This window comes from Patagioenas fasciata, chromosome 5 (genome assembly GCF_037038585.1).
Source record: "Patagioenas fasciata isolate bPatFas1 chromosome 5, bPatFas1.hap1, whole genome shotgun sequence".
NCBI lineage: Eukaryota > Metazoa > Chordata > Aves > Columbiformes > Columbidae > Patagioenas > Patagioenas fasciata.
Genome location: NC_092524.1, coordinates 62,978,081 through 63,050,169, shown reverse-complemented (window position 1 = coordinate 63,050,169; position 72,089 = coordinate 62,978,081).

Genomic DNA, 72,089 nt, shown 5'->3' with positions numbered 1-72,089 from the left:
GTCCAGAATGTTTTGGATGCCATGTGACAGGAAAGCAATGTGAACTGAGGAGAAGAGCATGGTATCTTCCCTAACATTCATTTACTGTAAAAAAATCCATTACTTTCAGTGAAACATTTGCTGGCTTGTCTTCTTTTTAAATAGAATTTCATAAGGCTTTTTGAAGCTCTCTGACCTAATTTAATATAATCAATAACCACGCTAAAATTAGTGGGTTTTGGATTTTATTCAGTGCAGTACACAGGTCTTTGGGACAAAAGGTCATATGATCTTTCTTTGATGAATGATATTATTAGAACAAAATTTCTATGCAGGCAGAGATGCTCTGTTTCAAGTATTGTCCAATATTTATAAGATAAAAGTTGATATTTTCGTTACTGCACATATTTTCCTAAAAACTCAGATTTATCCAACATAACAGATGAGCTTGTGTTGAACTGTCTCAAGGACGGAAGCATGTGCATTTTATTATTATAGTGTCATCTTTATGATCTATTTTACCACATTTTTTAACTTGGTATTCAGGGTGACAACAATTTGAGGATGCTATTGGATACAGCAAGATCAGAAGAAAAAAATCAACTGTCCACAAAGCTCAGCACATCACCATTATCACAGGTAGCATTCCTCTATTTGCAAAGCATTTAAAAGGCTGGCTTTCTAAGAGCAAGGCATAGTTACCACTGTTTATTTTTGTGTTATTATCTCTGTTCCACACCACTAATCATGTTTTTTTTATCAGTCAAATTTTGAATTATTAATGGTGATTAAAATTCAAGACTTAATTTCAGAAGAACAAATCCTCTGCTCTGAGCACAGACATTACATTGTCTCTCTAATTGTCTTGTTCACCTTTCCCCTTTGTATGCCACATCGTTTCTTATGGGTTGGTGGCTTTGTTCGATTTTTCGGTTTTGAAAGGACAAAATTACCTAAAAAAGGACTTAATGCCATCTCTCTAGCTTGTCTAAGAGCAAGCAGAACAACTGCCTCCTGAAATCAGCACATTGGAGTGATGGTCCCTCTTAGGTGACAGGCACATAATGAAATTTTGCTGCAAAGTAAAAATCATCTGAGAGCAGAAAACAGGACAATCCTGTGAATACAAAGCTGGAAGTCTCCAAGGAAAACCTGTGAGGTGAGGTTTTCAGTCTCCAGGGCCTCTTGACCATGTCTTCTTTGCCTTCCTTCTTGACCTGCCAGGACCTGCCTGTGTGGACTTCCTTCTCCTAGAGGTCCCTCAGCTTTCACCTACAGCTTTTCACCTACATACCCTCAGCTTTGCAGTGAGATGAATAGGCTTGTGCTATGGCTTACAGTAAATTAACTTGTTTGCTCCCTCCTTCCTTGCCTCTTCCATCAGAAGGTAGTGCAGACATCCCCTGGTGATGAAGCAGGGAGGTCTGGAAGACATCCTTGGCATAGAATCATAGAATCATAGTAACATTTTGGTTGGAAGAGACCCTCAATGAGAATTGAGTCCAACCATAACGTAACTCTAGCACTAAACCATGTCCCTAAGAAATATCAGCCTAAAAATTGAACTGGATTTTCAGAGTGAGAGTGAAAAAAAAAATAGAAGTTTAAGTGATCATCTCCTTTCCAGTGCTATGCAGATTCCTTGTCTGGTTTGAGAGTTTCACATTTGTGCCATCAGGGCACTTAACCAGGTACCAGAGACTGAGTATTGACTTCAGGTGTCTTAGTACTGCAGTGCCTGAAAATGCAGTAAAGGGAGTAAGAGAGATTAGATATAGTGTATGGAAATTAAACAGCTTTAACATGCCTCTAGGCACCTGACAGAGGAGCAGCCAAAACCTCTAATTACCTGAAAGTTTGGCTCCATGAGTACATAGGGAAGCTGAGCACTGGGCTTTCCATTTAGAAGAAAGGAGTGTTAAATACATAGTGATCCAACTGTATTTATATTAAAAAAAAAAAAAAGATAAATTTTCCATCTGTTTTTTGTTTTGCATACGGAAAAGCTTCAAAGAATTCTTCACTGTTTATTTTTATAAATGAACGTATAAAAATATATATACAACTGTACAAATGCACAATATTGACCAATGGAGGGGTGTGTGTGTACATATACACACACGCATACATTAAAATACATCTTGGTGGTGGATCCAAAACTACTTATTTGTTTAGCAAACAAACCCTACATTTCAGTCCTCAGCGCAAGGCACAATCCCTCAAAAAATACCATTGTGTTAAGAAATTACATTTTTTAACAACTTGGGAAACTTTCCATGTGGGAAGGACAGGAAAGGTCCTCTCCTCCTAGTTGCACAGTGGCTAAACATGTCCCTTGGGTGCATCTATCCTCCTGCAGACCTCTCTGAGAACGCTGCAGAAGCTGCATGCTGGCTGTTTGGATCTGCCAGCAGCAGTTTTCCAATTCCAAGTACCACATCACTCCCTGGCACACGTATTTTCCTTGGCTGAATCCCTCAGAGCCTTGGTGGCTGTATGAGAAAGCTGTGGGAAGCCTGGTTGAACACGGGAGCTTCTGCACCTTGTACGTCTTGTGTGCAGGATGAACCAAGGCAAATCCCAAGTCATCTCGTTGCATTTGGAGTAGTGACAACTCTTCGCCACGTGGAAAAGGGCCAGCTACCAGACCAGCTCAGTTTTTCTTGTTTAATCTCTTAAGCACATTTTCAGGCTTAACTGCTTGAGTGGCAGAACCCCCATCAGCAATTTAAAAAAGCAATTATTTTGAATCTGTTCAGAAAATATTTTTATCTGCCAGATTCTGCTCAGCTACTGCATATTAGAAATGGTATGAATCACTCTGAAATATTAATTGATAAGATTCATGACCTTAAAAACATTATTAAGAGTAGGGATATAAGGTTATGTACAGTTTCATTCTGGCCAGGGGGGATCCAACATTTTAGTGAAAGAGTGTTAATTATCACAAAGATAGTAGAAAAATCTTCAGTGGAAAAGCTCCCTATGTGAGCGGTTGTGCATTATGCCCTTCACTTAGCACAAAAAAAAATACACCAAATGAGCTATAAGTCTGTAAATCAACACTGGAAAAGTCACATTTCTAGCAAGTCTTTTTTTTCATACCAGTATGCTCTTCTGAGCCACCATAGCAAAGGCGTGAGTGGCAGCTCCGTTTCCTCTGATTTTCCTGTTACTAACAGTTCAGTTTTCATAAGAACAATCTATTGTCTGTAGTTATTGAATGACATTTAGGAAAATTTCCATTTGTGTTTTTCTGTGCATGCGGTGAAACTTCCAACATCCTCCACTGGTTATTGCAGCGTCGGAGATTAAAGAGACCCACTGCCTCGCCTAATTCACTGCGCCTGCCTTTCTCCTGCTCAAGCTTGTCCTATTTTTCAGAAGTGTTTACCTGATTAGCACATGCAATTACTGATGTGTGCACAAGGCTCAGTTCGGGTTTTGAATGTTCCCTGAACCTTTCCCTCTAGATCAAAGCTCCCACGTCCTCCCCCACCAGATCAGCCTCCTGCTGAAGTCGGTGCGACTTTGGCTGTTAACTTTGGCCCGTGAACGCATTCCCGGAGTGCAGAATTAGGTGTGCACTCCCACGCTTTGCTGCATCAGGACCTTTGCTAGAAACAGAATCCGAGCCATCATGTTTTTACATTATCAGTCATTTGTGAATTTCTTATAATTTTTTTAATGACTTTTGCAGAGAGTAGTCAGATGCTATTAAAGTTTTACCGAATTAAATTGGAGAAACTAATTTTGCTCTTAGTGTTTTATTTCAGTGTGTAACTTGATTTTTAAGAAGCACTTTGTACTGCATGGCCATTTGCATTTGCTTCATAAGCAAAACATAAAGGTTTCCCTGGAGTCATGGAAAAATTGCCTTCTACGTCCCCTATCTAATTAACACTATGTATGTTGCCTAACTCCTTATAATTCACTCCCGTGCACAGTATATAAAACATGATTGGAAAAATAATTTGAAGGAATGAGAAAAAAATGCCTTTTGTCATATAATATGGCCAAATACACTTCCAATCAAATTAGATTAAAAAAGAAGGGACAGCAACATTAAGATATCTGATGCTGAAAAGAGACACCAGAGGCTTAATTAAAAAGTGTGCTTATGTTTTTAAAGGAGACTGCGTTTAAAGCATAGTAATGAAACCCTTCTTGCTGAATAGCTCGGTGACCTGTCTGTGTCTGGGGCTGTAGCTGCCCGGTTCCCTGGTGAGAGCCCTGATCCGCTGTCCGATGGGTCACAGAGGAGCTGCTAAAGCCCCCGGCTTGTTCTGATGGGTCACAGGTTTCCAGGAGGGAGAACAATCAGCCGGCACATGGTTAATTGCAGGGCTGGGGTCTGTCGTGAGGATGTAGACAGATGAGCCGCTGCAATCAAGTAAATCCAAGTATTGCCTCACAGCTGAGGGGGTTGTAAGACTTAAAACCACTCTAACTAGATTGTAAGCACTGTCTGACCAGACTGAGGATTTTTTTTTCTCCTTATTCCCTGTGGAGCCCCGAGGACTAATATGATTTGGAGAGAGAGCAAGTGTCAGTGGACTCAATTCTTGCTACTGCATCAGCAGTGGAACTAAATTCCAAATGAAGAGGTTAACCCCTCACCCTCTGCAGATTCATTGAAGTTAATCAGATTGTGTGTGCATAAGCCAAGGTTCTGCTAAAGGCAAGAGGCTGGATTTTGCGTCCTGCATAAATTACACATGGAGGCAGAGAGCTGGGACACATACAAGGGACTGAATCAGTCCAGTCACCCAGTACCAGCACTTGTCACACCAGCCAAAGGCAGCCTGTGCTGTAAAGTTGTCACCTTTTCTAGCACCTGTCACAGCAGGACTTGGTTCTGACCTGCCACCTCTTTGCTCCTGTCACGTGAGATGGACACCCCCTCCTCCACCTTCCCTGGGGAGGGTCAGCTCGTGTGGGACCCCATGAGCCTCTTACTTTCAGATATTGCTCACTGCAGGGCTCTCCTCTGAGGGCTTGTCACCGCCAGCCATATCTGGGTGTTTTAAGGTCATGTTGCATTTCCTTGCCAGAGGAAGAGAAGAAAAAGACATAAATACATAGTCATCTTTTCTATACTTGCACTTAAGAAATAAACATTCCCTTTTTATGCTTATGAGAAGATGTGGTGTGATTTCCTGAAGGAGAAGGAGGGGAAGAGTGCTGAGAAGAAAAGCAACCAGGAAAACAAATGTTTTTATTTTAATTTTTTTTTTCTAAAGAAGTGTTTATTTTGTCAAAAAAAAAAAAAAGTCCACCATCTTCAGACACCACTGATTTTCCACTGTAAATAAGGAAGAAAAAGGAAATATAAATTCCTCACTTGCTGATTGTTTTTGGGAAAGTAAGTAGATGCAATACAAATTTTCTTCCCTGTACCAACCATCATTCTGTCCTTTTGCAGACATTCAGGGATGAGAGCCCACCCTATTTCCTCTATCCTGGAGTGGGGACCACTGCTCACCCTCACCCATCTGCCATGTGTTCTTGTGTGACCACCCTGCCATGGCTGGTGTGTGGGTCACCCCGTGGAAGCCCTGAGGGCTCTGCACTGCTCCTCCACGTGTCTTAACACACCCACTGACACAGCAGTAGCACCAAGTCTGTTAGGTTATAATTTCATGGGGAAAAATGGACTTCAAAGGTGTCTGATAGATGTCTCACACAGGGTGAGGAAAGAAGACACAGTATTTGACAAATCAAAACACAGGGTGTGAAGTATTCACTGGTGGCATAGCCATGGTGGTCAAAGGGATGTAACTCAGACATTTTGGGAGGAAGTATTTTACACCAGAAATTAGTAACTTGGCTTTAGCAAAAGGCAGCTAAAATAAATGTACCTTCTTAAGCAAAGGCTACCAAAATTAGTAAGTTCCTTCCATTACAAATGCAGTCCTCTCTGCATCATCACATATATTACATGTAGGACCTAAGGTCACTTGAGATTAAGCTTAAAATATTTTTGTACCCTCCTTCCCATGAATTCTGATTTTTTTTCCTCATGAGAGGCAAAAAAAAAAAAGGCAAGCAAAACAAACAAACAACCCCCTACCTCCCTTTTTGCTCTTATTTTCGGATGTGTAGGATTTAAAGTCTCCCTCCTCCCTTTCTGACCTTGGTCCTGAGCTTTTCCTGAGTGGATCACGAGATGTCCACATTGGGTGGGTTGGTCACTCTGCCACTCATGTGAGTTCTGGAGGACTCTGCCATGGATTCAGAAATGTTGCAGGTACTTGATACACTGAAGAAATCAAATATGAGATGTTTATTAATTGGGAAATGCATATGTCATATGCTGAAATGGAGAGTAAAGAGAAATTGATTCGGGGCACTGAAACACAGGCACTGCTGGCAGAAGATCATTCACTTTTTGCTAAGGGAAGGGATCAGTCACAAACCAAATTCCTTCCTGCATTAACCAAATTGCATATTGCACTGGATATATCTCTTATTAAATCAAATCTTTCCAGCTCTAAACTGCAGCTGTCAGTTCTTGAATTAAATATATTGAGTATTAAACTTGTCACCTGGGAAATGACATCAATATAATATTCCAAACATATAGTGGTTGTTTACCAATCTCTGAGCTGATAAAGAAGGTACACAAAAAAACCTACAGTTTGGGATTGCATAAAAAGCACCAAACACCTTCCAAACTGAATTGAGACTTGCTTTCCTGGTCACTGCAAATGGAGCTTTACGCCTGAAAAGCTGCTCTTCTTTGCTTTTTTTTTTTTGGAAGCTTGTGCAGGCTGTGGCTGCATTTATATTCTGGACTAGGAGCATTCCTCAGTCCTGGTTTTCTAATCTAGATCAGGTTTGTTGTGTCTTGGCCGCAGATCTGGATTTTCCTTCAATGGAAACAAGCATCTGGCTGGGCTGTGTGCTCCCAACCTGCTCTTTGGGACAGGTTGTGGAGCTGAGTGTTTGTACAGGGAGGTGTTCCCACCTCGCTCACCCTACAAGCAGCTTAAATTCCTCAGACTGCTCCAGAGGTTCATTGCTCAGAGATTTCCAGCTCCCAGTGCCCTGCAGCCCAGTGAACCGAAGAGGAGACTGGGAAAGCCCAGAAGGCAAATGGCCAGCAGGAAAAATGGACAAAGGACTGTAAGACTGGAGATGTTTTAGTTCTGGCTTCTCCCTGACTGCTGAGATGGTACCCCTTGACAGCAAGCTAACACTAATTTTCCCCTCCTTTTTCAAGGGCATGGTGATCCTGACCAGGACTGTGGTGACTTAGGGCTTCCATTACAAAATATTTTACCTTGAAATGTTCCCTGAAGAATTTAGAAAAGAAACTAATTCATTTTTAATACACTGAGTCACCCTGACTTTGCCTCAGCTCCTGCAGGGCTGTGAGGAGTACAAGGTAGCCTCATGGAGCTGGTTTATTTGGAGGTAGGGGAGGGAGCGGGGGGGGGTCTCTTCTATGACTTGTGTTTTGCACAGCTGCCAAGCTGGTCCTCTGCATGGGATGGCTCTTTGGCCTGATTCACAGAGCACTCAGACTGTCTAACCTTAAAATCCGAGAATACTATAAAAATAAAAAGCAATCTCACCCTGTTTTCTAGCACCCTGAACTTCTGCGGGAGAGTTCTGGTTTCTGAAAATAACTTTTATTCTTTTTGAAGGTCCTCTGCTTTTATACAGAAGGGCTAAAAACCAAGCGCCTGAATTCAGGTAACCAGGAGTTTAGTGTCCTGGAGAACTGGTTCCAAATATTTTAACTCGATCCCCTTTCTGGTAAAGATCCATGGACAGCTTTTGAGCTGTGCATGCTCAGCACGAGCCATTGCTGCAATAACAGTCAGGAGCTGGGCTCAAGCACACAGTCGGGCTGGGGCTCAGCAGAGCGGGGTTTAATTCCTCAAGCTGACACGGCTTTCCTGTGTGATTCTTGGCAGGTCACCAAATCTCCCTGGGCCTCACTCCCTGTCTGCAAAATCACACCTCTCGGACCTGCTGCCTCGAGAGAGAGCTGGGGAGAGGCCATTTGTTATTACGTGTTTATAAATTGGGGGCTTTCCTTTAGGACAAGGCCCCCAGACAATCTCATGACACCAATCACAAGATAAAGCAGGCAGATTATTTTAAATATTCTGGCAGATGCTAGAGAGGCTCCAGCCACGAAGCGGTCGGGAGGTATAATGCAAGCTGCTTGTACGGTGCTGAAAAGACCTTCCTTTTGTAGCTCACCCCTTGTGAACAACTCATTATTTATTTATTAAGGAGTAGTTTCTGAGTCACTTTCTTCTCCACATTATGAAAACACTGAGAAGGTGAGTCATTGCAATGAACAGAGCCTACAGCACTTATTTCTCACCCTGGAACAGGAGGGGGAGAGCGCAGCAGGTGGGCTTGGAAGAGAGGGAGAGCGGGACATGCAGCCTGCTTTTCTCCCAGGATTGTTGTCTGACCTTGGGAAGGTCACATAGCAACTTCAAGATTTAGACTATGAAGTAGGAACGGTGGCTTGGCCTTGCTCAGAAGTGTGTTTTTTTTATAGGATGACACCATTAGAGACGTGAGATTGTTGACTTCTGTGGCAACAGGGTCCTGAAAAGGAGACTTGGACAGAGAGGGTGATAAAAGTGCAGATGCAATAACTGACTCTAAATGTGTAAAAGGTGGCAGCAAAGACAGCCAGAATCATCTGTTCCCCATGTGTGCAGTGGGTGGGCGAAAAAGCCACGTCTTGAAGCCACAGAAATGGAAGACATAGTTAAATGTTAGAAAAAATCTCCTGGAAGTGGTGTTGAATATTGGAATGGATTGTCTGGGGATAGGGTGGACTCTCCAGCCCTGGGATTTTAACCCCGTTTTGTTGCACATCTGTTTGGGATGGTTCAGGTGGAGCCGCTTCAGGCTGATTTTTTCTGGCTCTGTGCAGAGAGGAGTTGTCTGCATTCCCTGAACTGGCTGGCCTTTAGCAGAACCCTCTACTACCGACTGTCTCAGCATATCGCAGTGCAAAGAAGACAAATATTTAATTTGTCTTATTATTTGCTTTCTTTGTTTCTGTGCTTCTGTTCTTTGGTACCTTCCCTTCCATCAGTAGCAGAGATAAGAAAGCTCCGTGCTTTCCACCGTCTGTGTAAAATTTACCTCTCCATCCATCAAACTTTCCTTTGATTTTGACATTGTCCCTTGCTGCTTTCGCCTCCATCCCCACTTGTAAGGCTCCTTCCGCCCTGCAGGCATCATGTAGCTGTTTTCAGCTGGACACATTTGCTAATCAAGGTATTTGATAATGGTTGGGCTTTAGTCTTCTCCTCTAGCTGGTAGGCTGTTCATTGAAGTGTTCTGGGTACTGCTGCCCAGCTATCAGAAGAGACATTAGAAAGACTGGGACCCTGGAGTCTTCTTGAAGCTTTAATCTCACAACTGAGAGCTTCCTGCTAATGAAGAGCAAGGAACACAGCGGTAAGATGAAAGTCCACCTCTGTGGCTGGATTTCTTTCACTGTTCTCATGATGTAAGCTGAAGCAAGTATCTCCTCCATGTCCCTCTGGCAGAGCTGTCCATGCCCATTTCCACCCTTGCTCTCCTCAGCACCTCATCTGTGTAGGCAGTTCTTCTCTCACCTCTCCTCTGTGTGAATTCAGCCTGGGTTTTGCTCTGGTCAGGCACTCCAACCTCATGAAACCACCTCCTGTCTGAGATGATGCTCCCTGTCCTGCTCCATCTGTGGCAGCCTGTGCAGTGGGGGACTACACATCCCATGGGACCTGGGAGACACCAAAGGAGCAGTGTAGGTAACTCTAATCTGCCAAGTCCCCTCTGGGCACTTTGGCTTTCCCATCCTTGTCTCAGATTGCAAGATGGTATCTCCAATCAGCCTTCTGCCCTGTGAAGGTATCTAAATCACTAACATTCCCTGTAAGGAGCACAAGAGCTGTCCACCACTGTCTCCTTCCTGCTGGCTGACTTAGCAGGAGGGCCACTGGAGCCACTGATTAGGAATCAGGGTGTCACTGAATTGAATTCACTCCAAACCAACCAGTCTTTTAAGAGGAAAAGAGGTGAAATCTCACTGCAAGAGCTAAAAAGCATTCATCCGTGCTGCCGTCTTGCTCTTAGAAACAAATAGCTTTGCAGGAAGGTTCTGGCCAGCACCACCAGCAGCTTCGTGCTGCTTGGATCCCAAGGAGGTGAAGGTACCATCTGTGTTGCGTTTGTGCCACTGACAGAAGTTGAGACATCAATCCTGATCTGCTTCTCCGTGTTGGATCTGTGTGTGAAGACAGCTGGTCAGTTTGGGTATAAAAGATTTTCTCTCTCTGCTTGATATATGGTCAGCTGTCACTGCCCAGGAAGAGGCTTGTGGGAGGCTGTGTGGTATCCCCTGCACAATGGGCAGGGTTCGTTGGAAAGCAAATAAAATTCAAGGATGTATAAAGAATGGGTCAGAAAATCCTTATAGGATACAACACTCTGAGTGTTTCACCATTTCACAGGCATTTTTCAGGAAGAAAGCAGAAAAGCATCTCTTTTTGCAGTTCAAGTAGACTGGGTGAGGAATGCTAAGTGCCCTCTACACCAGCCACTTGCAGAGCTCGTGGGTGGAAAACCTCTTGGATGATCACAAGGACACAAAGGTGTAAGCTGGCCACAGTGAACGGTCACCATATTAGCAGGTAGGGGTTTCCAACCATCACAGCTGTGAGTATCTGCACAGGAAAGCTGCAGACTAGTCTCAAGATCGAGATTGATGAATTTTGAATAGTCTCCTGAGTCCTATCAGTCCTATGTTTCTGAAAAAGATACTGGAGAAAAAGAAGAGCTACAGCAAGCTGTCTTCGAAAGGAGAATGAAAAATTAGAAGTGTGGGAGGGAGAAATGGAAGTCAATATGCTAAAAGTAAAAAAAAGATTAAAAACTCCAAAAAGCACCCCCACCCTCTATCAAATGGTGCAGGGAACATAAATTAGGCTTTGCTACTTCCCCTCCTCATCAGACAAGAGCTTCCAGTAACACTAAAAGGCAACACATGGCAAACTTATCCCTGCGTGCATGTAACCTGTGGGAAATGGCTGCCATTAGACATCACCGAGTCAGAGAGTCTAGCAGGAAGGATTAGAACTGGATAGGGGTGATAAGAGCATCTGCGGTTACATATGAATGGATAAAAATAAGCATTATAAACTCACAGGCAACCTCAAAACTCCTCAGGGTAAAGAAACTTCCCTTATAAATCGGTTATTCCATAACTGTCCGTGGCATTAGCTACTGTCAGAGACAGGATACCGGACTAGATGGGCCCCTGGCAATTCCTCTGGAGAAACCATCTTTCAAAAAAAAAAAAGACCCTAAAAAAATTCCCTGTAACAAAGAAGAAATTATTGAGTTGTTTATTAAATAAATTAATTTGAATAGGGAGAACAGCAGTTCCTTTGTTTCCTCCTCAGTTTGGACCGTTGGTCTCGGAAAGGAAAATGAAACCACTGCTCTGAGTAACAGAATAGCATCATCAGTGCTTGCTTCTTCCAGAATAAAAGGCCTATTTTTAGAGGATTCCAAGTATTAGTGATATACTGAGCTGGCAACTGGTCTGGGCAAATTTCCAAACCCATCTGATTTTCCACATAAGTTAGAGATTTCAGTAACATAAGAAGTGGCAAAGAGACCTGAAAACAGTGTTTTGCTACCTTTACAGCCAAACCTGCTGTATTTAATACAGTTTTGGGAGGAAGTGTTTGACAGGATTTGATGCGATCAGTATTAAATCACATTGGGTTTTAGAATGGGTGAGTTTTCATGCACATACACACACATAAGTGCATATACACTTTGAATGTGCATGTATAGCTATACACACAGTAACGTATCCAGGCTTTTCTATTAGGTTCGTTGCTTGCTTAATTATGCATTCATCCATTGTCTTTTGACATCTATCTGTCTACCGAGCTATCTGTCTACCTGTCTATCATGGGACTTGTCTAGCATGGGTGTATTGGAACAGAAGTCAGGCTCTAAATATGGTGCAGAGTTGAGTGCCTTTGATTTAAAAGCTCTAATAACTCTGTTTTAAAGAAGAAATACAGATGCATGAGAGTATGATAAAGGATGGCAAATGCTATGCCTCTGAATCACTGTAACAATTGCAGAATCCCCTAGTCAATAGTTTGCATATACCTCACCCTGATACGACAACCACACTAGGTAAAAATTGCATCTTGCTTTAACAGAAGTAAGTGGTTTTTATAGCTACCTTCCAGAGTATCGCAGTGGAAATAACAGCAATTTCCGTAGTGAACCTTCCATCACTCTACGCAATCTGCCCTTCCTTTGCTCCATTTTTGATTGATCATACATTTTGCATAGACCATTTGAGCTGGTGATTCCTATGCTTGTTCTCTATCCAACAGTCAATCTTTTCACAGAGGGGAATTACAGCTTAGTTTTTTATTTCTGCATTGGTGTGGTGTGGTCCTCAGGTATTTGTCCTAGATCTTCAGCTCTTTTTAGGGGTGCCTTTACTGTGACATGAAGCTAGTTTCATATACTTCAAAGTTTGTCCCTATGCCTTGTGTTTCATAGCGGCTGGGTGCAATCAAAATCTTCAAATCAGCAATGGAAATTTTTAAGCACAGAAACTTACATGGAGTTAATACAGCATGAAACTGGGCTGCACTATTTTTGATCTGCAAAAAGAGGAACTCAGTGCATCTTGGATACTGCCTCATATTAATAAACATGTGTGGATTTAAAAGAGGTTGGAAAAAGAGAATCCAAACAGATCCAAAATCAAAACCATATTAAGTGTGGCCCAAAATGCACCAAAATTTGTCATTTAAAAATCGTTGATTTGCTTGTTAGATTGCAAGTGGTGTGACTTTCTGGTCATGCTGGAGTTTCCCTGATTGCACGCTTCCATCTTGGTCTGGTATCAACTGCATGTCAGTGCTTGCGTGGTCTGTCTTTACTGCAAACGAGCTGTTAGGTGTGGACAGAGAGACATAGGGATAAGTTAGATAGTTTGTTAGCAGATATGATGTCATGAGTGCCTGAAAGTCACTCATTCCTGAGTGGCAGGGCTTCCTGGCAGAGTCCTTGCCTGATCTGACAGCTCTGACAGCTCTAGGAGCTGCTTGGAGAGGAGCCGGCCTGTCAGCCCTGGGGAAACTCAGAAAATCCAGTGATGCTCACAAGCCCAGGATACCACGAAGTCAAAACAGAGTGCGGCAACGCATTTGAGAGATGTGGGGTTTTCCTATGTGACCTGTGAACACCAGGGCATACGGATCTTTCTCCTAAGGGTCTTTGAAAAAGGAAAGCCCAGAAAAGCAAGACTGTTACCAGTGGCACATATGTAGTGCAGCTACTATCATTAATGTATATGTGACAAAGATTTTACCCTCTCATTAGTTAGGAACTATTATGAGGTCACGATTGGATAAATATTATCCTTATCTTAGAATCCTCTTGGATATACAGATTGACATTTCTAAACTATTTTTTAATTTTAGTGCAGTGCATAAGCATATCATAGGAAATGTAGAAATGTTTCTCTTGTCCAAATATTAATAAAAAGATTTGTTTCAACTGATTTTAAAACATTTTGGTAGAGTTTCTAAAATATCATATATAAAAAAACCCCTATCAAATGTCTAGAAAAAAACAGCTTAGATGAAACCTGTATGGTTGAATGATTTGAGCAAATATATAAATGAAAACTTTTTTCAGACACATCAAAGATTAAGATGTGACATTCAAAACCATTCAGTGGCAACAAGTTCGACAGACTCAAACCGTTTAAGCTAAGCAATTGCCTGTGTATTAACTCTCATTTGAAGGGGATAGATAGAAGCCAGGATAACTCCATCTCCCAGAAATCCCTTCTTTGTGAATCTCTTCCCCTATTCATCTTTGTTAGGGTTTGTTTTGTTGAGCATGTTCTTCTGGGAAATGGCCTTTTAGGCTCAGGAGGGGATCTTCTAATACAGCCACCTGCAGCTTTGCTTTGAGTGTCCTTCCTGCTGCTTTGTTTTCCTAATTCCTGCTACATTATCTTCTAGTTTGCTCTTATTATTTTTCTTAGTAAAGGATTTATTATTATTCAAATACTTTGCATCCTTTTAAATAACATGACCATTTATTTTAAGATTTATTCTGTCCTGTTAAGCCACTCGCCACTCTATGAAACTGATGCTCTTGTATGTCCTGTTTGCTGTAGAGTAACATCTGAAACAAACATTACTCGCTACCAAATGAAGGCCTTGGGGTTGATTTTTTTCTTTTCTTTTTTTTTTTTTTTAATTTCTGAAATATCAGTCTCATAAAATCAATCTGAGCTTGGAAGACTGGGCTGTGCTCTCTTTCTTGTGGCATCATTGAAGAGATCTGCTGTTGTGACAATGCTGTTGAAGAGGCAGGAGTTGAGCAAATGGTTCTTGCTCTCTCACTGCAAAACTTGGAGGAGTAAACGTACTAGAAACTGTAAACCAAACAGATGCTGTGCAGCGGGTGTGCACAGAGGGCCTTATAGAACCATAGAATAGTTTGGGTTGGAAGAGACCTTCAAAGCCCATCTAGTCCAAATCCCCTGCCATGAGCACGAACATCTTCACCTTGATCGGGTTGCTCAGAGCCCCATCCAGCCTGGTCTTGAGTGTCTTCAGGGATGGGATATCTGCAGCCTTATGTGCTGCTATTAAACTCAGAAGCAGGATCCCATTGTGTGCTCCACATAGTGTTACTACTGAGGGAACTCAGTGTGCATAAATCTAAAATTAAACTCAGGAAGCAGCTCTGTTGAGACAGAAAGTGTTATTTTTCACAGACAGTTTTGTTTGTTTGTTCAACGTAACACCTTGGACGCCTCAAAAAACTTTGTTCCTTTCGAGATCCTGACTTGCTCTTACTGCCTTATGACAGGCAGGATTTTGGGGTACGCAGGAACCCCAGGATGCAAACAACATGCTGCAAAACACACTGCCCAGGCATCACTGCTGAAAGGGCTTTCTGTCTTCTTACAGGGCTGAACACTAATAGCTTCCAAAGAAAACACAACATAGCATGGAAAAAAGGGTCAGTAATTGGACAGGATGCTGCCTGGGTTAATGCTGTATCTTTATGTGCTTGTCTGCGTCTTCAGTGCACCTGTGCATACGGACACATTTGTGCATGCATACCAATTCCTGTGTGCACGTGCCTCCTGAAGAGAGCTGCCAGGAGTAATTCTGGTCGTTCAATCATTGTGCCCGCCTGTGCTTGGCTCCTCTCACACACAAGCACTGCCCAGGCATATTGCAGATCTCAGCCCAGGGAGTGCCTGTGCAGGCACAGCTCTGCATTTCTGGTGGTTCAGTGGTGTGTAACTCTCCCTGGACTATGCCGAAATAGCTGTGATTTTATCTCTGATAGCCCTACTCAGATTTGAAAAGGCATCTGCCATTTCCATCCACAGGGCCAGGGAGCTGCTTTGCAGCCGTTTCCCACAGGAAGGGAGAAGTCTGCACTGACCTTGTGCTGGTGAAATCCTTGGCTGATCCCAACAAGGTTCAGCTGCTGGAGTATTAGTGGCAAAGCTGACATTCTCCGGACTCTGTGGAACATGACTGAGAACAGTACAAACTGCGCAGCCCAGGAGAAGTAAGCACAATTCAAAGAAATACCCCCTTTTCCCACACACAAAGGGAGAATTGATACCCTGGTCAAAAAGCCATGTGCTGTTACAGCAGCTCTTCATTATAAGCATATGTTTATTGACGTTAATAAAGTGTCAGAGAGGATGCCTATGCAGTGGAACAGATATAAAAACATCCTTCCTTCACAATTTGTTGTATATGGGTGATGTAGCGTGAGGAGTGAAGTGTCTTAAACAACAAAATGGGAGCGAAGATGCTAAATACATCTTTGAGGTTTCATATCACAGCTGAAAACGTTTCTCCCTGTAAAATAACTTTACTTTTGAAAACTTTTCTCCCTGTAAATTAATCTCTTACCAGATCTGAAAGATCCAGACAAGACACCATAGCCTGCATCCTTAAGGGAGGTGAGCTGTTTCACAGGGATATATTTAATCCTTTGATTTGATGAGGACTCAAATCTTCACCTCGGACCTCCAAAGGAAACTGCAGGATCTGGTTGGTGAATGTGGCATTGCAAACACCTAGCCTGAACCCAATCAGAGCACATGATGAGCTTGTGATCTCTCCCTGAGAGCAGAAACGTCTGCTTTCTCCAACCTGATTACAGGAACAGTGACGAAGTGAGAAGCACAAGCCCTTGTGACTGCAATGTGATACTGTGTGCTTGAATTGATTGAGAGAAAAGGAAGGAGTGATGGAAAACATCACCTGTGCTGCTATACTGACCTGGCTGCTCTTTTGGATTGTATCTGATGGAGCAATCAGCATGGTGCTGCTACAAAGATTAGTGGAAACAGAAAATGTGCAAAATATTTTCCATTGACAGAACGACTAAGCTAACTTTACAGTTGAAATCCTACCTCTCGCATTTTTTTGGCTGATGGGGTACAAGCCCCAATCCTTTCATTTTATTGTTTCTAGTACCTTGTGACTCCAAGTGCAATTGATGAACAAGGCTGAATGGGGACATTTGAGCAGGAATCTTCCCCAGCCTAAATGCTGGAGCAATTGGTGCTTGCAGAGCACAGCTCTTTATCTTGCAAAATTAGGTGCACTTACCCATAAGCTGTCAGGGTCTTCTGCACACTCCTTGCAGACTCTGCAACAGGCTTGGAAATCTAGTATGGGTGAGATCCCTCCTGGCTGGTTGGAGCTGATCTAAGTCTGCATAGCTGCTGAAAGGCTAATCCCACCCTATTCCTTCACACTCATCTCCCCTTCAGCCATGTGCTCACCCCACCTAACTCACCCTACCTACACAGTAGTGTGGCTGCTTTTCAGATGTCTCAGGCCTGTGAACCAGCTCACCATCTGCTGAGTGCAGGAGAGGAGGCAGGAACGTGCAGCTGGAGGTAGAGGGGAAGACAGAACCAGTCCTCGTGGCAGCTGTGCGGATTAAATCACTTTAAAGCAAACCATGAGCATCCTAAATTAACACTGTGAACCAGAGTTTAATGAAGGTGGTTGGTACCTCTCAGCACAAGTTCAGTGCTCTGTGGCATGGGGCTAAAGGCTTCTCCTTGCTCTTGAGCCAACAAATGCTGACTAGCTATGCCCACTGCTTAAGAGTAGCATTTTGCTGCACAAGACATCACGTCAGCTTTGTAGTCATAGTAATTTCTCCATGACAGGCAAAGGAGCTACCCCTCAGTGAGGGATGTGGTCATGTCATGCTTCGAACATAAGCTGATTTTGCTCTGAAAGTGAGATACTGCATCCTCTGGCACCCACACACTGGGCGACCTCTCCTCCATGCACACACACACACTGCCAGCTTTCTGCTTTGAATCCTCTGTGCTGAGAATAGTGATAGTCTGGTCTTTTTTAGCCTGAGATTTGTTCTCTGTGGGGGATCAGCCATTTCCAGCTTCTTCAGAGACAAAACCTTTCTTTTCTCTAATCCTTCAGGGCTGCAGAAGTGACAAAGCAGTGGAAGATGGGAGTGAAAATCTGTGCCAGCTTTCATGTGATTACTAAGCCCTGGTTCCAGATGCTTTGCTCCCAAACATACAGACAAGGCACAAACAGCATTTCACTACGACTACCTGTCGCACCTGTGTAGGGAGATGTCTTGATGCACAGGCCAAAAATATTATGGCTTGATTTTGGCTGCAGTTTTAGTGGTAACTGAAATATCATTTCACCACAGGTGGGAGAACGTTACACGGAAAGAGAGGAGACCTAGTTCACACCAAACGTACTCGCTGCACGCTCACATGGAATGACAGCTGTCCTCTAAAATTATAGAGAAAATATTTGTTTGCAGACAACATTTGCAGAATAGAGGCTTCTTTTATAGTAATGGACATAGGCCGAAAAGGTGACTGCTTTGGAATGTTGCAGTTGTGTGAAGCAAAGTGGTGATAATGAAAATTGTTTCACTTTAATTAAAGCAGTCTCTACTGGCAACCACTCCAGTCTTATCTAAGAAACTTGCAGCTGGTAACTACATCTTGGTGAAAAGTAGATCCTCACTTTTGGTAGGTCTCCTTTAGAGCTATTTGCAGTGTGATTGCTTTGCTCCCACTTGAGGAGTGGGAGGAAATCCAGCCAAACCATTGCTTAAGCTACAGCGGCCTAGAAGGCATTTTGGTGAACAGTTTTCTGTAATGATTTGTGCTGTATCAAGCCAGACTGTTTTGCAGTGATGATTTTGGCTGGTATTTGACTGAGGGGACAGGAGAATGGTGAAACAGAAGGGCATAGCTTTGGTTCTTATGGTGCTGGCTGGGATGAAGGACTATTGGTGTCTGATCCATCACAGTGGATGTACGATAGAGGTGTCCATGCTAGTTCAGCTCTACAGCAGTAGTTCTGTTCAGGCTAATTTAGCAGTCCTGTGCTAGCTGGTACCTTCTGGGACTTAGAGGAACAATGTTGTGTGGCACACATTCCACAGGAGAAAAAAAATTGCTGCTTTGTCTCAGGCATAACTAGTGACTTGACCTTGGTTTTTCCACATCATAGTGCTATATAGTATCTGAACACCATTCTAAAAAAACCTCCAAACAACCAAAGTGTTCTATGCAAGAAGTTAAATGTTTAAAGACATCCCCTGGTCAGCAATCATCCTAAATCAATATTTAAAGAGGGAAGTAATTCACTGAAAACACTATTCATTAATTGGAGTATGACCTGGACCACAACAGCACGGTCTCTGAAGACATAGATTTATCTATATTTGGTTACTGAAGGATATGTGAAAAGGCTAGTGACGACTGTCAACAATGGTTCATCAGGAAGGCTGCTTGCTAGTGTAAATGTATTAATTATTGAGACAACTTTAGCTAGCTGGAACACTGCAGAAACCAGCAAATGATCTGAAACTTACATGGAATTAATTGCATTTGCCTTTGTAGATGTCTAGTTCACGAGCAGCAGAGCTGTGGAGCTAGCAAACCTGAAGGCAGCCCTAAGACCTGACTGCCTTCAGGTTCCTTCTCAGCCAGGTAGCAGTAAGAGAGTTAATTTCTCCTGTAACAAGTAAAATTCATCTGGGTGTCACTGCTGGAATTACATTTCCCAAGTATTACACTTCTGTGAAGCTGTATTGCAGATACTCATAGAACCAGAACAGTCAAGTTTACCCTAACCCACACTACACGACCAGCTTGCCCCCTTGGTCTCGCACCCCTCACTTCTGTCAGAATCAAAGTTCAGCATTCCTGTTCTGGGAAGATTTCTGAGACTGCTTCATGTTTGTTTTGTTGTTGTTTGTTTGGTTGGGTTTTTTTTTTTATTTTTATCTAAACCTGTATATTGTGTTTGGTGATGGGCCTCCTTGTAAAATAATGACTCATGGCAGAAAAGTGAGGTTTAACTAATGATCTGACTCTGAAATGAAAGAGGTAGCTATATGCTCCATGTTAAAGCCTCATCTTTTTGGTCTGGTGCAGAGATGACACAGGACTCACTTGCGGTAATGCTGTGTTTGCACTTACGCTTATAGAGATGTAGGAAATCAAGCACAGGGCTTAACTCTACTGTTACTGATTGCCAGATAATTTAAGGCTTCCTATGCTGTCCAAATTCTTTAACGAATGTGGTTTCAGCTAGTTAAGGAGGACAAACATGGATCTTTGGACTCAGTTCAGCAAAGTACTTTAGCATTCATCTGACACCAAGCACACAGGTGAGCTGAATTTCAAGGGTCATGTCTAAATACCCTGCTGCACAGGAGATGGATAGCTCTGTATTTATCCAAACAGCTCTCTCCTTCGTAGACAGTTTTTAAGCCAGACATTTTACTGTCAGATTCTTAGTGAGCTTTGCTGAGATTTCAGCTAAAGAGATAAAAACACACATAACCCACAGGGGAACGTCCCCATCTGGCAGAAGACCCGTGTGAGGCTGCCTCAGCTGCTGTAGCTCTTTAGTAGAAACAGGCAGGTAATGCTTTGGTTGAGGAAGTTCTCAATTAAATCGAGATTGCTTGGGGAAGCCAGGGAGTCTGCTGTTGGGGGTCCTTAAGAATGACCTCCAGGAATGATGCAGGTCAGGCTGATCCCATGTCAGAGCAGGATGATGGACCAGATGACTGCCAGAGGTCCTTTCCCAGAGATTTCATGTTCCCAGCAGAGCTGTAATTGCACGAACAAAAGGTCAAACATTTTATACTCACTGTGTGCGCCTCATAATGAGAGAGTAATAGGTAACTGTTAAATCAGTTTTAATTGATAAAACACCAACTATCACTTAATATTTTAATTTGTAGGTGTGGATTTCACCATAAGGTGGGAATGAATAGAAATAAATAACTCCTTTTTCAAGCATTCAGTAGTCGGTTTTCATTCTTATTTGTTCATGACCTGAGTAATCTGACCTTTAGGATCAGATCATAAAAAGCAGTTTATTATAATCATAAATTTTGTGAAAAACACAGATTCTTTGTTGGATTGACAGTGTGCTCCATCACATTCGCCAGTATTTTCAAACTCATTGCTAGGAGCAAGTTGTACACTAAGGGAGGGTGGAAGGGAGAAAGGGAGAAAGGGAGAAAGGGAGAAAGGGAGAAAGGGAGAAAGGGAGAAAGGGAGAAAGGGAGAAAGGAGAGGAGAGGAGAGGAGAGGAGAGGAGAGGAGAGGAGAGGAGAGGAGAGGAGAGGAGAGGAGAGGAGAGGAGAGGAGAGGAGAGGAGAGGAGAGGAGAGGAGAGGAGAGGAGAGGAGAGGAGAGGAGAGGAGAGGAGAGGAAGGGAAGGGAAGGGAAGGGAAAGGAAAGGAAAGGAAAGGAAAGGAAAGGAAAGGAAAGGAAAGGAAAGGAAAGGAAAGGAAAGGAAAGGAAAGGAAAGGAAAGGAAAGGAAAGGAAAGGAAAGGAAAGGAAAGGAAAGGAAAGGAAAGGAAAGGAGGAACCTGGAGATGAATGATACCATATATCACGTCACTGATACACAAGGTTGAACTGTCAGACTGACTAAGGAAAATATAGAATTTATTTTTGAATTAAATGCACTGAAGTAGATGTTTTTAACAATCACTGGTGATATGACTCAAAAAGTAATTTACTCCTAAGTTCTGAAAACTGGTGAATGACTTGCTTGTGATACATGCTGACTGAGTGTAGCCAGGCTTCTCGGGGACAGCCAAATGACTAAGAAAACCCTCCCTGCTACACAGTTATTGCTCAGCTTGTGTTTACATTGGAGATAGGTCTGAGAAGAGTGACTACAGCTGTGTGGAGGGAACTTGAATGTCAGCTGCCAGTTGCAAAAGATGAAAAATTCCTGGAAACATTCCTCACTTTGTCTTTTGAAGATATTGAGCAACCAGGGTGAAATGACTCCCAACCTGAGGGAGAGACAGTTCAGCCACAGAGAGCAGCTTCTCCCTCCCATCATCCTGGGTGAATTTGGCATGATGGGCTCAGAAGTCCTCTTGGGAAGTTCACACCAGTTTGTATGTGGGTCTAAGCCAATGCTCACCCAGCATCTAAACTGATCAAACTGAACTCTCACACAAGTGAATGCTGCAGATGAGCTCCGGAGATAAACCAAAGCTTGCTTTGTCCATTAAGGGATAGCTGAGAGTGGTCCATAGTTACCGTGATATCATGAGAGACATGAAGGGTGATGAAAGGCAATAAATCTGTCCCTGAGGATGGAGAGCATGCCTCAACTCAACTTTCTTGCAAAACTGCTGTGAATATGGAATTAGAGATATGTCCCTGATTTAGGGACAACTCCTGAGGAAACTAAAGATGAGGTCATCAGGTGAGTCAGGAAAAGGCCATGATTGAGAGGATCCGGTGTGTGAGCACAAAGCATCACTGTCTGACTGGTGAACTTCCTTCGTTCTCAGAATGGTATCTGAGAGCTGAATGAAGTGATTTCCACCCCCTCGCACTGCTGGTGGCCTGACCTCAGAAGGGAGTGGTAGAGAAACCAGCTGGGACTAACTAGCTATTTAAAATGGATCAAAATCGTAAATAGGAAACTTCCTGAAAGGGTTACTGGGCAGGGGACATGGAAACACCCAGGACATTCAGAAACAGTTAGCCAGTGAACTTGGAAAAGAAACAGCAAAGCAAAGTGGTCTCTCTTCTACTAATCGGGAGAAATAAAGATTTGAAATACCCCCTGGAACTGGTGGAAAATCAAGTCAGGAACAGAAATATTCATGCATTCACTCTACTGGAGGGTAAAGAATTTCTAAACCAAATTTCTTTTGTGGAAACCTGGCTCCCCAAGGCTTTGAATGAGATGCAGAGAATGTCCCACTGCATGTGGTGTGCTCGTTCAGGATCCCTGCCAGTGCAATCACTCCCAATGACAAGCAAAGCAAAACTGAGCTGCCAAATTTCAAATGTTCATGGTAGAAAGGAGGCTTATGACAGTAGAGAGTGCAATGAGGAAGCATAAGTTCATTTACTTCCAAATCAGTCTGGGTGTCCTCACTTGATATGCTGTTGCCTCAGATAACATGGGTTCAAGACCAGCATCTTCTTGTTCTAGAAGCTATTCTGATGCTAAGTGCAAGACAATTCCACCCAAAGTTTAACACAAGAGACCAGATTGATACACCACGGAAGATGAAACACATGGGAACAGGTGACGATCTAGGGCATAGTGGGATGTGATATCCCAGTGCTTGTGGAGTCCAGAATCAGACATGAGGGCCTTCTATGGATGACAGCTTTCAAGTCTATGCAATTCATGTCCTTAACCCCAAATGCTCGCTCTCTTTCAAACTCATTACTTCCGAGGGCTTCCCTTCCCCTGTCTCTTTGGTTTTCATGATTGCCCTTTTCTGACCAGTCTTCTGGTTGATCTCATCTTATGTTGAGAATAATCTTGGTTCAAGTGTGAGATTGCATCAGAGATCTCCACAGTCACTTCCAAACAGCATCACTGTGAATCTGGGGGAGTGCCAAGCTCTGCTCAGCCACAGGTTGCCATCTAGATGTGTGACTTCACGATGATTTCACTGATTTTTCTCCAGTGACATCTGTTGGTGGCTTTCAGCTGCTCCCTGACTCCAACCAACTCATCGCAATGTTTTGGAACAGGCACCCAAACATCCTGACACAAATGCCCTTTGCCACCTCTTTTTGAAACATATTTTTGGGTGATATTGCCTCTTCCTCCCTATTTTAGACTAATTTCCGTGTCAAACAGGCAGAAAGAAGAGAAGAAAACTTTCTTATTTGTTTGTGCTTTGTGTCAGCTTGCAAGGTGAGTCTAGGTTTATTTACAAAGTTGTGTAAAACACCCCAAAGTATTTTAGGTACACCAGCTGCGTTTCAATTTTTAAAATATATAAAAAAATAATACACAGAAAAAAATAAAACACATGAAGAAAAAAATGTAGCAGGCTTTCTGTTATCTTCAGGCTTTGTGCTAAAGAACCTCTGCGTCAGGGACATCTGAGCTGCTGGGGCCACTGGAGTGTTGTGTCTGTTTTGACAGTGTGGAAATATCTCAGCCCTTGTTAAACCTGAGTATTGACTTTATCAGCCGAGGTTCGCTTTGTAGCACTAACAACTTTTTTAGTTCCCCTTTCAACGTAAGACTCTTGTTGTCTCAAAGTCTTCCTCCTGACGTGATGAATCACCCCATGAAGTTGCCAGCCTTTCTCTGGTGAATACAGGGAAGCTCAGGCCACCTCAAAGGTTGTGAACTGGGAGGGGAGAGTTTATGAACACATGCACACATGGGCTTCCGTGCCCCAGGAAATTAAAAAAGGATAGCAGCAAACACTGAGCAGCACGGCTGTCACCAGCACCTGGCAAACATCACTTGTTTACAGCTCGGGATCTCACGTAGAGCATGTTCCAAGGAGGCAGGTCTGGGCAGGAGCAGGGAGAGGCCTCCACAGCCCCATGGCACCCAAGCCGACCAAGCCGTGACTCAGTGAGCAAACACAGCTGAGCACTTCAGCCTCGGCTGGCCCTGCTGCAGTAATACCTGAAACTTCTGTTTGCTTCCCGAGGGGATTTAGCAGTGAGGGAATAACCAGACGAGGCAGGAGAATGGTAGATAATGTTTGCCTCCTTTTGATATAAATACACTTTCAGAACAGCATCCTTCAGTGCCAGCATTCCCACAAGAGGGAAACAATAAACAAACCAAGTTATTGTAGGACAGTCAGTAAATAATAATAATATCAACAGTAATAATAATAGTCCTTTCAACTAATCCCTTTTTTTTTTCTTTTGTAAATGGGGCTACTTTGACCTGACAGAAGCATGCACTGGGGATGATGCTGCATCATCTAAGGAAATGGCAGCTCTTGTATTTCCCTGCTCCTCCTTTCTCTGGTGTCCCATCAGCATTTGGTGAGGCCAGTTTAGGACACATGAGGGGGAGGCTCTGAAGAAATCCCTCTGATCTCATGGCCCAACTTATTATTTTGGAAGCAAATCCAATCCCTGGGAATTGAGGGTACTTTCTGTGAAAAGCAATTTCTGCCTACTTTGGTGTTCAAGATGTGCTGTATAAACTTGGAGTGCTTCTCTGGTAGAAGCTTTTAAAGATGCATATCAGGTGGTCAAAGAGACACAGAAATGATCCCAGGGTCCGGTTTATGTCAGCATTATCATACAGAGGCAAAACCTCCCTGCCCTCCAAAAGGTACAGCTTGAAAAATGCGCTCCTTCAGGATAATATTATATTATCTAAGTTCCTGTTACTGCCCCTTGTGCATTAATTGCTACATGATGTGAAAATGAAAAACAGGGAGCAAAGGGAAAATCTTTTAACATTTCTTGCTTTAGAAACTGAGCATAATTTCTTACTCCTTTGTGCAGAAGTTCTTCATAGAACTGCCTGGCCTCCAGACACTGTGCATTACAGGTGCTGTAAATGTTAGAGGGTCCACCTGAGAGCCCCAACTGTTTTCACAGGGATAAATATAGGTGGAAGAATTGTTTGTAATGAATATCATTCAACAAACTGCATCTTCCATTTGTGAATTGTCCATGAAGAGATTGTAATTTTCTTGAGCTGTTTGCCAAATCACTTCTGGAAATCATTCCTCGCTGGCAGCTTCGTGGAGAGCAATTTGCTGGGAGCATTTCATATTCAAAGTTTGCAGCCTGAGCTATTTTTATGAGTTGTGTCAGTTCCCTGGTAGGATCTGTTCCCTGGTTAGGTGAGTAGAACTCCTGAAGTTTGAATTTCTGTTCTGAGTAATCCCAGTTATGAATATGAATTTTGAAACTTTGCAGAAGTGTCCTAAAATATTTGTTTGAAATCTGTTTGAAATAGGCTTGTTTTTTGCAAATATTGGTAAAACGTAGAAAATAAAACCAGCAAGTTTGAAGCAAATACATCACAGTATTCAAATGAACATCATGGCTGCTCTAAGTTCCTCTGACCAGGCTTTGTATTTTCAGTGTGATGGCTGATTTACAACCAGCAGCATATCACCTCGGGTTTAAAAGTTTTTGTTAAATGGTATTATTCAAAAGGTAGGGATAAAAGAAAACCTGTCAGAGGTCAAGTATAATCAGAAAATGTTAACATTGGTGATGAGCGGGTGCTTCATATGACTTATGCAGAATTACTGAGTGCTTGACCCTGATCTTGCTCAAACACAGCCGTTCTGCTGACTTGGGCAGAGCCTTTTGTGATGTCCTTCATCTCTGCCAGCAGCAAATTAATTTCTAAACTTGCCTCAGCTGAAGGAGTTGGCTGGCAAGAGATTAGATGGAATTAAGGTCACCTGGGAAGAAAACCCTGCCCCTAAATTCTCCGAGAGAGACTGTTCAAACCTGAGACTGCAATGGGAGTCCTAATGGTGGATAAAACAGAAGGCTCGTAAGAGAAGGTTCATGTTTCTGTTAGCAGTGTTGTATAAAGTTGTTCCAAAATGGTTTATGTTGCCAAGGATTGTTTTCATTTGGGCTGGGCTTGGCTCTTCCTCTTCACGTCCTCACGATGACAGGTCATGTTGAAGGTGAGGGAGGGTGGAGTGTGTAGGATTGTTTCCTCATCCCAGCTACTTGGTGCTGCTCCAAACTGTGCACAGCTTGGGAGGAGAGATGTCTCTGTAGAGCTGGGGCATGGAGCTAAGGGCCAAGATGGTGTCTACACAGACAACATGGTCCTGTCCTCTCCTCTTGCCCTCCCAACAACAGATGCAAATAGCTGCCTCCAAAAACTTGCCTTTTATGGTGAGACAGATGAAGAAAGTCAGCTGAAAATGAGACTTATGGGTTCATTGAACTGGAAAGTAAACAAAGCCTTTTAATACTTGCCTCTATGCTCTTCCAGTCATGGAGAGAGAGGCGGCCATATTGTTTGGTCACAAAAGTAGTATCGACAAGGGCCTCAAATAATCCCAGCAAAATCTGTTCAAATAAAAGTTAGCACAGCACAAAGCTGTAAAAAATCAAAGGGTTCGCAGAGTTTCTCACTCAATCAAGAACTAGCACTCCCTGGGAGCCCAGCACCTCTCCAAATTAACCTAGCAAAGACAAGATGCCACTGGCACATCTCATCCACCTGGAGACAGACAGAAACCAGCCTGGCACCCTTCCAGAATGAGCAAGCTAAGGGCATGAAGTGGTTAACAGAAAATCCTCAGTTATAGGTGATGAGGATTCAGCCCAGAGCTCCTACTAGTGGATGCATTGTCGGTCTTCCTCAAACGAAAGGTCTGTAGTTAAAAAGGCAGACAAATGAAGTACTTTAGCCCAGTAATGATTTCATAAATGCACGTGTCTGAGTAATGATTCCCTGTGTTATGCCTTCCTCCTACTCATATAAAACCATCACGCCTGGATAATCTAATGCTTTGAATTAAGCCCCCCTGGTCTCCCCATTCTGTGCTGAGAAATTCTGCTAGTGTTCAGCAAATCGCTGACCCCTATCAAGTCCTTACAAGTACAAAATCATTCACTTTATTTATATAAGTCATCCTACAGGCCAGATTTATATAGCAGACAAAATAAATGCACCTGTGTTGATGCAGTAGTAATTTCGTTGTGTTATGTCAGGGGGAGTCTGCTTAAAGACGGTGACTTTCATGGCGCAGCTTGAATGGGGTTTGGCTACAGAACAGTACAGCTGGCCAGCAAGCTGGGGTGAGCAGGAACAAGACTGGATCTGAAAGTGGCTTTTGTGGCTCTCCTATTCCTAATAATACATATTAAAAAAAAAAGAAAAAAGAAAGAGATCCATTTTAAAGAAGGGAGCAAAATCCCCATTCATTGGCTGTATGAGGATTAACAAGGTAGTTTACCACAATATTAGAGAGGGAAAAGTCTTTTTATGGAAAGTACTGTGGGGAAGATTATTGTTTTTGCTTGCAGTTGTTTTCTTTGCTTCCCTGTTGTTCTTTTTTTCAGTTCTGTAGAGCAGGCTCAGAAAGTGGTACAAATCGTATTATTTGTTAATGTGCCAGCCTGGTGAGTGGGTAATTTTTAGTGGTCTGCAAAGAGAACAAGCACATTTCCTGTGATTTGTTAATCACTTCTATGTGCATAACTTTCAAGGACTGTTTAAAATATTTATCCTCCTTTTTCTGCCTTTTTCTTCCTTCCTGAGCCCAAACCCTGAGGGCATATAGAAGATAATACCCATAAGGAACAATGTAAGGTCTTCAACCTTCCATCTGAAATCTGGAAAAGAATCTCAAGGAGTCCTCCATCATGGCAAAGGAAAAAAATATGTTCTGTTTAAATAAGCAGCTTCACACAAATTCACGTTTCAGCATTGCTAAGAAGAAGCGTTACTCCATGGCAAGTTACAACAGTGCTGTCTGCAAGGGATTGGATCAGTCACAGAATAAGCCCTGGCTTGTCGCAAACTTTTGGTGAACCAACAAATGGCCGGTCTCAATGCATTGTATTGCAGCCATTATGCAAATCTACCAAAGACAGACAATCCTGCTTGTTTTGGTCTTAGTTGCCTCATATGTCTGCCCAGGAGATAGGAAATAGCTTAATGAAATCGACTACAGTCAGACTTCGACTCCTTTATATTTTTCCTTCCTGATACGACATTAACTGCTTGTGATATTGCAACTTCCTTTCAGTTTTTTCATGGTGTAAAAGTCTATTAAGTCAGTAATTCTGCATAGGTAAGGGAAGACAGGGTGTGCTCTGTGGCAAAGCCCCACAGAGATTTTTGGTCCTGTTGGACCTGAGTAGAAATCCCTGGATGGAGTATGATGTTTCTGTATGGGGTGAATCACAGAAATGCATTCTAACGTTACAACAATTTTATTTTTTTTTTTTTAATTGAAAGCTTTTTTTTAAGGTTGAAAAATTGAGGCTGTAAAGTGATTACTCTTCCCTATGCAAATAGCTTTCGATATTTGTCATGGTATTTGTGTGTCCTTAATTTCCCACAAGTGTTATATGTGGGATGGAAGTTTTCTTTTATCAGTTGATAAGGCTTTGTTATAAAATGCCCATCATCCATCAGGGAGAATAAGGCTAGTGATTGAAGTCACCAATTATAAAATCTGTATACTGAATACCTAAAGGTTACAGCTTGCAAACAGCCAGCTGATGAGGAAATATTGTGTGATACCAATCATTAATCATAGCCTGCTTAAGAATGACATTTTCAGGAATCAAGATCAATTTGCCAATGATTCACTAGCTGTAGAAAGAACTAAATTCATGGCATGCGTTATTTGAAGTGAGTGTTTTGATCAGTTCAGTAAGTATCAAAAGCTGCTTCCCATAGGCTACAGATGAAGGAGGAAATCAAAGTCACCTGTTTTTCACATAACTTGTTTTTTTCGGTTAAATACTGACATCAAAAGTTTGTCACACAGAGACAGAGCCTTGTCTCTAGCCCTGTATTACACACAGTGAAATGCTCGCCCCACTGAATCTGGTGACAAAATTCTCATTAATTTCATTAATCAGTCAGAGGACTGATTTTTATTTACACACCGGGGAACATTTAATTATTTACCCATCAGCCTGAGAGAGCATTTCAAAAGGATTTATTTAAGGTGCTGTTCTTTAAGAATCAGTTATCTTGAGGCATGTGATACCTTATACAGTTCACTTTGTTTAAATACCTTCCACTCAATTAGCTCATGTTTTTATTCAAAAGAGGAGATGGATAGGTCTCCTCAGCTGGCAACACTTTCAGAGTGTGTCAGGCCAAAGGGAAGCTAATTAGAGGGAAGAGAGAAAAATGTGGAAATTACTGTTTGCAGAGGGCACTGTAGAGAGAAAACTTTGTTTTGAGCAGCGCTCTCTCTCACATTAAACATGCTGAAGCTGTACTCTTCCGACCATAAGATTAATGATGCCAAGCCAAACATTATACCCATGTCTCAAGGGTCACAGGCAAACTTCTTCTTTTATCATCTGTTTCTCATTTTGCTGGTCACTAAGATATTTACTGAGGAATTAGTATATATCCAGGTTTAAGTAGATTAAACTAAAAAACATGCCACTGTTTACTAGATACATCTGCTCTCATTAGTATAACTTGTTGCTGTTGGCATGAAACAATTTAATTAAAACAACAGCATAGTTTTCTGTGGAAGCAGTGCCTGGTCCCAGTGGGGCTCTTCAGACAGATGTGAACAACCGGTGCCTGCCGTGGTGGCTGCAGAAAGAAGCCAGAGCTGCCCAATCCCTATCACCCCCTCAGATGGTCCCTTCTGGAAGGGAGATGGAGAGTTAAGCATTTTCACCTGTATTAGACCTGTCTTTTATTAATTTTTTTCTTCTTCCCCAGTTATTCATTATTTAGTTTAGTCCAACTGATCCCATTAATGTCTATGAACATTGTGTGTTTATTAGTGACTTAGGTGTGGGATGCATTGGTTGGTGAGCTACCAAAAGCAGATAGAGGCCTTGGGATAGAGTAATAGAATCGTTTTGGTTGGAAGAGACCTTCAGGATCATCAAGTCCAACCATAACCTAACTCTGGCACTAAACCATGTCCCTAAGAACATCATCTAAACACTTTTAAAACTCCTCCAGGGATGGTGACTCCACCACTTCCCTGGGCAGCCTGTCCCAATGCTTCATGACACTTTCTGTGAAGAATTTTATCCTAGTATCCAATTTAAAGTTCCCCTGGCACAACTTGAGGTAATTTCCTCTGTCCTATCACTTGCTACTTGAGAGAAGAGACCAACATCCTCCATGCTACAATCTCCTTTCAGGTAGTTGTAGAGAGCAATGCAGGTATCATCTCCACAGGGAATGAAGTTGCATCTGCTAAATACTGAAGGAAAGTCTGGAGGTACGATCTCCCCTGTTGCCCATGTGGCTGTCACAGAGCAGTTTCTCAGCACTGCTGTGCCCCAAAACTCAGATGGGTTCTAGAAAATCCTGTGATTTCCTTGGAAGTTATGAAAAAGTAAATTAACAGGGTCATTGCCTTCTGTTCTCTGTGTTTTGAGAGGATAGTTGGCAAATGTATTCAGGGATTTTTTTCCTGCAATAGCATTGGTTAGAAACTGGACTGGATGAAGAAACTACTCTGGCATGTCAACAACATGAAGGTTTACATAGTGTCTGGCCAATGCATGCTCACATTTAAGTCAAAACCTGATGGTCAGGCTACTTCTCTGGGATTTGGGAATAGGATTTAGGACATGCCCATCCTAATCAGCTACTCTAGCCAGGAGGAGCCAGTGTTTTGCTGTTTTCCATGGGCAACCCACTCCAGCACTGAAATACAAGCATCTGAAATACAGGTATGTTTGCCCAAAGCTCCCTGGGATAGTCAACAGAGAGGAAAAGGTTTCTTCAGGGAGTCATTGGAAGAGAAGACCTTGGGGATCACCCCTCAGCACCTTTTCTAGTTATAATTTTACTAAAACTAAACAAATGTTCAATTTTATCAGGAGGGTGACTCAGTTTCCCAATAGTGTGAAAGGTAGCGGAAGTGGAGCAGAAGATCCAAGTCCTGCCATGTCTGACTGACAACATAATTTCTTGACCTCTCTCTCATCTCCACCTTAAACTAGTCACTTAATGAAATAACACTGCTTCGAAGGGAAAGATGCTGTCACCTCTTAACCGCTTTTGGTATGACAGAAAAAGAATATCAGCCACCTACTCCTCACATAGCTAGTGGAGTAGTGTGGTTAAAGCAGTTAATAACTCGAGTCTCGTGGTGAAATCTGAGACCTCTGCTTTCTGTTCTTCCTGAGGTAAAAAGCACAATTGTGTAGTTGAGTGATTTCTGAGGTGCTTTCAGGGAAGTGCCCATTCTGCCCAGGCTCATGGGGGCGCGTGCCAGCAGGGACCAGTCTCTGGTGCTCAGGGGTTCAGGGATCTGTGATGTGCAGACACATGGGGATGCAAGGAAAGCATCCAAAAGCAAGGAAACAAAGATGGTGATAGACATATCAACTCCTACTTGGAGTCTCAAGGTAAACCCCTAGAAGACCTGGAGTTAAAACCAGCTGCCCTTGATAGCCTCAGAAGTCCAGAGGTCATGGGATGGAGCTGTTCCTCACTTGCCTGTTCGCACCAGTGGTGTGGTTCACCTGTTTTTTGTTTTGTGGTTTCCCTGGTTTTTCTTTCTAAGAAACTTCCTCACTGCCTGCTTGGTTAACAGCATGGATAAGCTGTGAAGGGGAGCCAGAGAGTAGAGTCTGAAATGAGAATGTGTTTGTGTGGATGAACACACTTTCCATGTATAAATGTAATAAAGGGAAAATGCTACATAAATTCACTCACTGACTTTTGCTCTGGTGTCACAGCCCAAAAACAATCACCCAAACTCATCCATGTGTGAAAATTGTAATATTGGAAAAGGCTCCTATGTTTGCCATTTGTGATATTTCTTTAAAATGACTTTCCTCTGTAAGTGGATACAGAAATAACTCTTCAGGTTATGGATCAGAGCAGAGAGTTGTATTTGTCTAGTAGTGTAGCTGCATTGATTGGCGTCCCCCTGCTCAAGAGAAATGTTTTTAACGAGCCAGAACAACAAATACTACTGCAAAAGCTACATGGGTTACATTGAGATCATTCAAATGTAAAAGCAACTCGGTGTTTCAGGAGCCAAAACACGATTATTTTTAAATGGCTGTGGTTAGGAATGATTATTTATTTATTCTTTGAACACAGCAGCACCTACTGGCTCCAGCCAGAAACTAGGACTTCACTACAGGAGGTGTAAAAGGTAGTAAAAAAGAGGCTTATTCCTCCCTGAGTGGTCTGAGTCTTGGCAGGAGGCAACAGGCAGAGTGTTTGGACACCATCAGCAGAAAGGAGGAGCAGGAGGGGATGGGAAGATTGGTTAGACCCCAGGTTAGCTCCAGCCATGCAGGGCTGCCTGTGTCATGTTGGACAGGCTGAGGAACCTTATGGAGGGAAGGAAGCTGGTGGTAAGATGTTGTGCATATTTCTTGGTAGGAGGATGATGAAAGTTGGATGAGTGATAGGAGCTGGAGAGGTGTCATTGCCTCAGTGTCATGCCACCATTTATAAGAGAGGAAGGTGAGGAGGAGGTGTGGGATGCTGTGGGAGAAAGGGAGTCACCAATTACGAGCACAGTGTGAGACAATGGGATGGGCAGAGGTGTCTGGAGAGTGGTAATGGTGGTTTCTTATGGAGGAAAAAACAGTGATCATAATTTTATTTATTTATTTATTAATGAAAAGGTGTTTCCTGAAAGTCCGCCTTGGGAAAAACTAAAGCTAATGATCAAATGATCAAAGGGCTGGAACACCTCTGCTCCAAGGACAGGCTGAGAGAGTTGAGGTTGTTCATCCTGGAGAACAGAAGGCTCTGGGGAGACCTTGTTGTGGCCTTTCCGTACCTAAAAGGAGCCGATAAGAAAGATATGGACAGACTTTTTGGCAGAATCTGTTGCAATAGGACAAGGGGCAATGATTTCAAACTAAAGGAGGGGCGATTGAGCCTGGACATGAGGATGAAATTTTTTTACAGTGAGGGTGATGAAACACTGTCCCAGGTTGGCCAGAGAGGTGGTGGATGCCCCATCCCTGGAGACATCCCAGGCCAGGCTGGACGGGGCTCTGAGGAACCTGATCTGGGTGAAGATGTCCCTGCTCATGGCAGGGGTTGGACTGGAGGAGCTTTGAAGGTCCTTCGAACCCAAACTATTCTATGATTCTATGATTCTGAGTTGTTTGGGTTGGAAATTGCCAAGTTGGGATGGTTGTGCCAATTTTACATCCTGCCTCTGGGATGCAGGGTACCCTGGCAGCAAAAAACATGGAATTGGAAGTGGACAGTGATGTCTCTCCTATTTCTTCCCAAGCTTCACTCCCTGAGAGTCAGACCTGTACCCCTGTTCCCCTGAAACAGAGACTTGCAGAGAGATCTGGGTTGTTATGGAGGCAGAGGCAGGTGCAAAACTTCTACACTTTTTCCTGAACTTATCTTTCAATTTTTCCATTCTCTTCCTAGAAAATAACACTGAACCTTCTATGATAGTTTGTACTTTGGTGTTTTTTGCTGTTGTTGTTTCTTTTTTTTTTTTTTTATTCCCTCCAAAGAAAATGGAAATTATTTATAGAATTTATTTTCTTCCACACAGATCTTAGTTTTTTACCACAGGAACAATTTTTGCTTAGGGCATCATTCTTATGGAAAACTGTGGTACTAGTCATAAAAGTGCAATCAAGAAAATTAATTTTGCAGCAGTATTTTAAATATATAAGGTCAAGAACAGCTTTGTTCAGGCCAGGAAGCAGGGAAAAAGAAGAGTCGTTATAGTCTGTATTCAATTCCATTTTAAGATCTCTCTTTTAGAGCTGTCTTTGTACAATGGCTCAAAATGTCCAGGGAAATTCTGTCATTTCTGGTTTCCATCTCAGACTGAAACTGAAACAAGCAAACAGTCTTACACGAAACCTTGTTCTTATGAAGAGATTTCCAGTTTCCTATGTTTTCACCCTCATGAGGTTTAGATAAAACATCCAGATTTTTCCTTTATTAAACTGAAGCCAGACTCAAAACCTGCTGAGGTTTCCCCATCACTAATTAGAGCATGTATGTGAAATTATTTGCTGTGAAGGTGAAGTGCAGTGTTAAAATCAAGTCATCAAGAACAACTTTCTCCCTCCTTGGCAAGTGCATGTGGTTGGTGCTCTGTAGGATGGTTTTTGTTTTGTTTCACTATTTTCCTAAAGGATGCAGAAGGATGCAACAGAAGGAGCTTTTGTTTGTGCACCGGGCTTGTTCCCTAGCACCCTGGCTATCCCTGCTTGGACAGCAATAGGGGTTTCTTGGCTGCAGCAGGAGCCACAACACTTTGCCCACTTGGACCTACGCTTCTTCCTTTAACCAAAAGGGTTTTCATTGCAGGAACTGCAAGCAAAGGTCTGTATTGCTGAGAGCTGGTAGAGATGCTCCAGAGGTGAAACTCTATGGTCCTCTCTTGACAGCCATCCCTGTTTTATTAAAAAGTGCATTATAGCATTCATTGTCCGCATGCATAGTTTGCCTGAGGGAAAGTCCAGCATCAGTGTACTATATCCATCATGAAACCAGTCACTTGCAAATGGAGGTAAGAACCTTGTTCTCTGCAAGTTGCCTGCAAGTTGTAGGCAGAAAGCACAAGCAATGTTGCTGAGCTCCTTCTAAAACAACGAATGTCACGTTTCCATGCTGAGAGTTGGGTTGGTTGGTCCCTTGACCCTGAGCCATTTAAGATTTATCAATGTACAGCAGAACATCTTCTTCAAAGTTATGGATGATGGTTTGCTGTTTTGGGGACTTTTATAACTTTCCAAAAAATGGTTGTTTGGGTTTTCTATTTTTTAACGCCACGAAAGCTTCCTGAGTGGGAATAACTGGTGGCTGTGAGTTCATGCTAAGGTACTTCAAATTAAAAATAAGTAAGAGTATTTAAACACAGAAAAATCTTACAACTCTAAATACTTTTCAACCCTCATCTTTTTAAATTGCTACTGGATAGAGTCAGTCCTGAGGTGTTTAGTCTGGATTGAACAAAAATGAAAGTTTGGAGGGCTGACAGATTTGTACTTTTAAAACCCGCAAATGTTTCACAGAAAAAGCTGTTTAGGTTTTCTGCATGCTACCCAACAACACTGGCTTCTGAAAATTTCAGAAGAAATGCAGTTCGCTGTGCTCAGCCTAAAAACTACATAAGAGAAGCAGACTCAAATAACTTCGTGATTATTTTTAGGGTAGCAATTAAAAAAAAAAAAAAGCCCACAAAAAACCCAACATCTCCCTCCCCCCAACAATCTGCGAGATAAATTCCCTGGAAACTGGCAAACATTTGATCCCAGTGACACAAATTATTGTGAGCTTGGAATGATATCAATTACTCTCCATTACTACCCAAGGGCTTGCTGCTATGGTGGTTAATAAGCCAAATCCTAAGGTACCCTTTACATTTGTGGGTAAGGTCAAAAGCAATTAAGGAGCAGAAGATCTGTGGTGAAAGCAGCACAAGTGCAATACCAGTGTGGGTATTTTGTGTTTTTTCTGGTTAATCAGGGTCATGTCATTCAAGCGCTTCTGGATTTGATCAGAAGATGGGCTCTGCCCAATACTACCCAGGCTCAGAGGTCTATGGAAAACCATCTCTCCCTAGAGTTACACCAGTGAGGAGCTGTAACTCACTGCTGCAACTCACCAAGAAGTACAGGGTGGTGAGTACCTTTGGATCTCACTAAAGCAAGCAGGTATGGAGAGAAGCCAAACCTTACAAAAACCTTCCAGTACCTAAATGAGACCTACAAGAAAGCTAGAGAGGAACTTTTTACATAGTGATAGGACAAGGGGTAATGTCTCTAAACTGAAAGAGGGTAGATATTAGATATAAGGAAGAAATTCTTCACCATGGGGCTGGTGAGACACTGGAACAAGCTGCTCAGAGGAGCTGTGGATGCCCCATCCCTGGGAGTGTTCAAGGCCAGGCTGGACAGGGCTCTGAGCAACCTGGGCTAGTGGAAGGTGTCCCTGCTCATAGCAGAGAGGGTGAAACTAGACGACCTTTAAGGTCCCTTCCAATTCAAAGCATTCTATGATTCTATTAAATGACGTGACAGCTTTAGGAACTTTTGAGAAACTTTTCTACACAATAAACTATACATATGTGGAAAAAACTGTTATCATGCATAATTAGCCATCATATTACATGCATATTCCTTGTCTCTAACCCATCTTTAGTCTCAGTTTTGCTCCATCATTGGCCTGGGGTACTCTCTGTGCATCTAATTATAGAAATCTCCTCAACAGGATGAGATAAAATCATCTCTTACTGTGACCAAGCCTTCTTGAGCTTCCCCTTGTAAACCTTACCATTTTTTCCTAAACTCTAAGTAATTTTACAAAATCCTTTTTTCAGTGGAGATCAAACTGCTTGCTGAAAACTGGACTATCCAGAGATGGTATTTAATGTTAACAAAGCTAACTTTCTCAGATATATTTGTCCTGAGGAAGACAGCATCAAGTTTCTTTATGACCGGACTAATTTTCCATAAACTCATCTTGATTGCATTAATTATGCTGCAATCTGTTAATTATTTCCTGATTTTCTCCCATATCAGGTTTTGCGTGCAGTCAATTCCAGATGAACCGATAGTTATCCAAGTTTTTATCAGTGGCCTCTTCAACACTGGCACAATAGCATCTCCCAGGCTTCATGACTCTCTAATTTTCCAAGAGCTGTTATAAGTTGAGGTCAGTGGCTCAGAAAACTGGCCAAAAAATTTCTTAGAAAGCTGTGACCTGCATGGTCTTTGCCTGTAGGAATGCTTGGGAAAATTGAATCTTCACATACAAACCGCTTCATATGGGACTCTGCAACTAGCTTGCTTTGGCTATCTAAATGCCAACACTTAGGCAAAGCTCATCTCTCTCCAAAGCGGAGAGCAGGAAACAGTGCCAGAGGTGATTCCTGCCATTCCAGGGGAGCAAAGGCCTCTGCAGACTCCTCTCTGTCCCTACTGACCAAAGAAGAAGTCCAAGTTGACTCAGAGTACGTGGTTACTCGTTGAGTTTTTTATGTCCAAGAGGCAGGGACGTGTCTTGACCTTGTGCTCCACGTCCTGTAGGCTGCACCCAAACAATTTGTGCTTCCCACCCTGTGACTGAAACAGTCACCAGATCGTGACCTTTTCTTGGAGATTTCTTTCTCAGATACTTTCATATGTGATTCACCATGTCTTGCTAACTACTTGTAGCACTGGTCACTGATATTAATGCCTTCCAGCACTGCTTTTAGTTATTCTAAAGCTACATTTTGCTTCATCACCATTTTTCTTTATTTCTTTTGTAAACGCACTTCGGTTAAAGCCAGGGCTTCTCAGCCTGTAGAGGCCTCTGTATATGTTTCTGTCTGGTAGCAAACACACAAGTGCCTAGACAGAGGTGTGTCTGAGTGTGCTGGAGATGTCTGTTTTAAGAAATAACAGAAAACAGTGATTCCCAGCACATTTTCTATCAGCAGAGTATTGTTCCTTTGAAATAACTGCAATAGGCAGGCTGTGCTGTGGTCAGACGAGGTCCCCCTTGCCCATCTCAGCCCGTCCTTGCCAGTCCCGAAGGAAGTTCTCCAGAGAAAATGGCCTTTTGTTTCCTCCCGGACCCAGTAGTTTGCATAATCTGGTTAAATAACATGAATACACAAATGCACAAAGAATTGTGGGGGAAAATGGTAGTATAAGTAAGGCTGAGTGGTCCGTCTAATCTGACAACAATATAATAAATCGTTTATTTGTGTACACTGGAACAACTCCTTGGGACTGAGGTCTACTCCTGTTTCCCAACAACACTGTCATTAAAACAATGGGCACTGTAATTACTGTGATAAAAAGGCATTATTGCTTCAGTTCTTCATCTGGCCCATGTGCAGAAGGAAGAGGTTTTCTTTATAATCTCCCCGCAGAAGGAGCACAGGGACCAGAAGGCTCCTTCTCCCACTGGCTCTGCCTGTACAAAAGATTTCTCCACACCGGAGGCTGCAGTGTGAGAGCCTTTGTCTTAAAATAAAGGGCATAATACAGGCCTTCTGCCAGCGCTGGCTACGAGTGAAAGCAGAGCCTTTATGTACCAGCTAACTGCTGAACTACAGACAATACTGTAAAATCTGTACTCCTCGATTACCTCAGCTGCCTTTGCATCGCTGGAGTGCTGCTGAGCCTTAAAAAAGAGCCAGAGCGGGCGCCAGGCTGGATGGAGCTTCACAAAGTCTGTGTCAGTAGGAGAGCAGAAAATCTGCTTGCCCAGCACAGCCGTCCTGGTGAGAATGAGGAGGGTGGGTCGGGAGGGAGATATGATTAATACCTCAAAAACAGTTGCTACAGCTATTTCTGCAGCTGGGCCATTTCGTTCTGGCAAACTGCATTTTAGCTTCTCTTCTGTTTCTTTTAAAACCTGCTAGTTTGGCAGATCGTCTGCTATGAGCTTGCCGCCCAGGTCTTGTAATACCAGAATCTGCAGGAGATGGCCCAGGGGTGGGCATTTTTGCACTGGCCTTTATGAAAAACTGTTTTAAATGAGCCCAAAGAGCTCTTAGAAATCTGTGAACATGGCCTGAAGAGTCAAAATGCCAGCTAGTTTTGGTCAGTGTCTCCCCAATGCCTCCAGCAGAGCTGCACCCTGCAAAGCTGGGCTGCAGTCCTTTGCACACCTCAAAGTGCTGAAGCAGTTGCTTAAATCCTCCAGGTTGCTTAAACGGGGACAGTCTGGCTGATGCAATTTTTCCTTCCATAAATCGCCTGCCTTAGGGCTCTTAGATCGTGAAGCACTGATTCCATTAGGGGCAGAGGACGCTGCTCTCCCTAGCTATGGTGCTCATTGCCAACAGTGGACACTGGCAGCAAAATACTGCCCAGCTGTCTGATGTGAGGGACTGCTGGCCAGTGGAGGGGCACACACGTCCTTGTCTGATGACAATTGCAAAAGAATATCAATAAGATGCTGAGACTACCACTGCTATTGCCAACACCGTCTTTTAGAAAAATGTTTACCCCATTGCAAGCATAACTGATGTAAATTGAATGTGTCAGGCTGAGTAGGAACACCTACCCCCTCTCTGGAGCTGCTCTCCCTTCATTTGACAAGGTACAAACAGAAAGCCCGTTCACATGTGAGTGGAGAGTACCAAACATTTCATCAAAAAGCAGAAACCATCCTGTTACAATCTGCTACTTGTCAGGATTTGACGGCGTTGTGAAATATAAATGATCTCCGAGATAGCAACCCCTGCCTCAGTCACCGGTAAACAACTCCCCTCATTAAAAAGATACTTCAGAAATGACAGCACTAAATTATGTTAACATTTTTATGAAGCGCTCTCCAGCCAGAGATCCTAAAGCAAGGTTTGCCATTCATATGCTGAAAAAACATATATTTGCAAGCAGAGGCAAAGTGGCCTCTAAGTTGAAAACACTGATGCTGTTAAGCAGGGTCTGATTGGGACAGAAATGGACCTGTTTGGATGTAAGAGAAGGCACTGTGAAGGGAAAGATGGACTTTTCCTAATGCTTCTTTCTTCTTTAGAATATCATCAGTAACCTTTTTTGACCCATAGATTGTCTTCAGTTCTGAGTTTGTTCAATGCCTAATTCAATATCCTTAGCCATGACAGTAACTCATAGGTCCTATCCTGCAATACAATCTCGCTAATGATTATAAATGGCTAGATCTGAAACTTGCTTGATCTGAAACTATTGTACTCTTCAGTGCCCTCTGCAACCTCGTTAAGAGAATAGATTCAGAAACAGCCCTTGGGAAAGAGTCCTGAGTCATCCTGCCTCTCTTTTCAGCATTTGGGTTTTCCTTGGAAAGTTTTCAGTTAGGTTTTTTACTTGATTTTGCTTATCTTTGAGATCTACTGAGATTAGAGTCAAAGACAGACTGGCTGCAATGAAATCATTACAGATTCCACCTGCATCTTGCTCTGAGTCAGTGGGAAATTAACAGGATAAAACAGGCTGTATGTATTTCTCAAGTGAGAGATCACTGAGATCAGCTTGTGTCAGAAATACCACTAGTAAGAACAGGCTACAGGCAGCGACAGAAAATATTTCATAAGGTATCCAAAGTTCTTTTTTGCAGGGGATGAAAATACATGATCCTCTTCTTGTCAGCAGGCTTGCTCTGAGCTTCTTTTATAGTATCATTCACCACCAAAGGTTCAGTTTCTCTCAAGCTGACAGCTCCTACCCTTCAAAAAAAATCTGGGCTCCTCTTTTGAGTGAGACCCTCCACCCATCAGTCTTTGTAAGGGGGATCCAACACAGGAAACTCTTCTGTGTCTTTGATGTGGCAGCGTAAGTTATTCCTTCTATGGACAGGTCCCGTCAGTCCTGGATGTCATATTTTCATTATACTATTCAGTTGCTTTTTGGGAGATGTTTTTGTTTGTTTGTTTATTTTCTGATCATGTTTAGCACATCCATTCACCAGTTGGTTAAAGTCTTCAAGCAAGTGATAATTCTTCATCTTCCTCTCTTTTTTTCCTCTCAGAATCCCATCCAATGCCCCATATAGCTGGCTGCAGCCATATCAATACAAGGTGTTTTTTTTTTTTTTTTTTAAAAAAGGCAATAATATTTACTGCTGGATCTGAAAACACACATGGACACTCCTCTTTTTGACCCTTTCAAATTAGAAATGTGAGTTCAGATGAGAACTTCAGACTAATTCTCTCTGTCTCCCAGGTTTCTACACATCAAGGAAAAGACCCTTGAGTATTCTTACAACACAAATATCTCAAATGGCTCAGCTTTCATATTTACAAGCATAGCATATGGATATTAAGTGTAGGAGTAAGCATGATGTTATACGGCAAAGGGAGCTTTTAATACAGCATCCACCGAAGACTTGTATATGATGCAGTTACTCCCCCACTAACTTTCCTTTGGAAATTTTTGGTTATTATCATGCGCAGGATTTTTGAAGAACTAATGATAAATTGAACCTATTGTTTCTTTAAATGGTAGGTGTTAATTTGTGATAACCATTTTTCAATTTATGAAGAGTTTGGTGTCCACCAACCTGCTGATGAGACAAGACCATTTCCTTTGCAGCGATTTAGAGTTATGCAAGACTCTTGCTGCAACAGAGAATTTTGATTTGCTTCACGTAATATTCATGTCCCTTCTGCCAGATGGAGAAGACACACCACCCTTGCTGTGTTACAACTGGTATCTTCAGCAAGCACTGAGTGGGTGAATTGCTTGATTCACACTGGGGGAAGGCTTGAGTATGGAGGAAATGTGTACTTGAGGACATTGTCACCCCTAGGTTGTGATTTTCAGGATTAGGTTTCCACCCACAGGAGCCATACAAGTGTCCTGTCAGATTTTTATGTAGATGAGACAAAGCGGTGCCTCTTGGAGGAAACATCCATAACTAAAGATGTTGTTCTGCACACCTGCGAAACCTGCATTATAGCAACCCCCTTTACTTTTAACCTTGATTTTTGTTGTCACCAGGGGAGACTGAAGGATAGCTGTGGAACTGGGGGCATTCCTCACAGGACACCAACAGCCTGTGTGCCATCAGGGTACCGAGCAGTGAGAGGATGCTCTATAACACAGCTTAGAGTCAGCCCCACAGCCAGAAAGGCATGTTTGGGAGGGAATTCATCGCCTGTCTGTGCTGGCCAGGCTAACTTCAGTTTATCACAGGCTGGAAGGAGAGTGGCTGCATCTTCAGTATCCTCCCACAGGTGTGTAACGCAAACCCTTTGGGTTTGCATTTCTTGCAAAGTAAATGATCTCTGGGTGTCTGGAAAACACTGGGATTGTATTAGACATCACCACAAATAAGTAATGACTATTAACTACATGTGATGTATTTTGTTGTATTCCTAGTTTATAGGATTGCTTGCCTCAGTCTATGTTCACCACCTTCCCACCTTTGCTCTCAGGATTAATGAACTGTAATTAGGACCACACAATCACTGCAATTATTCTGATCTTTTTACAACTGGCATGTTTTCTAATAAGCTGTTTTTACTTAACTTGGTTTGAAAACAGACATAGAGTCCTGATACATTTAATCTGACAAGGAAGACACAGCTGTCAAGAACTGTACTAAGGTGTGAATGAAAAGCTTATGCTGACAGAGGAATCTGGACTCATAGCTCTGATTTCCTTGGGCAGGCTCAACCATAGCCTGCTGACAATAGTGAGATGTTACACAACAGCACAGCTACCCCAGCACCTTGCCAGGTTGTTTTCTTAATGCTATGTGGCTGTTCTTTTCTTTCATCTGCCCTTAAGATGAGGGAAACAACCATCCAGAAGCAAGATGGTGACTTAGAAAATCCAACCTGCCTGAGGTGAGGAACTTTTCTCTTCAGAACGGAAGGACTAACAGGGCTTGGATAACATCAATTTAAGATCCCAAAGGAAGAGCCTGACATTGTTCATTGCAATGCCAGTTCAAAGTTTTACTAAGGCAAAATAAAAAGTGTAACTTACAACATCTTTCTCGCAACAGATTCCTTAAATTACTTCATGTTGATAAGCTCATGCTAGCAATTGAGTTTTGAATCAATATGAAGTGGAAGATACTTCTCCTGTTTAGGAAAAGACTATAGCAGAGCACTTGAAAGTTATATAGTTTTAACAACGGTGTAGCTCCCTCTAGACTCCATGGTGTAGACAGAAGATGAAATGCTGTATGTCTGAATGAAACGGTAGATTCCAGGTCTACCTTCCAATTCTGTGTCGCTGAAGGAAGGGGAATCAGTCTGCCTCTCTTGATTTGAAAGCCCTTGTGTTTATCCTGTGTCTGTGGATGACATCCAAGCTAGACTCTCAGTCTCAGTGGTTGCAAGGGATATGAACTGGAATTCCAGCTTGCTGCTTACTAAAAGCACCTCAGAGCCCTACAGTTTGGAAATCACAGAAGCAGAATGTGGGTTTGATTCACACTGTCCTATAGGCAGTGGGAGCTGCCTATAGGCATAGCGGCCACTTCCCATCTTCAGGACAAGCGTAGGGGCAATGCAGACACATCATACGTTATGATACAGTTACATGGGGTGAAAGATAGAGGTTTACTAGCGTTTCCCACAGATTGAAGCCTGGGCTAGTTAAAACTGGAAAGATCTGTGAAAATGAGAATGTGGAAGAATTGTCAAGCCCTCGGTTGAAGGCCAGCTTGCTGTGACACGGTTAAAAACTTCCGTGCAGCTGCCCAGATTGTAATCTTCATCAAAAAGAACAAGTGCTGGTATTCCGACTGGATTGTTATATCTGTGTAACAGTAATACTCATGTATATTTTTAAAATACCCAAACACTGTTTATACACATCAGAGAAAATAATGAATGTGTGTAAGGTTAACTCCACAACAGACTTTTAATACACCAGCAATTGAGTGTATAAAAATACACCCACACTCTATAGTTGCTCCTTTAAAATAACATTATTTTTTCTACAAAGCCCAATTAAACCAACAAGAATTCCACCAAGAATAGAAAGTTCTTTGTCCTCAGACAGCTAATATATCTTGCCTAGTCTTTTGAGAGCCCTAAAAGCAAAATTTAGCAGTTTGTTTTCAGCAACACTCTTCTACAAGGGAGAAAAAGAATGATTTATTTTTGATTCATAGGAGAAGTGGCTAAGCAGGGGATCGCTAGCTGGTATTTTGATGACTATCTTTGTGGAATATATTATGGACTCTAATTAAGTAAACCCTCTCACAAGTCTATAAAGTGCATGGTTCAGTGGTGGAACCTCTTGCCTGTGGATGAAGCTGGATCAAGCACATATCAAAGACAATTATGTGTGTAATAATTCTAACCAGAGCTCTTACAGTAAATGTCAGATAAGGTTTCAAAGTGAATAATATGTTCAAGGCAGGCACTAGAGAGGAATCCATGCTTTTCTGGTTTTGCTTAGTGTTATTTTACAGAAATACACAGCAACGCTCAATTAACTGTGGCCATTGGTAACAGGAAGTCAGAAGAATAACTACTGCACTAGTCGAGATGCTGTGGGCCCGGTCAGAATTGGGCAGGACCCAGCAGAACATCTCAGGAAAGCTCCTCTTAGTGGGTCACATCTGAGGGACATGGATGGTGCAGTGGTGGTTCAGTCCTCAGCTCACACTGGGACCCCCTTCCTTCCTTCCTTCCTTCCTTCCTTCCTTCCTTCCTTCCTTCCTTCCTTCCTTCCTTCCTTCCTTCCTTCCTTCCTTCCTTCCTTCCTTCCTTCCTTCCTTCCCTCCTTCCTTCCCTCCTTCCTTCCCTCCTTCCTTCCCTCCTTCCTTCCCTCCTTCCTTCCCTCCTTCCTTCCCTCCTTCCTTCCCTCCTTCCCTCCTTCCCTCCTTCCTTCCCTCCTTCCTTCCCTCCTTCCCTCCCTCCTTCCCTCCCTCCTTCCCTCCCTCCTTCCCTCCTTCCCTCCTTCCCTCCTTCCTTCCCTCCTTCTTCATTCCTTTACTCCTTCCTTGTCTTTTTCCTTCTTCCCTCCTTTCTCATTCCCTCTGTACCTCCCTTCCCCAATAGAACACCTGCTACATAAATACTGTAAAATAAATAATCTTGGTGGATCACTGACAGCCTCTCCAAAGTGTCACAGCTATCTAGGATTTTGCTACATAGTGAAATGAAGATCATATTTCTTGCTTTAGCTTGGTTTTGTTTTGTTTTTGTTTTTTGTTTTTGTTTTTGATTGTTGTTGTTGTTTTTGTTTTTTTCTTTTTTGGTCTGGACAACCTTGAAATAATGTTCAATGGCACTAAAACAGTACACTTGGACTATCACCATAAATGATATGCACTGTACATGTCAAAACAAGTTCTTATGTAATAGAGATCTCTGTGGTTTCATTTACGGGTAACACCCTTCATAAGTCATAACAGGGAACGAAGCAATCTCTACGATATGGAAATTCTTTCTCAAGTGCATAAATTATGTCTTAATGCTTCAATTGCTTGAAAAGTGGGACAGTCCCACAGGTCACCATTTCTATTCCAGTGATAAGATTTGCAAATATTAACAATGATTTCTGGTTTATGGAGAGGATTAACTTTACAGGCATGAGAGGTCCAGTTTAGTTGAATGTGGGGAAAAGCCTTAAATGTAATAAATTAGCAAAAGCAAGTAATGAAGACAGCTTTACTTGGTTTGGAGTGGTTTTATAAACTATGACAATTCTAAAAGGCTAAATCACATGCTCAGCTCCCACATCAAACCTTTGTGCCTTCATCTTCAGCTCAATACCCATGATGGGGACAAGAGATACATGGACTCAACTGGGGGAAGAGCTGCTGCATTGGGACCTGCCCTCTCATCCATCTGTGCCATGAGGTTGCTGCATGCTTTCTGGCCAGATGTCTTTCCTAAAACTTATGGACATGTCCTTGCCTGTGAGCTGCCTTGATTTTTGAAATCCTTCTCTCATATAGGCCGTAGGTGTTTTCGCAATTGGTTTCCTCTGGAATTATAGTGGTTCAGCATGTCTCACCGCTGAGACACGTGTAGTTCATCAGGAAGATTTCTGAATCTCCAGAAATACGTGCAGGTTTGCTTCGCTGCACTCATTTCTCCTTGTTTGAGCACTAAAAATGCATTCAGGCAGCCTCTTAAAGTCATACAAATAACAGCCATTGAAATGGAAAGCAGCAAAATTATGAATATTGTATAATGCAATGTTAAATTACAGATAAATAAAACATCTGGGGCCAGATGTTGCCGTTGGATTCCTGTGTGGAACTGCCATTCCTTTCAGAAGCATTGTGTGTGCACTTCTGAGAGCAGAGTTTGGCCTTTGATGTAGAGAAACGGTGTTTTTAATGTAATATTAATGGAGGATGATTTCTCCATTAAAAACAAGGTAACTCGGTAGATGGAGAGATTAACATATTTTATAAAAACAGTTGAGGATGTCTCTACAAAAAGCGTTCACAACAGTAATTTTTTTAAAGGTTAAAAGAATTGAAAAAAACAATGACAGAAACTGGAAGAAACCTCTACAGGATACATACAGTGAGAAAAGGGAGTAGACAGTATAAAAAATGTACTTCAAGTAAGCCTGAATGCTCCAACATCACTCAGGAGTTTTAAAAGCTAGAAAATCAATGCTAATATGTAAGGAAGATATAATAATCTCAAAATGTCCAACCTCAGGTGGACTTGCCAAGTACTGAACTCCCATTTTTCCTTTTTGAAAGTCGAATCTTTACAACAATGCAGAATTTAATAATACCCATGGGATGGCTACAAGGGAAAAAATGGCCATTTAGTCAGGAAAAAAATTCTCCTTCACAGAGGTATGCATTGCTTGGTTGTGGAAAGGTTTGCAGGATTTGACCTTTTGTAGGATCTAGAAGATCCTTTTATACCAGGACTGGTGTCTCAGTAGGTTCAAGTCCAATGTGTGCCCAATGCTTTTTGTTGCAGGAACTGCTTTGTGAACATTTTGTCATGGTGTGAATTTTGAGGTTGTCCTATGAAGGGACAGGTCTTGGATTTGATGAACATTGTGGTTCCCTTCCAACTCTGGACGTTCTATGATTCTATGTAGCTGCCGGCCCTGATCAGTTCCGTAGTACCTGCCTGGGCTTGTTTGCCATGTGCTTTTTCAGAGTGGGCAGAAAGCCTTTGAGAGCAGTGACTGTATGTTTTGAAGTGTCCTCAAAGGGGTTAACCTTTCAAGATGCACATCTCATTTTCCAGCCTGTAGTTTTGCTCCTGCAAAGCTGGGTTGTCGGAGTGTGGCACATCCAGGCTCAGCACGGGTGGTGAACTTTGTGGATGACGTTTTATACAAAGCCTTTTAGCCAGACTGGGCACCCTGGTGAAAAAAATTAAAGAGCCAGGCAGGAATTCACTGCTTTCCTCTTTTTTTTTTTTAAGCTTTGATTAAGGTGCCCTTAATCTCTGGTCACTTGCTCTTGTTGTTTCCCCATTCTGCATGAAAGGATGATGGGAAGTGCCGTGCCGAGAACCAGCTCCAAGACATCGTCCTCTTCATGTTAAGTTTAGGCGTTTGTAAAGAAGGGTTTTTGTAGGTCAGCCCTGGTGTGATGTGCCCCCTGTGCATCCCTTGCCACTAGATGCCCAGTCTGGAAAGGGTGGGCTGCACCTTATATCATCCAGCTCTTGAGCTGTGCCGGAAGCCCAGAACCCAGGGCTCTACCCAACTGGGGCAACATGGCAGCTCCCATGGCAGTTTGGAAGCTCCCACATTTCAAAACAAAGGCTCAAGTGTGTGAAACTACATTGTGAAAGCGACAGTTTGCATTTGGCCCTGGACAGCCATCAATAGTCCATGCCTTTGGAGAGGCAGTGAAGTAAAGAGGCATAAAAGGCACCTACCTTTGATACAAGTTATTTATTCAAGCAGAACCTGAGCAATCAGTGACCAAAGGAAGACTGCAGAGTATTTTATTTATTAGCGACAAAGAAAGAGGAAACTCACTTTTTGAAAGTGTCCTTAATGTTTTACAGTCCTGTCTTTCTGCTGCTTCTTACTCTTCTCTCTTCCTTGACCCGTACCAACCTGTGCAAATTCAGCCTTCTACCCAACATCATCTCCCACAAAGTCCTTTAGAAAAGCTGAATGCTCTTGCCCTGTGGGTCTTAACACCTCAATGAACTTACTCACAGATGCCAGTTTCCCAGGCCAGGGCAAAAAGCCTTCCCATCCCAACAAGCGAATCTGCTATCTGGAAAACCTCCTCTGTAGCACAGCAAGTGCAGCACAGGGCAGGCATTTGGTATTTGCTAGTTTGCCTTTCCCTGAAATGAAAGAAGAGCTGTGAAAAAAAATCTGCTCAACAGTGTTTTCATCAATGTGGTGTGAAATGACATCATTGCTAACCCAGACAGATGGGGCTGAGCTCTGTGTCTGCAAAAATGTTCATAGGAGCACTGAGCACCTTCAGACAGACGCTTTCCATTAGACTAAACACAGATATTCATTTTAAAAGAGTGCAAGGAAATCGAGCTGCAGACTAAAGCCAACAGTTAAACACAGATGTTCTTTTGCTTTGCTGCCCCCCTCATTACTTTTCTTTTCAAGGTGTGGGCTCAATCAGGAAAAAGGAAAAATGGCTGAGAAGTTCTACGTATATATATATATCTTCTTCTGCGCTTTTGATTTTATAGGGCAAGCTTGCAGTTTTGCTTCCAGTTTTACTCATCCGAATGTTATCTACATAAAATCTAAGTGTTAAAAATTGAGGAAAAAAATTGGATATGCCACCTTTTGGGTGTAAAAAAATGTGCCAGAGCTTTTACAGGGCCTTTAGAAATGGTGTCTCTAAATAACACCTGCACTATACATTTTACATGCCACTGCTTCCATTTATGATGTTTCCTTTGGCTACAGCTGTATGCTATCCTAATTTTTATATCTTACAAGAACCCTTCTGCCATGTTGCTGGAGTTTTTGGACTTCAGCATTTTACCAATGAACATCTTATGCTTGTTTCCATGCCCATGTGTGACAAAAACAGCACTGCCTTTTAAACACTCTTTATCTGAGCTGAGTGGAAAATGATGTTCTCATGCCAGGGGACTGGTTTGAGTCTTCAGTATTTTCTCCTCCTGTGAGGAAATAAAAGGCATGCTAGGGCCATGACAGATTGGTGTGCCACAATGTAATTTGGGTCTTTGGTGATGTTCGCTCCTCTGCACAGAATTAGTTGGGCAAACTGGAGTGAAAAATGTCCTCTCCAATGGGTGCTGTGGCCAGGCAGATGCGGCAGCAGCAATGGGTGCCCATCCACATGGCCGTCTCTCTTTTTGGGTCTTGGTGCAAGAGCAGTGGCTTTCCTGCAGCTCAGAGGCATTTCCCAACAGATCTCTCACAGGCAATGAGTTCCTGCCAAAACAGTTTGTTTTCTTGAATCAGTGTTTTCTGACTGGAAAGAAGAAATTCCAATCATTTCTGCTCATTATAAATGAACAGTACTGACAGTCCCCGGGAGAGAGGTTTTACCTATCACCTTCAGTTCAGTGTGGGGCTAAGAAATATATAGTAACCGACCAGTTTAATGGAAGATCTCCCAGTATGTTGGTGTGAAGAACATCTAATAATTTTTAAAACAATTGCAAGTTTAAAAATACATGATTTAGTCATGTCCAGCAGCCTCATGGTAACAGCACAGAGTACTTTCAGCACCAGCAAAAAGAGAAGGTTGCATTATCAAAGCCATTTCCCCTGGCTAATCTAGAAAGAGAATCCCAAACTCACTGAAGTGCCCTGGGCAGACATTTTATAGCAGTACAGGCTATTTCATTGCTGGAAGCAAGTCTATAATAGCCTTTTAAGCATCATTCAGCCTGAATTATCTGCCTAAGACATGTACATAGATCAAGATATATTACACAATATTTTTTCTTGCCCCCTTTCTTGAATTTTACGCCTCCAGTGAAAGTTCTAGAAAAGAAGTAAATTAGATTTTCTTCAGTTACTCATCGCAGCTAGTGGGATGAGTGAGTTATGCCAGGAATTTTTGGCCCAGTTTGTCATATTCAGAGTGAAATTCTATCTAATGAAGTGGAAGAGGTGTTACAGAAAGAGGAGGCAGTAACTCACTTATTATTACTCATTTTACCCTGCTTGATTTTCAGTCATTTAACTGAGTATGCTCTACAGTGTTGTAGTGCCTGAATGATCCATTGAGCCTCATCCTCACAACTTCCCTCCTGAGGGAGGTTCATGTTCTAATGATGAGGCCATTAAGAAAAGGATTTTAACCATCTTAATTCATCCCAGCTCTAATTTCTCAATATTTCATATAGGCATAGTTCTGGAAAGGGGGTTAAACCCCACTGTGCCTGATGGGGCACCTCCTGAGAGTGGTGCAACTTGAACATTTGCACAGCAGAAAGAGGATTAAATATGGAAAACGTGCCCAAGGCAACAGAAATGAGACCCATCTGTCTGTCTGAATGCCATAAGCATCAGGCTGCAGGTTGACCTTGCATTCCTGACCTCTCTTGCTTTGAGGAATCTCTTATTTTCACTCACATGGGGACAATGATTCAGGAAAAGGCATGCTCTCACCTGGAATGTCAAAGATAACCCAAATCTTAGAAGTTGAGTGAAAATTAGCAGCTATTGGAGAAGACACCTCTGAATTATAGACCAACATAGAGAAAGGAGGTGCCACTTCCTTACATGCACCAGGAGGGCAGCAGACACCTAGCTAGATGGTACAGAGCAGCTTAGAATTGCTGCTTCTTAGGCTGGAGATTATCAGAGGGAGAAGCCATCACTGTGTAGTCTAGAGGGCAGATGCACAAACCCAAGGGAAACTGGGTCTTGTTTGTTCTGCTTCTCCAAAACCAATTTATTAATGTTTTCTTTTTGGCTGCTGCCTGTGGGATTTAGTCTCAATACACGTGCTCGCACGTTTTGAATGGTCCTGAGGTTGCCCAGTGGTTGGAAGGGAGATGATCCAGCAAGCCTCTGGTATCATCATCTATTTGCTGGTGACCAAATGTCTGATGAGTGTTTGACACTGACCAACTTGAATGGCTCCATCTGCCCCTGTGCTGCTGCTGAGCTGGAGAAGGATCCATCTACACTCACATGTCCAGAGATGTCCAAATTTGGTGTAGGAATGTCTGGTGAATCTATTCCTAGCTAATTGTGAAGTAGGAAAAGTGATATATAGAGAAAATTTGGCTATGAGGCTTAGAGGCAGTGTTGATTACAGCTGTGTTCCCTCTTAAGCTGATGCCTGGCTGTAGGGCCATGGTCCCCCCAATCCATTGCAGAACAAAGGTGCTTCTTTTTAGCAGAAGGATGGAGTAGAGAAGAAGCACAAATCCATTGCCTGCCTGTTGAGTTGAGCTGTTTACTTGACCATGTGTTACTTGGCTCACAGCGGGCTGAATAGGTTGAAGTCCTACACAAGGGCCCAGGCAAGCATGGACATGTCCATAATGGGTCTGTGACCAAGAGCTGCCCATTGGCTGTTAGTGTGCTAGCTACTGAATTAATCTTCCTCCCTGGAATCAGCATTCCTGAAGGTGACATCTCTGAAGCCTATAGATCACTAACAATGTCCTGAAGCATTAACACCAGAGGGACATGCTCTTCAGTGATCCACCACCAGCATTAACACCAGAGGGACATGCTCTTCAGTGCAGCATTAACACCATTGGGACATGCTCTTCAGTGCAGCATTAACACCATTGGGACATGCTCTTCAGCGATCCACCACCAGTATTAACACCACTGGGACATGCTCTTCAACAGTCCAACCCTTTCTTTTAGATGTGAAGAGCGGCAGCTCCCACTAAGAGTGAGAAGTCAAGTTTGTTTCCATAAATGTTCAGACTGCCAACAAAAATACCAGCCAAACTGTAGCAGTGCTTGTATGATGCTGACACTTGCCCACTGGGAGCACAGCTGCCACCACCACCTCATTTTGCAGAGGCCATCGGCAGCTGTCAGATGATAACAACTTTGGATAATTAGTGTCCTGAAGGGCTTGAGCCGAGGGCTCAGAAATGAAAGACTGTATTAGAGAACAGCTATTCTCTCTTCACCCCTCGAGACTGGTTGTGTATGTCAAGCTCAACAATAACATGAAAAAAAAGTAATACTAAGAAAAGCAATATAGCAGGCTAAATTGCATTTGCTCCTTATTGGGCTTACCTTTCATTACAAATACCTTCTTACTCAGGGTACAGTCTTTTTAAGTCATTAAGACAGGTCCTGAAGTCCTTTCTCAGTTTTCACTCATAGCTCAGATGTTTTCTCGTTAACTTCAGCGGATGTCTTTTTGTCTGACTGAAAACTGAAAGGGGGACTTGGGATTTGAACCACTGGGAATTTTGCTTGAGTAAGCAGCAAGAAACGTGGCCATGATAATAACTTTTTCTCTTTTTCTTTCCCACTCTTTTTTTTTTTTTCTTTTCCTGTTGATTTTCTGACAGCTCTGAAAAAGTGGGAGGAAAGCAGTTAGAACTCATCACCTTTTTGGTTTGTTTTTGAGGATTTGTGAAATGTTTTTCTTCTGAATTTCTAAGCAGAAGGTCATTTCAACTGAAAAGCCATCATATTTCATTTAGAAAATGCCACTTTAAAATGTTAGGGGCTTTTTTTTTCCCAACTAAACCAATATGAAGATATCAAGATAACTACCAAAACATTTAGGTCAACAAAAATCTAGCCTTTTTTGGATTAAAAAGGCCCCAGAAGTTTTAACTGAATTTTTTGACCTGTTCTAAATAAAAAGTTTGGCCAAATCATTCCCATAGAGACTGTATTCAAACGGGGACATGTTTACATATCTGCCTCTGATCATACAAGATAGTGTTGGATTATAGGATAAGCTGGTCTTCCACCCCAGAGAATTGCATGTCCTCACCATCATCCTGTCTCTCACCAGAAACATGGGCTGCTTAGATAACAGCAACTTCACTCTTTTCCTGACCTCAGAAATAAAGCTCTTTTTTTCAAGGAGAAAGTGAGACCAAGGGCAAAGCTGTATTGCAGCACTTCTGGACACTGCGGAGAGGCTGCCCCAGTTTTATTAACAGAGAGTGACTTGTTGTGTGGGAAAACTTTATTCTTTTTGTACTTGGATATGTACTTCAGTCTTTTTTTTTTTTTTTGTTTGGTGTAGAAACCAACAAAAAGGTTACTAAGAGTTATTAAAGCTGTGAGCAGATTGATCTAAGATGAAATCAAGAGCGCCCAACCATGGGTTACGGTGCAGTGAAAGCAGCCGCAGTCACAGGTGCCTGGGAGATGATGCTGACCCAGGGAGGGCTGCACTCCCGGGGGGGATGCAGCCTCCTGCAGGAAGGTGACAAAAAGCAGTTGCAGGACAGTAACAGCTTAAAACCACCATAGACATCTCTGCGATTAGCATCTGAACATGCTTAATTTTTCCTCTCTTCTACCCACGGTTTTAACCCCAAGCTTCTTTTATCCTATTTTTGCAGCTGTGCTGCTGCTTCACAGCCTCCCGTCTCTGCCAGAGGAGTTAAGATGTGGCAGAAATAACAGGGCATCCTGAAAGTACAGCCATGCCAATCTCCACGAAATATGTCTTGTTTCATACACCACAATGTAATAATGGACATCAGCCCTTGCTCAGCCTCATTTAACGACCCATAACTGAGTGAATAATTCATTCAGTGCCCAGAGATCTTGCATAGAGACTTGTTTTACCACAGGGCCCTGGGGAATGAAAACAGCAATAAAGTTCCAGCTTTTAACCCATCCATTTACAAAGCCTCGTGATATTATTGCTTCCATGATCAATTTAAATGAACATGCTGGAGGTTTACTAGCAGCCTTCCTGTATTTCGTGCCTTAGAATATATTTTTTTCAGAGCATTTACAGCTTATACTTATTGTTGTTTTGAAGGGCAAAGAGAATTCCCAACTGCAAAGTCATACTTTTCTTTAAAGCTTCAGTTGTCTTAAAGAAGAACCTTTCTGAAATCTAGCCCTTTTGGAGTCACCGATGATGTTTATTATCGAGTAAACTCTTTAAAGCTTTGGGACAGGTTAATCTCAGCATCAGTATTATTTTTCTTAGGCAGTGTTACTGTATTTATATGAGGATCTTCATTTTGCTTTGGCAGCAGAATTTCTTTTCTGCTTCTGCAAATTACAAAAAAAAAAGCAAAAAAAAGCCTTCCTAAGCTAGATTGCTTTGCAGCTGTGAAAACCTATAATAACTTCAGTAGGATTACAACTACATCAAAGGTATTATATATCCCTGAGTAACATATTTACTGGGCTTTTCAACAGCTGTATAATTAGCTCTGGATGACTACTTTTTTTTCCTCCACGTCTTTAAATATCCATATTGCAAAATTCACAGAAATTCAAAGGGAGGGTGGTTTTCCCTTTCACAGAAAGTGCAGCCCACCAGATTTAAAAAATAATAAAAAAAGGGGCCTCAACTTCCTTGTCGCCTGGTAACCAGACCCAAGGTATCCATCACCCCTCCAGCCCCCTCTGATTGATGAGGGAGGTGATTCAGGCAGGGGATGGGACGGGACCCTTTGTGGTGTCCCCCAAGGAGGCAGCTTAGAGGCAGCAGCTGTCCCCAGAGCTGGTCGCAGCCCCCAGCACAATAGGAGGATGGCAGAAGGTGAGGAAAACGCTCGTGCCTCCACAAGGAGGAATAAAGACTCCATATGTCCCAGGCCTCAACAGATGCTCCTGCGCGGTGACCCCCTTCGCCGTCCCCTCCCTCCCACCTCGCACTCGCAGCACCTCCATCACTGGCACTGACAGCCGCTATTCATGGGGACGTCCCCAGCGAGGGTCACCGTCACGGCCCGATGGCAGGGCAGGAGCTTTTGGGGAAGGGCTTGTGTGCAGGGTTGGACCAGACAGCGCATGGACTCAAAAACCCCTCTCCTGCTGTGATCCTGCACACGTCCGCTGTCATTCCTTTGCAGAAGCTTTTGTTATGCAATTACCTTTATTCTGGGAACAGGAGGGTAAAGAGGCTTTAAAATTCTCTTTAACTCCGATGGGTTTTGTTTTCGTGTATTTTTTTCCCCATGATGAGCAGCAGAAGGGAGTGCTTCAGTGTCGACGTGGAGGGAAGGTTTTTTTCCCCCACGAGAATACATCGCAGGCTGCGGGTTAATGTGCTGAATGCTCAGTCTCATGGCCAGAACGGCAAAGGAAGGTGTGAGAAACACTTTTACACAGCCTCTGTGGAAACGCTGATTTCCTCTTTTAATTTTTTTTCTCAGCCGATGGAACTTTGAACTCAGTTTTCTCTTCAGAAAGTTTCCCTAAGATGAGCCCCTAGCCTGGATTTTTCCGTTCCTCTCCACGTTTCATTATAGCCCTGTGATGTGTTGGCTGGCTGGCTCTGACTTGCAGTAAAGACCCAGCTGGCTGAGCACTTTCAGGACAAACAGATAAGACAATTTACTATCTGATTTTATGAGAGCCATTTACACTTTGCAGAATTTTTTAAGCGGCAAGCCCTTAAGAAGCATATTCTGAGCGTGGTACCTAAGAGAATTGCACACACATTTCCTGTCAGCAGCCAGAGAATAGTGTCTAACACCTGCTATGAAGAGCCTGAAATATATTCTTAAATGGCTTGATTGCTTTGCATTTCCCTTGAGATTAAATGAGACGTTATGGTTCAGTTTCTTTTCCGCAAGGAGACCTACTGCAGATACTTCTTCAGTGAAGCTCCTGAGCAGCGTGGCTGAGCCCGTGCTCTCTCATGCTTGGGCTCGCTGGGATTTCAGCCTGTGCTTAGAATTTAGCTTATGCCCCAGAGGGACCTTCAGGGCCAGTAGCTGTGGGGCAGCAGACATGTACCATAGGCAGCTGAGGACAGGATCCTACCCTACCATGGCTTTAACTGTCAGTTGAGAACAGGGATAAATGCCAGCAGAAAAGTTCCCAAAGGGTCCTTGCTGTAAGTACATACGTGTGACTATGCAGCCTGTTCTTCCTCTGCATTGTCCTGGGCAGAGCTTGGAAAGCCAGGAGTGAGAGCTGTGCATTTTGCAAGAAAAACAAAAACATCCACCTTGGTTTCCTGGCTCCATCTGGTTTGTCAGAGCATCCTACTGCTGACATCTGGGTGCGCTGTGGTGGCATCAGGAGGAAACCTTCCCACCCCCTGCAAGATGAGAGCTGGCAACCCTCAGGTGAACATACCTTCCCCTTCATCCCTGCCCTCTGACACCCCACCAACAGCTGCCCTTGTCAGTGATGAGCCAGTTACTTACACAGCGAGTATTCGACTACCAAACACTGGACAGGTAAACCAGAACACCTTCTGTATAACTTTTCCGAAGAGCTTAAACTCGAACCTCTTTGATGCACAGCACAGGAGAGGGAGGTGTGCTGAGAGTGACAGGCACTTTTATACAGAACTCTTTTATTTCAGCATCTTGAATGGGAGCACGTTGCCAGCCATTACCTCTCAGCCCCTCGCACCCACCCCATGGGCTGGTTTACAATTTTTTTTAGAAGACACCGTGGTTTCAGCTGAGCTTGGTGGGAGCTGGGAGCTTTCTGCCGCATTGAAAACACAGTGCAATTCAATATCAAACTTATATTAAAAGAAAGCAGCAGTGATTTTCTATCCTAGAATGCTTCTGTATTCAGACACCTGAATATATACTCTGTAAAGGAAAGAGGGAATCTATTAGGTATGTAAATATTAATATTTATGAAATAAATCCTGAAGTTTCAACTCTTCTTTGGTTGTGGATATCTTGAAGATTATTCCATGGAGGATAATGTTTTTCTGCTAACAGGTAAAATGATGGAAAAATCAAGACAGGCAGAAACTTGTTTTGCACTTCAATTAACAGGGAAAAGGCCCTGGAATTTGAGTAGCAATTTTTTTGTGACTTTCAATGAATATTTTCAAAGCTTTCTCAAATAATGTACTTTTCTTTGAACTCCAGTTGCTGGAAGATGCCCAGGAATTTCACACAGATAACTAGCCTTTCTCCTCACTGCCACTCCTCCATCTGCAGGACGGTTCAGCTGTGATTCCTCGTCCCTATTTCATGTTCCCTGTGCTTCTGTGTGAACCCTTCACTCCTTGCAAAGGTAGCTGGACCTGAGTGCTGTAGTTAGGCTGATGGGGCACTGGATGTGATGTGAGTCCAACTCCAGCCTTACTGCACGTATTCTGCTCTTGCAAATTAAAAAATAGAACCAAAACAGTAAAAAAGGGTAGGTGTAAGGATATGTTTATGAGAAAGCTTCAGAGGTTTCCTCATTATTTTTTGGCCTGTGGAGGAGTAGAAACTGATCCTTGCAAATGCTTTTTTTGCAGAACGGAATTGTGCCAAAATGTACTTACTTAGGACTCCCTCCGTCTAGCAACAGGAAAATCCATCCTAGATTCTGTCAAAATCTTCACGAGAAGGCTCTGTCAAGCATATGTGATGACGACAACACAGCACATTGCAATTTCACCCACCTTTCGTGGTCAAATCTAGTTCATTTCATTGTCCTTGTGCCAAATTTCCTAGTTTTTAGAAAGAAAACAGCATTCTACAGAAAATAAGGTGGAAAAGCCTTATTTGGGAACGAACTCAGGTTGACCAAGGAGAACCACCCTTGCTGTCTGATTGCTCTGACCACACCACACGCTGTGTTCATGCCCGTCATTCCTGCACTTCGGGGCTGGGCAGAGGGGATGTGGCTGATGTAATTCAATGCCCGTGATTCCTGGTTTACAACCACAAGCAACTGGATGTGCCTCCTCATTATTCCCATTAACTGGCGTAGACTGGGTAGTTTCCAGGGTGGTGTGAAGTCAGCTGTGTCCCAGCAGAGCCCAGGGAAACCAGCCCTCCCTCCCAGTGTCGGTGTCTCTGTGAACTTCAGAAGCATTACAACTCTGAGTTGACTGTAGTTAATATCGAAATTTTGGGAGGCTACATCTGCTTTAAAGGAAGGGTATGATTTTAAGTACTTAAATTAATGGTCAACTTCTCTGTTGTGGTTTGGCAGGCAGGGGAGAGGGATGGGGCCATCCCTTCCTGCACGTGAAGTCCAGTCCCCAGGAAGAGAGCCTGTACATCAAAGGGGCTTTGCTCTCATGCCGAGCTGCTGGGATGCACTGTGAACATCTCTGGAGGGAGGGCTGGATCCCCACCTTGCTGCCACCACTGCCGGTGCACACACAACCACAGCAGTTCCTGTCCTCTCCAAAGAAGCATGAGGAGTTTCTGCTCTGCGTGTTCCACAGCAGATGTGCTATAGCTAAAATCATAGAATGGTTTGGGTTGGAAGGGACGTTAAAGATCATCTAGTCCAACCCTCCTGCCACGGGCAGGGACACCTTACACTAAACCAGGTTGCTCAAAATGTGAGGGAGTGCGCACTGGTCAAAATTACATCCAGAGCTCAATCTACAAAGGGTACCCTCTGGGCTGACTCTTCAGCTGCCATGTATTGGTGTAGTCCTGCTGTCTGTCTGCAGGACAATGTCACCTTGCACCAGGTGGGGAAATGGCCCAACACACTGTTTTGCAGTTGTGCAATGTGAGTTGATAGGTTAGAGTGGCTCCCATGACCATGGCCCATATTAGAGTCCAAGAATCACCTTGATTTCCGTCGACCAGCGTGTCCAGAGCAAGAAGCTCTCGGTTTTATATTCTGTGCCACATTTTTTGCTGCAGGCTTGGGTAGGGTGAGGCAACGAGGAGGTCCCCAAAGTTATTTGCAGACTGCTTTTCTTTCAATGGAATCATATTGTACCTCCCAGTAAGCGATTCAATCCTGTTATCGGTGTGAAAGTAGAAATGTCCATATGCAAAGGCAAGAATAAGGATAGACATGCTAATTGCATGTCTGCAAGATGTTTAAGAGAAATGGCATTGAGCTTTGGGTTGGTGATCCTACATAGGAATAAATGATAATATCATGCAACCAATAAAAGAAAAAAAAAAACCACGACGAGGGTGAAAATATAAAAACACCAAAAAAAAAACCCCAAGAGAAGAGGAAATGAAAACAAATAAAATACTCTATATGGTGGTTTGTAATGGATCTGAGAAGTCTAACAGCTACTTCAGTAGCATAAACACACATTCCAGGATGCACTATGTTTTATATTGTACATGTTAAAATATTTAGTAACTTCATTGCTATAAACATTGTTTTGATCTCAAAGTGCACCGTATTTTAAAGGCTGTTGTACTCCAGGAAGAATTATATTCTCCAGCCTCCTTAATAAAAGCCACAATCTATGATGCTCTTGATGTGCACAGGCCCAGACTGCACAGTATGATGACATTCTTCAAGAGGCCTTTAATGAATTAATGCCTCTCCAAATGGTTTTAAGCTTACAAAAAGAAGATACGTACATGATCCTAAATCATTTGGAGCCATTTTATTCAGTGCCTATTGATTTTAGTGCCAGTAAACCTCACTGCTGCCTGCCTCTGATGAGTATTGCATTATATCCTCCATAGCACACAATGGGATTTAACGGCGCCAAAAATGTAATTTCAGCACAAAATCCAGAAGTCAGTATGACATCAACTCTCCTTTTTCTTCCAAACTTAAGGAACCTGAGGATCAAACTTCTGAAGAAACTGGAGCCATTTCTCTGAAGTGAATTCAGAAAACTTACTCCTCCATCTTCAAATTAATAGTTGAGGCTGAAATGGGCTAAAAAATAAGAAACGGCAAAGTCGGTGGGTTTTTTTCCTCACATAATCTTTATATGGACTCTTTATTTTAATACTGGTAGTGGCAGACAAGGATGGCTGTCCCTGTGCTTAATATATATTTGTAGAAAGAAGTTCTCTCTCTTCTCCCCTTAAGGCAAATCACACAAGTTGCTCTGGTCAGCAGGGTCCGAAATGGCCATGCAGCTGTGCACAGAAGTGCAGATGTTCACTTGTAATCCTCACACAGAGAGAATAACCTACAGGGTGATGTTAATGATTTCTTCTCCACATTGCGTGTGTGATGCAGTGTTTGCTTTTCCAAGGACAGTGCCCTTACTGCCTTAGCAATCTGAAACACTCTGCCTTGCACGTGGTCTTTGGAGGAATATTGGTGGCAACAATACTGGACTGACACTGCAAACGTGTGATTCTGCAGCCAGCTGCAGGCATCAAAATATTCTGAGTTCCTAACATGGTGAATGGATGATAAAATCAGTCAAACCCAATTGTCAGAGAAGAGAAACCTGGGATGTTTTAATCCAATTTAATTTTGTTTTGTTTCACTTTATGTCTTCTTCCATTCTTTTGCTTCCCTTCCCCCAGCAGTATTATTCCCAACCCTCACAGATATTTTTGCTATTCTGGACCCCCCCAGTGCGTGCGAGCAGAAGCTTTCTCCCTTCCCTAAAGATGAAAATACCCCTCGTTTCCTCAATTAATGATGTCTCTTACTCAGTTGTGCTCTTCAGCCTTTATTCTGCTCCAGCCTGCCACCCTGATGTAACTGGTTGAACAGAAGAAGGATACAGCCAGGCGTCTGTCCCCCCACAAGAATGCTGCTATGGGGCTGGGGGGCCTCCAGCTCTGAAGTGTCATGGGTCTCCCTTTGTGCCAGCCCTCATGGAAATAACTTTGATCATTTCCAGCAAGCAAGAAGAGATAAAAAGAGGGATCTTGGGAACAGAAGCCATGGGCAAAGTAATTCTGTACCATGGGAATACACATGGATATGAGAGCCATGGAGGTAATGGGTCTATGTCAAAATGGATAGGAATATCATCAGGTTGACCCAGTCTCCTTATGTAGCACCTGAGGAGTGGAGCTGGGGTGAATTCGCCAGCAAAGAGCCTCTCAGGGGGCAGACTGATCTCTGGGTGAGTTTCATTCCCACTCAGCATCCCAGGATAGAGATGTGGAGGAGATTTGCTCACCGCTGCCTCACTGGGCTCCTGCCTTCCGGTTAAGTACTGCTGCAAAGCTGAGAGAGACGGGTGTAAGAGCCTTTCAGCAGGCAATTAAAAGCAGAATGTTTTCTGTAATATATAAACAAGCCCATTAAGCCTGACTTTAATGGGGCTGAGATTCTGTGATAAATAATTGAAAAGAAAGCTTAAAGTGAATTTCAAAGATTTTTTTTTCCTTTTAAAATGTATTTACAATACTTCAGTACTTTATATAGCTTGAATGTTTAATCAATTGTCATTTAAAGAGAGTTCAGTTCCTGGAGTTTTGTGATATATCTGTCCTAAACAAGCCACTTGAATGTCAAAGACACATGGAGCAGCAGCTCTTGGGTTGAGACAGATTTGACACAGTTTGTAGTGGCTCATGCATTGAAAAAGCTTGCTCTCAGCATCTCATCTGCTTTCTGTAGATTAAAAGGGTCTTGAAACAGCTTGAATTTCTCCTGCTGTAGCACATAAAGGACTATGAGATAGCAGACCAGGCACTGGACAAGGACCTGCTAATTGCTCGCCTGCTCCCTGGGTCCAGCCAGCAGCTGGCACAGGGTCTGGTTTCTCTATCAGCTCTGAGGCAAAATCCCCATCCTGCTTCAGCCAGGCCAGAGGGATGGGAGTGCAGAATGAATGGATGTTTGAAAGGAGCAGCTGATATATATTGTGTGCACTGAACGTACTTGTCAGGTGCCTTGTCGGTATTTTTCCTGGGTTGGTTGTGGTTGAGGATGTCAGGAGTGATATGCTATTCCCTTCCCAGTGAGCGAGCATTTATCCAGTTTCCATTAACACGAGGCCTGATGAGATGGGAATGTCCCTCAGTGCCTTTCAATGCACACATTTAAAATGTCTTGTAAATTAGCTAAGACTTTGCACTTCTCATCACCTGTGCAGTTCCTTTGCTGAGGCTAAACTGGCACTGCCTCAGAGATGTCATTGGATTTTCACTGCAGCCCCCAAACCCCCTTCTGGTTCTTTCTTACTCCCTCCTGACCTGTACTCGGATCAGAATGATGCTGACCTCAATTTTTACAGAGGAAAAGCAAAATCTCTGTAAACTTGAGGTTGAGTGTGGCTTTAAGCCCCAGCAGCCTTTTTAATAGAAATTTTGTGAAAGCTCTCATACATGTTTTAGGGTGCTGAAGAGCTTTGGGACTTGGAGTAAGTAGAAGTTTATTGATGACCCCTGTCAGGTCTCACCTCGTACTTAAACAGGACTCACTGGGGAGTTTCATATATTTTTTTTACCCCTTGTATTCCTTTAAGTGACAGTTTCTGTGTCACAGTGCTCCTACTGACTGAGAGGCTGCTTGAGTCACAGCCTTCAGTGGGTTGTTAGCTGCAGTGACCTCCCCCTGGCTTAGTGGGGATTGAACTGACACCAGAAGAGTTAATCAGGAATCACAGAATGTTAGGAATTGGAAGGGACCTCAAAAGCTCATCCAGTCCAATCCCCCTGCCGGAGCAGGAACACCCAGATGAGGTTCCACAGGAAGGTGTCCAGGCGGGTTTGAATGTCTGCAGAGAAGGAGACTCCACAACCTCCCTGGGCAGCCTGGGCCAGGGCTCTGTCACCCTCACTGAGAAGAAGTTTCTTCTCAAATTTAAGTGGAACCTTTTGCGTTCCAGTTTGTACCCATTACACCTTGTTCTATCACTGGTTGTCACCAAGAAGAGCCTGGCTCCATCCTCGTGACACTCACCCTTTCTATATCTGTAAACATTAATGAGGTCACCCCTCAATCTCCTCCAAGCTAAAAAGCCCCAGCTCCCTCAGCCTTTCCTCATATGGGAGATGCTCCACTCCATCATCTTTGTTGCCCTGCTCTGGACTCTCTCCAGCAGTTCCCTGTCCTTCTGGAACTGAGGGGCCCAGACCCGAACACAATATTCCAGATGTAGGGAGGAAGGGAGGCTCTTAACATGAACAGACCAGCACAGTACCCTCCCTGCTCAAAAACATATCAATAATTGCCCAGATGGCTTTAAAAATAATAATATTAATAATGCATATAGATATGTTCGATGAGAAAAAACAAGGACCATGCAAATAATTAGAAACTCATGGCAAAATAGATCAAATCCTGCTCTGAGCAGCCATGCTGGAAATGGTGCGGTGCAGTCCCAGCTTTGCACCAGCGTGCCTGAAATCACAGCTCATTCCTGCAGAACCCCTAATCATCATTCCATTAACTCATATAACTGTGTGGGACTAGAGCAGATTTCTCAATAAAAATGATGGATAAGTAAATTGGGAGAAGCACTCTACCACTTAGCAGGTGTGAAAAGATTGACAGTCCCAGCGCTGCTGAGGGAGGATTGTGTGCACTGACTGGAGGATGTTGCTGTGTGGAAATGCTTGTGTATGGCTGGGGGAATATTGCGATTTTTCTTTTTTCCAAGGGTGCATGAACAGGAAATGATGATGCTGGAACGGGATGCAAGAGAGCTGCAAACACGCCACGAGCAAGCAGCGTGCAGCAAAGCATGGACAGCAGCCGCACACGGAAGGACCAGGAGCCTCGGGGCTGCTGGTTGTCTTCATCACAACCATAAGCGTGAAAGCTGGAAGTCAGGGAGCCTTCAGCATTATAGAGTTGTGTCTAGGTGTGAAATCCCCATGACAGACCTGAGAGTAAACCCACGTGTCTGGGACTTGTCTCTTTTTTAGTCTCTTAGGCTATTGGATGGAAACACTTTCCACAACACTGCAAAAGCCACTCTGTGCATAAACTAGGGTCTTGTTAATAAAGTGTTTCTCATAAAAGTGATAGTGCCTTTGATAATCCTGTGTCTCACACTGCCTGATGCAGCCCTCTCTCTTGGTGTGGATGCTTTTGTCTGAGATTGTGGACAGAGAGAAGTGTGTCCTCTTCTCTCAGGGCTGAGATGTGTCTTTGTGGGTTGTCCCAAGCACATCCCACAGGTAGATGTGCCTGGAGGGTGACCAGGAAGGCTGGGGTGAAGGCAATGCATCAGAGTGGAAAATGGCATCAGGGAGGATGGCTTTGTTTGTGGCTGAGAGACAGGCTGGTCCTTCGGGGAGCCAGCAGGAATTGTGCAGCAATGGGCTTGGTTAGATGGATAATGTAGTAATTTAGTAGTAATGTAGTAATTTAACAGGCAAAACCTGTAGACCTGCTCCTCTGTCCTGGCTAAAACCCAGCCTGAGCTCCTGCTTTCTCCTCAGAGGGCAAATTAGGAGAGGACATATTTTCTCTGTTTCCCTCCAGGGGATGATGACCTCAAGGAATGGAGAGAGCTCCTGAGGTCCCACAGCACAACGGTGTTTGACTCTCTGCTCACACATGGCTCCTGGTTCCTGCTAAAAGCATAGTTTGAAAGAAATGTCCCTTTGGCCTGCTGGACACCCCCACCGTACAGGTTGCTCTGATACAACAGCCAGGAATTTCTCCTTGTGCTGGAATTCCCACCATGGCACTCCCTTCCAACATTTTTGAGTATTTATAACATGCTAATTAGCAAAGACCGGCCAATGACGCCAGTCAGAGACAAAAATGGCCTTGCCATTTTCTTGCTGCATCCAGAAAGCCACAGGCAATGTGCGGTCCTGAGTCTTTCCTAGGACTGTGCTTCTTACCGATGGCCAGGCTGCAAGAGCGTGAGTGTTACCAGGGCTGCTATGCTGCTCGCTGGCCATGCTGGAGGGACACCACCATTGTCCCCCTCCCTGTCCCACCAGCCCAGCCCAGCTCACAGGACCGCTCACCTTCCCCGTGCCGTCATGGTGTGTCACTGCCATCGCAGCACTGGGCTGTGGGGAGCAGCAGGGAAACATCCCTGCGATGACAAAAAAGAACAGGGGGATGGGGATTAATTTTCGTACATGGTGCCTGGAGAATTAAGCGTTTGTTGTAAAGATTTATTGAGAGAGAAACAATGCTTCACCTAATCCCTTGGCAGGGGGAGCCGCTCTGGCTAACGAGTGCTCGATAATTAGTGCTGGGAAGTCCCCCGCTCCCTCCTTTTCTCTGCCTTGGAGGTACCTCAGTCGCTATCTAATCCAACTGTAAATTGTACTTCAGCGTAGTGAACGGGTCTCACCATCCTGCAAGCCTGCCAGGGTGCTCTGCTGGCTCCACAGACAGGGGTTTTGGGCAGGGTGGTTGGCTACTGTCCCTCCCCTTGGCCACCCTCCAGCTGCACCCTCTGGCAGTGGCAGAAGAGCACTGAAATGCCCAGGACACCCCACCAGGCCTCCTAGGGTGCCACAGGGATGAAGAGGCTGCCCTGAGCATGTCTCTGCTGGCTGGGTTTCTTTTGCTGGGCTTTGCTGCCTGGCGATGCTTGTTATACTGTTCTAAGACCAAAGGTCGGGGTGTTTGCCACAGCACCCCCATGGGTGGAGGCACTTATACCTGGGAGAGGTAGAAGAGGAAAAAAGTATTGCCCAAGCACTGAGAGAAAAAAAAACAACAAACAAATAACTGTGTGTTACATGGCTCTGAGCTGCTCTCATCCTGTGAGTGACAAAGGTGTGAAACAGAGAGTTTCTCCCGGAGTGGATGGCCACAGCATTGCTGTAGCCACGTCTGCTGGGAGGAACGTGGTGCTCCTGTCCCAAGCAAAAGAGACAGGCAGAAGAACTGTAAGTGCTGAGCAGAACAGACCGCTGGAAACCACAGCGATTGCACTGTATTGTCTGCTGAGTCTCCGTGGCTGTCGCTCATCTGTTGCAGTGAGCAGTTCCCTTACAGGTCCTGAGGCAGGAGGCAACAGGGAAACCCAGGACATTATCTGGGGTTGCAAAAGAAGCAGGCAGAGTCCTGCTGAAAAATACCCTGAGGCTGTCTTCATTGCACAGCTGATGAGCAACAGCGAGGAGCAGCGATGGCCATATGGTGTGTCACCACCACGCATTTCCCCACCGCAGGTGTCCATGAACTGGCAGTCGGGAAGGTAGATAAAGGAAAACAACATTTGCAGAGTAATTCTGTAGTGTTGATCCTGAGTGAAAAGCACTAATCACTTAGAGAAGTGAAGGTTATACACAACTCTGGGAATTTATCCTCCACCTTTTGCTTCTTGAACCTTAGCAGTTGCTTGCTGCGTTGCAGAAGGAATTATCCCAGAGATGCAGCCCCCTACCACCGCACTGTGGGCAGTACCTCAACAGTCTTACTTAGTACTAAGGTGGGTGTCTACAAGCTATTCCTGAAATGCATTTTTACGGATCTCTTGCTTCTCTGCTTTATTTATTTATTTTTTTTAAATGGCAAAGCTCTGACAAAACCATCCTCATGAGCCAAGATTTTCTGAAGTGACTAATGTTTTTGGATGGCACTGTTTGGGTACTCTTGTGAGAATGAGCTGGTGAGGGTATTACTATTCGGGTCTTGTGAGACATCTCACACTTTTGAGACATCTTGACCATAATCTCAAGATTGTGTTGTTTCAAAAGGCACACAGCCAGGTTAGGTGCAAGACACTGCTTTCTATAAGGGACGAGGATCAGCCTGGAAGGATCAAAGAGAGGAGGTGTGTCTTGAGACAAATACCACAAGCTTCTAGGAGTGAACCCTGCCATTGAAATTTCACTTTCTTCCAACACTAAAAATGCCCCCATGCTTTTCAAATGATGAAAAGCAGGTCCCCTGGACCGTGCTGTGCAGTTCACCTGATGCATGACAGGGATTTATCAGACAGATGCTGACAACACAGGGGCTTTTCAGTGAGTGCCTGCTTGAAACACTTTCCATGCAGTTCCTAGTATTACTGGTGAGATTTTCAGCTCACTTGATATATTGTTAACAGTAGCTATGAAACTAATTAACTGAGGAGAATGATATTTAACTGTCAATAAACCTTTGGATCTCTGCCCTCTTTCCTGCAAATTTAGACATCCATTCTGCAAAACCTCCCTCCTCTACTCCTCAGCTTCTCTCCCTCCCCTTTTCACAGCTTCTTAGTGGCTCCTTTTTTGCTTCATCTGGCCTGAGCTGTTTGTCCTTTGCATGACACCAAAGCCTGGTGCCTCTCTGCTCTCAGCCCCAGTTTGGCAGGATAACGTCTCACTGCTGCTGTCCCATCACTGGAAACCCATATGGTGCTTTTTCCCAAGCTGGAGCTCACTCCTGCTGCATCCTTCGGGGCTGGTTCCTAATAGGGCTGTGCTGGGCATTACGGTGGTGCCCTCACATGAAGGCTGATAGATGTGAAAGGAAAGAGTTTCTAATACAGAGGTGAATATTAACCATCCAAGCACCAGGTAGCTTCCAAGAGCTGTCCTTGCTGGACTGCTTAAGCCCAAGCCTTTTTAAAATCCAGTTACCTTTACTCTCCTGATTCAGAAGGCAACAGTTCCTCCTCTTCACTCAAATTCCTTCTCAAAATGTACCTTTCAGCAGAACTCATCACTACTAATGCTTATTCCCCCTCTCCCTGGAAAAATACCTCCTGGACCTGCTGCTGTGGAGATGTCAGCTCTGCGTGGCTGTCACCACTGAAAGGAGCCCCGAGGACTGTGATTCTGTGGCTGCCCAGCTCCCTTGCATTGTGCAGCATACGCTCCTGCCTCTTGAACAACACCCCATTTCTCCGTACAATGGCCCCATGCATACAGTGGCCTTGCAGGGAACAACAGATGACTGTAGCTTCAGAGCAGATGTGTATGTTGCTCATGTAATGGGTTTTGTGAAGGAAATCTGGAGAGGAAGTGGGAGAGGCAGGTCTTCTGCAAGAAAACACGAGTGAGATAAAAAACCACAATGCAGAGGAAACTCAGCTCTGATATCTTCATATGGCAGGCTTTAAGGATCTTCCTAACTCAGGGCTGTCTGAAATGTGTTTTCCCTCAAGCGTAACCCTCTCTGCATTTGGAAGACAGACCACAGCCTGACTTTAAGGTACAGAATTGCTCCTTGATTCACAAAGGTGTCCCTCCTGCAGAAGCTCAGCATAAGGAATGATCTCTACTGGGAGAAAGTAGCAAGGACTTTGCTCCCTGCAAGGCCCCTTGGGGGCTGAACAGTGAGGTAGACCCTGAACTTCTTTGGTTTAGTTGTGCATGAACTATGTTATATTATGGCATTGTGGATCTGGACTGTCCCAAATGACAGCAACCAAAATAGGTATCTTGGCATAGACAATTTTTCCACTTGAATGTTGTGCCAGCATCTCCCTGCTCAGTCTTTGCTTGAGTTTGGTACATCTGAGTTTAGGATCAATAGCCCAGCTTTCTTGGACACACTGCAAGAGGCAATATGGAAGAAGCAGCAGCCAAAATAGCAACAACAGAAGTTGCAGCAGGCAGATTAGTGGCAGCAGCAGGCTCTGATCAAGCTGTTCTCCTTCTGTCACCATTTTGAGTATTTATTGTGTAACACTCCAAACTGCTGCTGGTTACAGGGCTTTACCAGTGAGAAAGGATAAAGGGCAGTACAAAGCCTCTGTAGGAATGTATGAGCCCACCCGTCTGCTCCGTGCCAGAGCTGGATGCCTTCCCTCTCCTTCATTCACAGCATGATCAGGTCCACCTGATTCCTGTCCAAGTCACACATCCTGTGGAAATTGTTGATTTTTCTCTTTGACTATTTTGTTATAAGCTTGAGCCCTGAAGACAATGAATCTTCTGCCATTGTACAGTCTGCCTGCCTGTGCCCCCTGCCTTTCCCCATGGCTTCTCAATCTGTTGGACAATGTAAACAAACTTTGTCAGGGAGCTAAAGGTCTTCAAGCTATAAAATTCCTGCAATTTTCATAAAAAGAGGAGGCTGTGTTGAGGGAAGAGAGCTGAATCAATGCCCATGCAAGCCCCCACGAAGCTCCTGGCTGCTACACGTCCTGTGTTTTGCCCGGAAGGCAGAGGTAGAGCATATGGCACAAAATGGGAGCATTATCATGGTGTACCCAAGGGGAAAGAGTGCAGAAGAGGTACAGGTGGTCAGGAGACACCCCAAGAAAGGAGGTTCTTGTTGAAGGTGCTGTAGGAGGAGGTCTGCCGGCTTTCTGTGGGAGGCCTGCTCACGAACTCAAAGGCAAATCTGTAGGAATCCAGGTTTAATTGTTTTTTGTTGCTGACAGAACAACTTAATTACTCTCAGAGGGTCTCATTTGGTTTGGGCTCCCTGTGCAAGCCCAGATAACGAGGAGCACAGCTGAATGCCCTTTAGCTCCCTCTGGTTATCTCCAGATGGATTTCACTCTGATGTGCTGATATGGGATTTGGGGAAGGAGCTGCAATTCCTGTTCGGGGATGATCCTGACCTTGATACAGATTTAAGCAAGCTGGAGATGCACTGATGTTCACATTATTGACCGTGCTGGAGTACTGTGAGCCCCTTGTGATACCCCACCTCCCACTTCCTGTTTGAGCTGTTATTGTCTACAATGATGGCTTTTTATTTTAAATTAAAATCTACGCTATGAGAGCATATTAGTCTTTCCAGGGTCTGTGAATAGACTGTGAAGCCATAATTTCAGTATGGACGAGAGCCACATCGGGCTTTTCCCACCAGCCCACGCTGGTCCCTCAGGGACAGCGCAGCAGGCTTTGCAGCAGCTCAGATGTGCTGGGCGTGTGTGCAGGTCTGAAAAAGAACATCTTTTTTCTTTATGAACTTTGGAAACCAACATACAAGAATGAAAGGCTGTAAAGCATCCAGTCTGCTACCAAACTGCTTTTTAAAATGTCCCCAACTTTGCAAAAGTTGCACGTATTGCCATTAGACATCCCTTTTTCTTTTATCTACTTACACCTCTTCAAAGCTGAATAGAAAAATTAATGCTGAACCTCCCTCCCCTCATAATCAAACTTTATAATACTGAGAAACTCAGAGCGAAGATTACACGGAACAGTCATTCCATAACAATACAATTATGATGAAATCATTTTAGCATCTGTGGTCTGAGATGAGATTAAATCTATTTTAACGAGACATTATATGGGCTTTTTTTCTCCCATATTTTTTCCTCATGGCGCCATTACAATGCAGAGTAAATTTTTTTTTTAGTTGCCTCACTTTCTGATTTTTCCTGTACTATAAATCCAGAATCCATGTGGGGGAACTAAACTGAGAGCTTTGTACCACTTGTTTTTGCACTTAAATGACTCATACACTCCCTCCATCCTAGCTTTGCTCTGAGAGGTTTATTTCTGATAATTTCCTATTTTTTTTTTTCCAAAAATATTTCAGGTTTCCTGCATCAGCAAAGCTGTTGAAAGCAGATTCACCAGGACCCTGAAGCCACCAGGGAGCTCCATCTCTTCAGGCTGTAGTTAGAGCAGCTCTGTGTCAGAAAGGTGACACAGGGCCACCACAAGATCTGGCACTGCTGGCTCCTACCAAGTGGTTAAGCTGGTGGTTTGGAGGGTTGTGTCCCTACGGGGTGGCCGGGACTGTCACCGCCTGCGACTCCTGCAGCCTGGTGCCCAGGGCTGCCCCACCATCCCTGCCTCAGTTTCCCAGGACTGAGTGTGTGGCTGCGGGGAGCAGCACCATGACTTTCAGGGTCACTCCCCATCCATAGGGTGTCTGCTCAGCAGGTCTTGGACCACTTAATATTCACACATTATTTGCTCTCAAGTGGGCTAGAAGCTTTTTCTTTTCCTTTGTCTTTTTTTCTGTTTTTTTCATGGCAAAATCTGAGCCGATCTCACATTTCAAAGTGAACCTAAGGCTCTTTAGGGACTGATACGGTTTAAAAAGGCGTGGGCTGTCTCCATCTCAGCTGGGGAGGATTTTTTGTCTTTGCTTCAGTTACCACAGCTTCTTCCCAAAGGCAACCTCCTTCCTTTGATCCAAAATGAACTCTGGGAAACTGTTCATTCGTGGATCACCTTCTGTAGCACCCTCGGTGAGTTATCTGGCCAGCATCACGCAGGGGCTGGCCAGCTGCTTGCTCTTCCTTCTTCTGTTTTGAAGAATCAGGTGGACAGATGGAAATTATCTTCCCAGGGACCAAATCAGCTTCTTTGCTAATCTGTTCGACTGTGAGGGCAGCTGAGGATTTAATTGGGGTACCTCTGCAAAAGAGGGATTCAGACATCCCTTATGATCTGTTAAACCTGCCAGGATGAGGGTGCTTTCCTAAGGCATCAGATCTGTTGATAGCTTACTCCACATAGAAAACAACAAAATGGAGAAAAGGGAGCTTCATTCATTGATCAAAGCAGAGGGAAAAGGGATGGAGCTGATGGTACAGATCACCAGAAAACTGCCTGAGATTGAAAAAGGGATGTCATATTTTTTGCCTTTAGAGCAAGAAGGTCTAATCAAGTACGTGCTGAAGAAAGGGAAAACCCCGGTCTCCATCTGAAGGCAGAAGGGAGTTACGCTGAATCGCTTGGAGCCCTTGAGTTAAATACATGCTGAGAGGAAACTGATAAAGATAAAACACAATAATGGAAACTTGTCTCAGAAAGAGCAGGTAGGTCCCAACTGTCAACAATAATCTGAACCTATAACAAGCGCTCCTGTTTGAAAATGAATCCAACTGAAAATGAAAGATTAAACAAGTACAACAACGTAAGAATAAATTACACATAAATCCCTCTGGTATTCAGGATCAAAGGAAGATTAAAGAACAAGTTATGGAAATGTGGTAGAGGCAAAGGGAACCTATTAAGTGATATCATTTAGTGAGTATATGAGTAATAGAGACTTCACATCTAAGTTTAGAGGAGAGAGAATGAACCTGTGGATGCTAAAAGGGACTTCAAATGATACGTGGCATAAATAAATATATAACAGAAAAGATTCCTGTAGTCCAAATCCAACAAAAATATGACTCAGGAGCTGAGCTCCGCTGTTGCTGGTACGAGAAACCCCACATTCAGTTGTGTTTCAAGGGTGAGGGAGAAGGACTTTCTTCCAGTTGAGCTGCACACCAGCTGCATGAACTTCTGTTCAGAACACCCAGGTGAGGGGGCTGGCAGCTCCCCAGGGCCAGGGGTACTCCTGGGAGCAGCAGGGTCCATTGTCACCCCATCCCCAGAAGCTGTTCTTTCCCTTTCTGCCCCGGGCTGGGCTCAGGTCACAGCCTGTTCTCCAGCGAGGATGCTTAGTAGGGACTGTTTTCCCCTTGGGAAACCACACTAAAATACTTGTCTGTGTGTGTAAGACTGTATATGTGTTTATGCAAGCGTGTTCTTTTACAGTGACGACATTAACACCAAAAGGCCATATGTCAGACCCTTTGCTCTCATATTTCACAACCTTCTGACTCCTACAATCTAAATAAAACAAAACAAGAAATAGAAAAAAGGACCCTCTTCTCCCTGCTAATACAAGTGAGAGTGTTTAGAAGAAGCATCTTGTCCCAGCTCATCTGGAGAGTTTACAGCAAACCCAGACCTTGAACCTGTGAACCCAGGGCCTGTGTCTCAACAGTACCCTGCTCCATCCTCTGAAAGGGTGATTATATAGTAGCTACTCCTCAGCCACCTGGGGTTATAAACTGTTTTTCTCCTCTAGAGCTGATCCCTGGCCAAGGACGAGTTTTCACGGGGAGGAGAGTGCAATGGGATAAAAACCAGAGTGGTGATGCTTTGACATTGAGCTGTATGAACCCCATTCTCCTTCTGGGTAGGAGATTTCTGGCACCCCATCACTCTGGGGGAAACACAGTCTGTCTCTGTCTTTGGGGAAATAGGAATATTCAGGATAGGGGGCAAGAGATGCCTGGGTCAGCTGGGAGGGTTAGGAGGCTTCATTTCATCCCCTGTGGATGCTTCACCCTCATCATCACTGCTTCAGTGACAGCAGATCCAGAGTCCATTTGACAGTCTCCAAGAGAAAAGCAATAAATGTGTTGACACCCTGAATGTTTTTGCTGATTTCAACC